At 46.2% G+C, this 71262-nt stretch overlaps 2 protein-coding genes across 7 annotated transcripts in view; both read right to left on the bottom strand.

The window, feature by feature from the left end:
• Positions 1-15062: 15062 nt before the first annotated feature.
• Positions 15063-31245, bottom strand: TMEM177 (transmembrane protein 177). 3 transcript variants are annotated; one of them, XR_009211880.1, is made up of 3 exons: positions 31193-31245; positions 24650-24746; positions 15063-15145 (listed from the first exon to the last, which is right to left on the bottom strand). XR_009211880.1 is itself a non-coding variant. In XM_032145928.2 (2 exons), exon 2 carries the CDS (start codon positions 29555-29557, stop codon positions 28622-28624), a length of 936 nt encoding a protein of 311 aa, XP_032001819.1. In that variant the 5' UTR covers positions 29558-29579; positions 31193-31236; the 3' UTR covers positions 28292-28621. The 3 variants fall into 3 exon arrangements, 2 of the variants coding, with proteins under 2 accessions (XP_032001819.1, XP_032001820.1); XM_032145928.2 differs by lacking the exons at positions 15063-15145; positions 24650-24746 and adding an exon at positions 28292-29579 and having other exon boundaries at positions 31193-31236; XM_032145929.2 differs by lacking the exons at positions 15063-15145; positions 24650-24746 and adding an exon at positions 28292-29579 and having other exon boundaries at positions 31142-31217.
• Positions 31246-56742: 25497 nt separating this feature from the next.
• Positions 56743-71262, bottom strand: part of CFAP221 (cilia and flagella associated protein 221) — a 125431-nt gene continuing 110911 nt past the window's right edge. For 3 of the 4 annotated variants that reach the window (XM_058434375.1, XM_058434376.1, XM_058434377.1), the window contains exons 23-25: positions 66338-66430; positions 61311-61406; positions 56760-57042 (exon numbers count right to left, since the gene is read on the bottom strand). In XM_058434375.1, the coding sequence (XP_058290358.1) occupies positions 56934-57042; positions 61311-61406; positions 66338-66430 (298 nt within the window). In that variant the 3' untranslated portion in view covers positions 56760-56933. Of the gene's footprint in view, positions 57043-61310; positions 61407-66337; positions 66431-71262 lie in introns of all 4 variants that reach the window. The other variant, XM_032145734.2, reaches the window with a different exon arrangement.

Raw genomic sequence — 71262 nt, 5'->3', positions numbered from 1 at the left:
GTCTGAGGGGATGGCAAGGCTGGAGTGTGGCTGGGTCTAGCAGAGCTGAGTTGGGACATTCTAACCAGTTTATTTTTATTGGGGTGAAATCCACATCAAATAAAATCAATCATCTTAAAGTCAAAATTCAGTGGCATTTAGTATCTTCACAATGTTGTGCAACCACCACTTCTATCTAGTTACAAAACATTTTAATCACCCCCAAAGAAAACTCTGCACCCATTAATCAGTTACTCCCCATTTCCCCTTTCCCCAGTCCCTGGAGACCACAAATCTGCTCTCCATCTCTATGGGTTTACAAGTGCATACATTTTGACATTTTTCTTTTGGGTCTGCTTTCCCTAAGATTAGCTGGATGACTCTATCAACCATGACCAAAACCTCCTTTTTAATTTTTTTTTTTTTTTTTTTTTTGAGACAGAGTCTGGCTCAGTCACCCAGGCTGGAGTGCAGTGGTGCGATCTCGGCTCACTGCAAGCTCCGCCTCCCGGGTTCATGCCATTCTCCTGCCTCAGCCTCCCGAGTAGCTGGGACTAAAGGCGCCCACCGCTACGCCCGGCTAATTTTTTTATATTTTAGTAGAGACGGAGTTTTACCATGTTAGCCAGCCAGAACGGTCTCGATCTCCTGACCTCGTGATCCGCCCGTCTCAGCCTCCCAAAGTGCTGGGATTACAGGCGTGAGCCACTGTGCCCAGCCTAATATTTTTATTTCATTTTATTTTTTGTAGATATAGGGTCTCACTATGTTGCCCAGGCTGGTCTTGGACTCCTAGGCTCAAGTGATCCTTCCCTCTTGGCCTCCCAAAGTGTTGGGATTACAGGCATGAGCCACCATGTCTGGCTCACCAAAGGCTTCTGATATCCCTAATGGATCAAATATTTCTTGAAAATTTAAAGGGATTGTAGTATGTGGTGGGATTTTTAGGCAGGAACCACCAGTTATTAACTTTCAGTTACCATCTCTAAATGGCCATGACTGCACTGACCTCAGAGCCACAATCTGTCAGGCAACAGGCACTTAGTGAGAACCCTTGTCTGCATGTCATAACGCAGTGGTGGGTGCAATAGAAAAATGGAAAGAGACACGCATGGTACAGTGGAAAATCCACCCAAAGTGGATGCCTGTTCTGATGCCAACTTGCTATGCATTCTTAGACAAATTACTTAGCTTCCCTGGGCCTCAGTTTTTTTATCCATAAGATGAGTGATGACATATTATTTATGAAAATTGTAAAACAATAAAAAAGAAAAATCAAGTCTCAGAATAGGTAACCTTTAAGTTTTCTTTGATGTTAAGGTCATTATGAAACTTAGTTCTTGCCTCTGTGTGGCTTTACCTACTATGAGGAAAACAAAACAAAGAAATGTAGAAAAAAATAAAAGAGTCAGTACCAAGCTGTGGCTCAGTGACTTGGAGTCTCTAGGGGTCCAGAGAAGGGAGGAGAGGGTGTGTGCCCTGTGAGAGAAGGGCTGTGGACCAAAACTGACAGGATAGTTTTTACAAAGGGTGCTGTGAGAAGTGGGCATGAGCAGGGTGTGCCAGTGCGACTGTGTGTGTGTGTGTGTGTGTCTGCGTGTGATTGTCTAGTGGGGAGGACTGCTTAAGATTAAAAGACGCTCAGGAGACATATCTACCAAATGCAATGTGTGAACCTTGTTTAAATCTTGATTTGAACAAACCAACTGTAAAATAGACATCTTTGGAACAATTGGGGGAATTTGAATATGGATTGCATATTCGATGGCCATAAGGAAGTTTTGCTCATGTTGTTAGGTGTGTTAATTTGTGAACATGGGTGTGAACAACTAAATATGCCTGTTATGTAAGAAAATGTCCTTATTTTTCAGAGATACATGCTGAAATCATTTAGCAACATTATGATGCCTGAGATTTTTTTTCCACAAAAATAAAAATAGATGAAACAAATGTGGCAGAATGGTAATCATTGTTAAAGCTAAGAGATGGGTGTTTGGGTATTTCTTGTATGGTTTGTATGAGTCAGGATCTAACCAGGAGACAAAGACCACTGGAGTCTTGAAAACAGAAGGACTTTGAGGCAGAGTATTGGTTACACAGTGGGTGGGAGACTAAGCAGCCAAACACACAACCCTGAGATTAGTGTCAGATGTGACAACCCTGGGCTGGGGGGCAAGGCCAGGAAAGTGCTGTCGCTGGAGAGCAGGGGCTATAGCACAGGGGCAAACCAGAAACCACAGCAGGCCTTTTGGGAGAGGCACTGGAGCCATGGCAGAACCGCAGCTGCAGCAGGGACACTACCCGAGGTAGAAAGAGAGGGAAAACCTTGGCTTGTCCCATCCTCCCACCTCCCTGTCTCTTGCTAGTGCTCCACGTTGGCCAAGCCCCATCTCCAACCAAAATGGAGTCATCAGGGGCAGCTCCATGCAACACAGAGCAGAGGAGGGGAGGGGCGAGTGGCACGGATGTGAAACCAGACAGGTCCAGGGCCTGCGCTCTGCTCTCTCTGTGCATTTTTGTTTGTTTGTCTCATCTCTACCCTGAAGCATAGTTTGCACATTAGCATCTCATCCCTTCAAGCTTGCCATGGAGGCCTCTTGCCACCTTCCAGAGAGCTCTGGACAGCAGGGCCCGTGGGGCAGAAGAGCCATTATTTCCATTTTACAGCAGCTGCTGGAAGCTCAGATAACACCTTTCTGGCAAAGAAACCAAGAACATTTCTGTGTCAGCTTCGCCTGCTGACAAGGACCCAGAAAGAATCCACTGCTGTCACTGCAGAACCTTCAGCTTTGAGGAACCATGGAGATTTGGCCTAATTCTCCACAGTGGTCCCACTGGTGACCTAACCCAAATCCATTTCCTTGTCTTCCTGCCACCAGACCTTGATTTTGTTCAGACTGATAATGTGCCCAGCTAAACAAATTTGCTTCCCCAGTGCTCTTGGAGTTACTGATGATCATGTGATCAAGTTCTGGCCAATGAGATGTGGATGGAAGTCCTTGGGGTAGGTGATCCTTCCAGAATAAAAAGGCAAGTCTCAGGACCGGCACAGTGGCTCACACCTGTAATCCCAACACTTTGGGAGGCCGAGGCGGGCAAATTGCGAGGTCAGTAGTTCCAGACCGGCCTGGCTAACATGGTGAAACCCTGTCTTTACTAAAAATACAAAAAATTAGCTGGGCGTTGTGGTGGGCGCCTGTAGTCCCAGCTACTCGGGAGGCTGAGGCAGGAGAATCTCTTGAACCTGTGACGCAGAGGTTGCGGTGGGCCGAGATCACGCCACTGAACTCCAGCTTGGGTGACAGTGCGAGACTCCTTCTCAAAAATAAAATAAATAAATATATAAAATAAAATAAAATAAAAAGGCAAGTCTCTTTACTCTCCCACATCTTTCTGTGTGAAACATGGGTGCAATGCCTGGTGATGCAGCAGCACCCTTGTGACCATGAGGGCTAACGTTAGATGCTGGGAGAAGAAGAAGGCTGGGACAATGATGACATTTTTGAGCAGCTTCACCAGTCCTGGAGTGCCTAACCCTGGACCTCTTGTAAGGTAATTAAAATAAATCTCTTACTTTTAACCCACTGTTTCTCGGGTTTTGTGTAATTTGCAGGTGAACACATACCTGACTCAAAGCAAAAAATATGTTTTTTACTCAACAAAAGAAAAAAAGGAACCTGGCTTTTCCAGGAGGTAATACAAAAGAAGTAAAGTCAGTTACCAAGGAAGAGACTAGCAGCATTACCTCTATGGCACAGTGCTAGCCACTCAGCAAAGGAAATATATGCTGACAAATGGGTGAACAGATGTGAACAAGTGAGTGGCCATCTGAGCAGTGAATCTGAAAAGCGTGAAGACTCATAGTGGTGAGGCCACCCCTTCCATTTCCCCACAGGAAACCAGCAACAAATATTGCCAGAATTCGGCCGGGTGCTATGGCTCACGCCTGTAATCCCAGCACTTTGGGAGGCCAAGGCAGGCAGATCACCTGAGGTCAGGAGTTCAAGACCAGCCTGGCCAACATGGTGAAACCCCATGTCTACTAAAAAAACACAAAAAGTAGCCAGGCGTGGTGGTGTGCAGCTGTAATCCCAGCTACTTGGGAGGCTGAGGCAGGAGAATTGTTTGAACCTGGGAGGCAGAGGTTGCACTGAGCAAGATCACGCCACTGCACTCCAGCCTGGGTGACAGAGTGAGAATATATATATATATATATAGCCAGAATTCCTGGCATTGTCACAATTACCAGGGGTTAAGGAATTATTTCCTGAATGTCATGGTAAAAATGCAAGTAGATAACATAGAAGGAAAATACATACGTTTGTTCATCACCCAACAGGACTCTAAGGTGATAGGTGTAGTGGACACACCCTAAAATGGCCCCCAATGAGTCACACCCTGTATAACCCACACCGTCTATTCTTGAGTGTGGGAGGAAACTGGGACTTGGTTCTCATCAACAGAATATGGCCTGGCCAATGTGATGGACTGTCACTCCCTTGATTAAGTTATATTATATGGCAAAGGGGGGTTTATACACACACATACACACACGGATCTGAGGGGGCTGAAGGGAGAGAGTAACTCATATGTGCTGACTTTGTGGAAGTAAGCTGCCATGTTGTGAGAATGCCACATAACAAAGAACTATGGACAACCTCTAGACGCTGAGAGGGGCTCCTGCTGACAGCCAGCAAGAAATAGGGACTTCAGTCCTACAACCATAAGGTGACAAATTCTGCCAACAATCTGAATGAGTCTGTGAGACTTGGGAGACCTTGAGCCTAGTCAACAGCATGTGCCCAGGCTCAGACCAGTCCCAGTCCAGCCTCCAGATGAGAATGCAGCCCAGCTGATCCTTTGATTGCAGCCTTGTGAGTCCCTGAGCAGATGACCCAGCTAGGCTGTACCCAGGAACTGTGAGATAATAAATGTGTGCTGGAACAAGCCACTAGGTTTGTGGAAACCTCATACACAGCAATGGAATAGAGAATAAAGATGCTTTGAAAAGTCAGCCTGGGACCTGGCCTGGGGAGGGGAGATCTGGGCAGAACATTCATTTTTTCATTCATTCATTCATTTGTCAGCTGCTTAAAAAGAGCTACTAATACGTGCCAGGCACTAGGTCACCAAATGAGGCTTTTGTCTCACACTCCTTTTTTCAGTTTTAGCCAGAGCCACAACTTTCCCTTCCAGATGTGGTTGAAGGGATAGGAAGGGGAATTCAAATTATACTGAGTTCCCACAGGACCTGGGCACAGAACCAGATGCTTTCCATATGTTGACTCTCTATCAGTCATCACAATGACCCATAAGGCATGGATTAATATAACCATTTTACAGATTTATAACACTGAGGTCACACAGTGGTAGAGATGAGATTCTGAGAAATTAAGTCAGCTCCTCCCATTCTAAGCTGGGTTTTTGGCTTAGGGAAAAACCAGGTCATCTGAGCTCATGTGGCCTACTTTATTTTCTTATGTTTGCACAATGATGAAAATGTGTCCTACTTTATCAAGCCACCTTCCTCCTCCTCCTTTCCTCCCCTTCTTCTTTATCAGAAGCACATTCTTTTTTTTTTGAGACGGAGTCTGGAGTGCAGTGGCACAATCTTGGCTCACTGCAAACTCCACCTCCTAGGTTCAAGCGATTTTGCCTCAGCCTCCCAAGTAGCTGGGATTACAGCCATGCGCCACCACGCCCAGCTAATTTTTATATTTTTAGTAGAGACGGGGTTTCACCATGTTGGCCAGGATGGTCTCAATCTCCTGACCTTGTGATCCACCCACCTCAGCCTCCCAAAGTGCTGGGATTACAGGCGTAAGACACCATGCCCAGCCCAGAAGCACATTCTTAAGAGTTAAAATATTATGCATTAAAAAAATACAATCTGGTAGTAACTTATGGCAGCTTCTAAATGGAATAAATGTCTAGAGTACCTTCTTCACTTCCTTTGTCAGCATGTTCTTCCTCTTCCATGGAGACATTATTAGACCATGCTTTCAAATGCTTTCTAAATTTGAATCTGGTGTCAACACTCCTTTCAGCTGCATTCCACTGCATTGCTGTGAGGGTTTAGTGAAATAACACAGATAAAGTATCCGCCTTTTTTAAAATACAAAGTTCTGTATTTTTCTCTTTTCACTTACCATGTGCATTGGTCAGAGTCCTGGCAGGAATGGCATTCATACTGATGCTTCAGATGAAGGGCTATTTAGTAAAGGATGATTTACAGAGATGTGGACAAGTTTAAGGAAACCAACAAAGGATGTTGAGGCACCCAGCAGTTGGCAATAGCAGGAAGCTGTTACCACCCTTAGGATCCACCCTTAGGATCAAGGGGTAAGGGCGAAAAATGGTGGTCACAGAGTCCAAGGGGAGGCTGCCCAGTGGAAGCTGCAGTCTTGGAGGCCCTGAGACAGGCAGAGAGTTGAGGAGACAGATCCCAGCCTCTCCTCCCAGCCTTCCGTCTTCTGCTGGTGTCTCCTGTTGGCTGAATCCAGCTTGGAGCCAGAGGGGAAGGGAGTTGGGGTGATGCGGAGCATGGGACCAACCTCCTGGGGTGCGGGGCAGGGCAGAGCACGATTCTGGAAGAACAAATGGAGAAAAACATCCACATTATATGTGAGCACTATCCCATGTCATTAAATATCCCTGGACGTCAGGGTTTTCAACTGCTAAATAACATTTCATCATACGGTGGGACTACAAGTTATTATCAGTAGTAGTATGAAGGGACATTTGGAATGGCCCCTGTTCAATGAGTGTGATGGGCATCTTTGCCCATAATTATTTGTCAACATCTGCCATTTTACATGACTCAGTGGATGGAGCCTCTCCACAGGCCACAGGCTTGGAGAGTTCAGGCGAGGAACCCCAGAGGCCCAGCCTCGCTCCCAGCTGTCCCAAGAGGTCCCTGGAAACCATAATGTGCCATCAACTCCTACTTTCTTTGTCCAGTTACAAGGCAGGAGTAGCACCCAAAAGAACTGTTCTAGAGGAAAATGCAGGGCTGGGCCCAGGGCTGAGGGATAAAAGTCTAACGGTGACAAAGGTGCCACTCCCTAGCAGGCTAGTAAAGCGAGGAGGCGCTCCTAGCTCTCTGGGCTTCCACCGGCCCCTCTCCCGGGGGCTCCTGCTGAGCCGGCCACGCCCTGGGTCACGGTGAGCTTGCTCCCCCTGCTGGCCAGACAGGGCATCTGCGGGAAACAGTGCCCAGCGGGCTCCTGCCGGTCACAGGAATTGGCCACTCTGAGGATAGTCAATAGTATGCACCCAGGCTCTGGTACCTGCCCCCTGAGAAGTTCCCACAGGGCTTTGAGCATCCAAGGGATGACATCCCTGGGATAGGGGACTGTTTTGTTTAGAGCAGGAGCTCTGACACTATTGGAAATCTAAATTAGCATACATATTAAGAACCTTAAAATGTTCAATTCAGCCTCACCTCCTCCAGGAAGCCTTCTGCAATCACACTCCCCAACCACCCAGTGCAATCTTTATGCCCTTTTCCCCTGCTCCCATGGCATTTTTGCTTGTCTCTGACTCAGGTGAATAAGAAAAGTAACTTTATTTTGCATGAATTTTTACATTTTTATTTTGAACTCCAATTCCACCAAAAAGTGGTAGTAACTTAATTTTAGTCATTTCAGGGTTCTCTCCTGCCCTTTCCCTGGGATTATGTCCTAGGGCAAGGTGGGTGAACAAAAGAACTCTTATGTAGTGCCAAGACATAGGAGCCACCAATCCTCTTTGTCATCTGTCCTCATAAGCACCATCTCACTCACTGCTGAGATGCTCCTGGGCAGCAGCCAGCAGCCAGCAGCCAAGGAGTCCCCATGAAGAGGCCCCACATTCCTGATGGTGGGACCCCTTCACTTGTTACGTTGGTGAAACTGCCTTTGCAATATTATGACTGAGGAAATGATGACAGTGAAAGAAATCAGACCTAACCGACTCCATCTTGCTTCTAATGTTTAAGCTGTCCTTATTCATTCCTGCGCATAGGCCAAACTAACTTTGGGAAGGAATTCAGTTCATGGTTTGACTATGAAACAAAATCAGTTCTTGCCTGGGGACCAGCCCGGCTTTGCAGGACTAACAAATTAGCTACAGGATGAGAAATTACATTTTGGGGGTCATGCAGCCTCCAGCTCCAAGAGTCTGCACCTCCCCGAATTGCTCCTGAGGATAACAGCACTATTGTAAAACCTAAGATCCGTGCTTGAGATATTTTGCAGATTCTGCATTCAATGGATCAGCTGAGAAACTAGATCGGTAATCTGACTCAACCAGTTCTGCTATCCCACCCAGGAACAGAAGACAGCAAGAAAAGCTCACTTTGATCCTCTCTGATTCCATCTCTAATCTGATCAATCAGCACTCCCCACTTCCCAAGCCTTCCTATCTGCCAAATTATCTTTAAAAACTCTGATTTTAGTAATAATAGAGACGGACTTGAGTAATAATAAAACTCCTGGTCTCCCGCCCAGCTGGCTCTGCGTGAATTACTCTTTCTCCATTGCAATTCTCCTGTCTTGATAAATCGGCTCTGTCTAGGCAGCTAGCAAGGTGAACCCATTGGGCGGTTACACTGGGATTCACTGGAACCCCTCTGTGACCTTGTCACTGCGCTGGGACACTGGACTTTCTGAAAGAACAGGTAAGGAGAGTTCTATTCAGCTCTCTGCACCCCACCCCCAACCGGGCTCCCCACCCCCTAGGGAAATGAGGGCCAGGCTCCCTCTGCTCTCAGTCCCCTCAACCCACCCGCGGTCTTGCCACCTCCCAGGGCCTCAGTTAGGAGGCAGGACCCAGAACCCACTTTTCACCTTTTTCCCTTCACCCAGCCCCAGGAACCTTAGCCTGGGCTCAACTTCCTCTCTTTTGCTCCTGTTGTTTTCTCCTAGATCTTTTGTCCAAGCCCAAGTAACTTTCTGTTCCCCTACGGCTCTAGGAAGGCTTGGAAAACAAAAGCCAGGAAGCAACTGCTTTTTTCTGCTTTCTGCTCTCATACCTCTTCCCTGGGGCAAAGGACACAGCAGCATAAATAGGGAGAAAAAAGGAATAAAGGGAAAAGGAGGTTGGAGGGATGGGGGAGGAATAACCTGCTGTTTCAGAACTACCAGGTCACCACACATTCCTGCCCTCCTGCCTCCACCTCTGTCCTTGGCTCTCCTGCCCCAGGATCAGTCAGGCCTGTGGCGAGTCAGAGAAGAGAAGGCTGTGAGCCTTTTAGGGACAGCATCCTCCCTGTGATCCCGGTCGCCAGCACAGGCCTGGCCTGAGGGAATTACAAATGCATGCATGTAAAGATCTCAAAACAGCCAGAAAAAGGAAGGTTACCTATTCACGAAAGAGGCCGAGACAGCTGCAGAGAAAAACAAAGACATGTGGACCTCCTAGGACAGAAATCCACAGGAAGAACTGCCTTTAGTGAAGTGAGCACTTGCCTAGGAGCCAGGAGACCTAGAAAATGGTGTTTCCATTTTACCATAGGCCAGGTCTTGTCATTGAATCTGGGAAGCAGAAGTAAAGAGAAAAGATCATGGCCTTTGCAGTTGATGCTGCCTTTTGAAACATGGCCCGATGGTGGGTGCAACTGTGGGTAAGTTCTTAACCCTTAACCTTTCCATAAGTCTCATTTTTCTCATCTGCAAAGCAGAGAATCTCCCCATTGCAGTGTTGTGAGGATTAAAGGAGAATAGATATCAGAAGACCTAACTTGGTACCTGCCTGGCGTATGGAGATGGGGCATTCTCTCCATGTGGACAAGCTCGAGTTGACCATTGCTTGAAATGTCCCGGAAAGCCAAGGACAATGCCATGGGAACTCTCAGGCTCCCAACGAGAGTAAACTGAAAGAAACAATGATACTGGCCTCACCTTGAAAGCCACTGGCCTGCAGATTCCCATGGCGCCCAGCTTCCTGCTTGTTCCCTCCCACGATCCATGCCCCAAGTACACCCACCTCCTGTTCCCATTCCTGTTTCCTGTTCCTTCTTTCTTTCTGTTTCCTTTTAATTGCATTTATTTTATGCTGAATTTATTCCAGAGCCGTACGTTTTTGTTTCTTTAGTTTCTTCTGCGATAACTTTTTCTTCTGGGCAACCTCCTCTTCTAGTTTAGGAACAATTTGTTCCTTTTCAGTAAGGATGATCTCGATGTGGCAGGGAGAGCTCATGTGTGGGTTAATCAACCATGAGCTCTGTAAGTCTGGAGGGGCATTTTAGGTGCTTTATTCACCTGGATGTGCTCAATGACCAAAGAATCTACATCTAAACCCTTAAGTTCAGCATTGCTCTCTGCATTTTTACGCTAGTGCAACAAAAACTCAGCACTCTTCCTGGACCACTGACCTTGTGTCCAGCCTCACTTCTTGGCCTGGGCACTACCAACTCCCCCATTGTAACGTCGGAACGGCCCTGATATGGTCTGGCTCTGTGTCCCCATCCAAATCTCATCTGGAATTGTAATCTGAATTGTAATCCCCACGTGTTAGGGGAGTGAACTCGTGGTGAGACAGCCAGGTGGGAGGGGGTCCCTGGAAAAACTCCAACTGGCTTGCACCCTGGGGTGGAGCCTTGGGAAGTTCACTCCATTTGCAGTGGGGAGGAGCCTGGCCCCTGCTCTTCCTGTGTGGAACCTGGGATTCCAGCTGCGGGTGGGAAGCACTCTAGCAGGGACTCTAGCCTAGCAAGACAGTGGAACCCTGTCTTACTCACCATTCAAATTGTCTGTGAGCCTGAATTTTCGTAGCTGTGAGACAAAGAGCCCTGTCTTTAGCTGAACTAAGGAAAAGTCCTGCAACAGTGGGAGGGGATTGGATCATGGGGGCGGTTCCCCCATGCTGTGCTTGTGATAGTGAGTGAATTCTCACGAGAGCTGATGGTTTTATAAGGGGCTCTTCCCCCTTCGCTTGGCACTTCTCCTTCCTGCCATCTTGTGAATAAGTCCTTGCTTCCCCTTCGCCTTCTGCCATGAACATAAGTTTCCTGAGGCTTCCCCAGCCATGCTGAACTGTGTGAGTCAAACCTCTTTCCTTTATAAATTACCGAGTCTGGGGCAGTTCTTTATGGCAGTGTGAAAACGAACTAATACAGGTACACACTGTCTCTGTAAAGTGACATCATTCAGACACTTCGTGGCTTTTCGTATATGCACACCTTTGATGACCTGGGCAGTTTCACAAGTGTCCTTTTTTTTTGTCTTGAGACAGAGTTGCACTCTGTCGCCGAGGCTGGAGTGCAGTGGCACCATGTTGGCTCACTGCAACCTCCGTCTCCTGGGTTCAAGCAATTCTCCTGCCTCAGCCTCCCAAGTAGCTGGGATTACAGGTGCCCACCACCACGCCTGGCTAATTTTTATATTTTTAGTAGAGACGGGGTTTCACCATGTTGGGTGGGCTGGTCTCGAACTCCTGAACTCAGGTGATCCACCCACCTCGGCCTCCCAAAGTGCTGGGATTACAGGCGTGAGCCACCACGCCCGGCCTCACGAATGTTCTTAAAGTGAACACAAAGATGGAAACATCTTGGTTTGCAAGATTTAGTAGGGTTTTCTGGGCCAAATGAATAGCGAACCATTTTCACAGATCACCTCAAGCCACTTAGGAGAAGACCCTCATCTGCTGTTTCACTTCCATCCTAGGTTCCTCTTCACCCTGAAGTTTGGTCATTAGAACCAGTGAGCCAATAACTTGCTTCCTTACCTCCTGTTGTTCAGCCAGAATGTCTTGGCACCTGTGTGCAACCTGCTGGGGCTCAGAAAATTATACCTCAAAGTATGGTGCTTCGGTGTACTGAGCACTTTTAAATGAAAGGAAGTTAGAAGGCCTTAGAAGCGGTCTCAGAACCAAAGACTTCCTAGCCTTCTCTTGTTTCTTCCCCCACCTGTGCAGAGAGGGCATCTCTCTGAAGTTCCCTCCAGAAGGAACACTTTGACCCCCTTCCTAGGAATCTCATCAAATAACCGGAAAGATTAGCCACGGGAGAAGAGAAAAGAATAAAAGTTGCTACCACACCCAGGCAGACTTTTCATCTGTTCTTCTGAAGGCTGCTCCAAGAGATTACCGGGGAGACTTTGCCTGCATAATAAGGCAACCTTTGTTCACTGTGAAGTTCCGCCCCTCACCTTCCTGCAAGTTGGCTTCGCCTCCCCTGGAGCTCAGAGGAACTTCATCCCAGGCTATTGTCTGTTTTTTAGGCTCATTCATTTCCCCTAAAAATAATTTATTATGCCTCAAAATTGCCTATGTTCCCCCACCTCCCTCTCCCCTATGAAGAGGGTGCTATTTAAGCTCCAGCCATCTGGCCCTTCTTTGAGCCTCATATTTTGTATGGCTCCTGTGCATACTTGCACATTCATACATTTGCATGCCTTTAATCTGTCTAGTATTGGTTCATTTCAGTGAACCTTCAGAGGGTGGAGGGGAAACCCTCAGTGAGGTTGCTGTGAAGAGGACGGAGACAGAAAGCAAGGAATCCAGGGTAAGAGAGACAGAGGAAGCTGAGGGAGCCATGACAGCACAGACAGAGGGGAGGGGTGAGGAATCAAGCAGTTTTCTGGGAAGGGGGGCCTGCAGTGCTTTAGGCAGAGGGAACAACATGTGCAAATATCTGGAGGTAAGAAAGGACAGCCTGGACTTCGTTTTTTGTTTTTTTTTTTTTAGATAGAGTCTCTCTGTTGCCCAGGCTGGAGTGCAGTGGCTCCATCTCAGCTCACTGTGACCTCCACCTCCTAGGTTTAAGCAATTCTCCCCCCTCAGCCTCCTGAGCAGGTACACACCACCACGCCCGGGTAATTTTTATATTTTTAGTAGAGATGGGGTTTCACTCTGTTGCCTGGGCTGATCTCAAATTCCTAGGCTCAAGTGACCCACAAGCCTTGGCCTCCCAAAGTGCTGGGATTACAGGCATGAGCCACAGCACCTAACCAAATAGCCTGTACTTCTACAGAGGTGGATCCCTAAGGCAGGCACATGTGGAGACAGGAAGTGGAGGCAGACCCTGACTCCGCAGTCCTGTTTAGGAGTTTGGTTCCGTGTCTTGTTGTGGTTCAATTCAAGGCAAGTTGAGTGTGACCGGCACCTCTGGGAACTGTACCTTTGGATATCCTGAGGAAGCCAAGGTGTGCTGGAACTGTCAGCACCAGCCTGCAGCTGGTCAGCCAGGTCTGTGTCTGGCCATGTGAGAATTTCTCCAGGGCAGGGTGCTTCCCTCAGAGATGGGAGTAGCTGGAGAGACAATCGATTTCAATAGCAGAGTGAAGCTAGAACAAAAGCTTCAGACAAAGGCGGGGAAAACCCCTGTCCATCCTTCACAAGACCCTATACAATCTGGCCCCTTCCCCCACCTCCCTAACATCCTTTCCACTTCTCCTCACCACCTCCCTGCTCCAACTTCAAATGTGCCAGGCCCACTTCTGCCTCAGGGCCTCTGCCCTTGTCTCCCCTCTGCCTGGAATGCTCCTTCCCGGGATTTCCACTTGGTTCACTTCCTCTTTGCTCCATTGTCAGCTTCTCAGTGGAGGCTGTCCTTGGCCACACTGTTGAGAAATGCATCTGCCCCCTATACCCAGCCCTTTCCACCCCTTGTCCCACTGCTGCCCTGCTTATCATCCTGGATGTTCTATAATGACTTATTCCTTGCTTATTGGCTGTGCCTCTCACTAGAATATAAGAGCAGGCATTTTTATCCATTGTGATTTCTCTAGGGCCTAGAACAGAGCCTGGCACATAGCAGATGTTCGATAAATGTGTGCTAATAAATGAAGGATTGGTGGTAGAGATGTGGCAGGTTTGTGTGAAGCAATGCCCCCACACCATGGTCACCATGAGGTCCGTGACAAATGATAATACCAGCAATAGACCTTCTCCCCAGGTCTAGTCCTACTGGGGTTTACAGTACCCTCAATAATGACCTCAACAGCTGCCACCCAGCTACACTCATCCTTGGTTCTAGTTTAATCCCTGAGGATTGAGCTCTGCCCTCATGCTTTTGAACGGCTGGGATTTCTGAACACTGTCCCCATTCAGGCTGCCTATACCTCACTCATGCATTAATTCACGCATGGCTCCTGGGCCAGGCCCTGTAGGATGGTCTGCAGCCACAGAGATGAGGTGGTCACAGCCCCTTGTGCCTCTCCCTGGTCTGGCTCACCCCTGAGGTCTGAGCTTGCCCACAGACTCAGGGCAGCTGCACATCTTTTGTTGGGTAAATCAAACAGTCCTAGGTTTCAGGCCAGGCTGGGCCATGCTCACAGTGGGCCCCTGCAGAGCCAGTCCACTTCTTTTGCTGCTGAGGCTTCCCAAGGCCACACAGCTGGATGGGGGCAATGCCAGGACTCAAAGCAAGATGCACGGTCAAGGCCACTGCCATTTTTGCTACACACCACATAAACTCTGAAAATCCACTCTCAAAAGAGGATCAACTGTGTACAATTTACTACCCCAGGGTGCTGTGAAGTTCAAAAAAATAACATATATGAGAGTATTTATAAACTGATAAATATGTCTTACAAATCTGGACTTTTCCCCAGAGCCTTGCGCTGTGACTTGTACACAGCAGGTGCTCACAAAATGCTTTTGGATTGGATTCTCAGCCCGCAGGCCTCCCTGCATGGCGCTTCCTCCCCGCCTCTCTGCCCTTGCTCCATCTGCCATACCCCCCACCCACTCATCAGTCACTGGGCACTCCAGCGGACCAGGTGCCCAGCGAGGTGCCCAGGATGCAAGAAGGAAGGCCAGGCCCTGCCTGCGAGACATTCACAGCCCAGTTGGGAGAGACAGACAAGGAACCAGACAAAATGCAGTGTGAAAAGTGCATGGCAGAGTGTGCCAGGCTGCCATGGGAACAGAGGGGAGGGCTTGTAACCACAAGAATGAAAACAGCTCCTTACATCTGTGCATTGCTTTCTGCTTTTCAAAGGGCTGGGTGTGAAAGGTGGGGGAGGGATAGAGAATGAAGACATTGCGTTTTCCCAGTCCCATTTGTCCACATTCCGGGGCTGTCACCTTCGTTGAGCTTATGCTCTTTCAATGGAAAAAAAGGAAGGACACAAAGAGACTCTTTCCTACCCAGAAATGAAGCATTTTTAGCAGCTCTGTGTTGCACAATCATTGCCTGATGTTTGTTTCTCAGAAGGGCTTTGCCGTATCCGCTGACACTGAGCTGTAAAGACCCAAGCATTAAAAATTTGCAGTGCTGCCTCCCAGGAGCAGAATTCTCACCTCTGCTTAATGAGCCACTCCACACGTCCTTCTAGCTTAGTGCCCAAATGACATGAATTGTCCAAATAGAGTGAGAGAGCCCTTGTGGTGGTTTGGCTCCTAAGCGTGGCATGGGAGCAGGCTGGGGTAGGTGATGCTGTGGTAACAACCCCCAAATCTGGGCCTTAAAAGTACAGAGGCTTATTTACGGTCCTGCCACAGGCCCATGATGCAGTGGGCTCTGCTCTCCGCCATCCTCACTGGGGGCCCAAGGTCTGGGGTCCCATCAGGGGCATGTAAGACAGAGAAGGGCACCTTGGCTCTCAAATGCTTTCGTGGGGAAGTGACCCTGCGCATATCAAATCCACCGGCCAGAGCAGTCATGCGGCCACACCTACCTTCAAAGGGGCCAGGAGGAGGATGGGGACAGTGCCCGGCCAACAGCACTGTTGCACGCACAGGGTCCAGGGCAGAGTCCGCTCCTGCACTAAACTCCAGCCCTGCTGTCTCTGAGGGGCCCTAAGGCCCTACTAAGAGCTGACCCACTCTCCCCGCACCTCTGCTTCAGATATGCCGAGAATCTGGTGGGGCAGTGAGTTAACATCACCCTTATTTAGGCTGGACTTCCAAATGCTGCCTGAGGGGTGTGTGTGTGTGTGTGGATGTGTGTGTGTGTGAGGTGTGAGGTGAGTGGTGTGTGTGGAGGTATGGTGTGTATGGTATACTGCACAGCTGTAGTATGTTGCACGTGTGGTATGTGTGATGTGTATATGTGTTTGTTGTGTGTGTGCATGGTATGTTGTGTGTGGTGTGTTGTGTGGCATGTTGCGTGTGTGTGGTATGTGTGATGTGTGTGGCATGTGGTGTGTGTATGTGGTATGTGTTGTGCATATGTGGTTATGTGGTATGTGTATGCAGTATGTGTGTGCTGTGTGTGTGGTATGTTGTGTGTGGTGTTTGTGTATGGTATGTGTGATGTGTGTGGTATGTGTGATGTGTATGTGGTATGTGGTGTATGTGGTGTTTGTGTGTCGTGTGTGTGTGGCTTGTGTGATGTGTGTGGCATGTGTGACGTGTATGTGATGTGTGGTGTATGTGGTATGTTTGTGTGTTGGATGTTTGTGGCATGTGATGTGTGTGGTATGTGGTATGTTTGTGTGTGATATGTGTGATGTGTATGGGTGTCTTCTGTGACTCCAGCTGGTGGGCAGTGGTCATGTAGGTGGGTCACGTGGCACCTGCAGGAGCCTTTTGCTTCAGGTGTGGCTGAGGCCTTTTCCTTCAGAAGGGGTTGCATGGGCTTGAGAGGCTCTGCCCTCAGGTATTCAGAGAATGTTAGCCTCAGTGTTGGCTTCCCTAAAAGTAGTGAATCTTGACCTCTAGGGCACACACAGGTCAGCTCAGAGAGAAGCTTGTGCAGACAGCAGCCTCTGGGTCTTGCCTGTGGACAGTCTGAGTGGCTCCCAGGCCAGCCTGAGATTGCATTTAACAAGGGCCAGGTAGTGCAGACGCTCCTTCTCCAAAACCTGACCCAACTTCACTCTGCATCTTCCTCTCCTTGGAGGAAGTTTTAGGAGAGACCGATCTTTAGCAGTAAGGCCTCTGGCCAGCTCTGTCATATGAGGACAGAACAGTGACCGCATGACTGAGATGCCCATTCAGGGCTCCTGAGTGCCCTCTGTGCTACTGCGTCAAATCCACTCCCCAAAAGCACCCTACTACAGGGCGGGGCACCCCAGGGTCTCCAGGGGGCTTTGCTGCTCCACAAAAAGGTGCTGCTGTGGCCTCTACCTCCTCACTGCGGCCACGGCCTTGACCTGTGACCCCCTACCTCCTCACTGTGGCCACGGCCTTGACCTGTGACCCTGTACATCCTCACTGCAGCCACGGCCTTGACCTGCGACCCCCTACCTCCTCACTGCAGCCACGGCCTTGACCTGTGACCCCGTACCTCCTCACTGCGGCCATGGCCTTGACCTGTGACCCCCTACCTCCTCACTGCGGCCACGGCCTTGACCTGTGACCCCCTACCTCCACACTGCGGCCACGGCCTTGACCTGTGACCCCCTACCTCCTCACTGTGGACACAACCTGGACAAGGAAACAGCACCGGCTTTACGTGCGGATGCCACAGGTCCCCATGCCGGCCCCACCGCCTGCAGCTTTGTGTAGTGGACCTTACCTCTCTGAGCCACTGCTTTCCACATGGACCTGGGGACAAATCCCTGCCTTTTTTTTGAGACAATCTCGTTTTGTCACCCAGGCTGGAGTGCAGTGGCGTGATCTCGGCTCACTGCAACCTCTGCCTCCCGGGTTCAAGCGATTCTCCCACCTCAGCCTTCAGAGTAGCTGGGATTACAGGTGCCACCACACCCGGCTAATTTTTGTACTTTTAGTAGAAACGGGGTTTCACCATGTTGGCCAGGCTGGTCTCAAACTCTTGACCTCAAGTGATCCACCTGCCTTGGCCTCCCAAAGTACTGGGATTACAGGCGTGAGCCACCACGCCCAGCCTGCCTGCCTTTCTCTAAAGGATTCATGGCGGCTGAATGAGAAGGTGAGGAAACAGCCTGAGGCACTGTGTGGGAGCTGGGATGTTGTTCCCTGAAAGAAGTTCCAGCGTGGAGCTGGGCAGAACAGGCCAAAGGGAAGCTTCACCTCAGGTGAGGCACCAAAAGCCAACTCTGCCACCTCTGTGGAGGGCCAATCCAGCGCCGACCTCGTCAGGGGTTGGTGGGAGCTGCTGCTCGCCTGGGGACGTGGCCTGGGCTACACCTCACGGCTCCCTCCTCGGGCCACGGGCCTTCACGCTGGGTGGACCTCTCCAGCTGTGTCCAGGCTTTCTTCCTCCTGCCCTTTGCTGGGCTGTCAGTTCAGCCTTCCCCAGGTTAATGCAACCTCTGAATAATTCAGCAAATCTCCCCTTGCTCAACTGAAGATCTTAGGAGGCAGAACAAAATCGATTCATATGGATGCAAGCATTTTCCCAGCAGCTGCCACCAGCTCAGGCACAGATGGCTTCTGACACCCATTTGGCTGACAGGGAGAGCCTTAGGGCCGCATTCAAAATGGCTCCAACAGGAGTTGTTAGGAAGTAGAGGAAGTGAAGGGTTTCCAGGCTTAGGAGAGGGAGGCACTAACGGGCCAGGATGGGAAGCTGTGGCCCAGCTCCCAAGTGGTCTTTGCACCTGTGACATCGGTTGTGCTTCCTCTGCAGGGGTGGAGTCCAGACTGCGAGGCTGGGCCATCTGCAGGGACCAGCACAGGACAATCAGGTGTCAGGACGTGGGCACGTGGCTCCGGACCTGGGGATCGGTGGCTGAGGGCAGCCTCCAGCTGCTGCCACAGCAATGTCACCAGGTGATGGGGACCTTTCAGAGGAGCCTAATCCAGAGGGGACAAGACTGGGGTCTGCAGGCCTTGCCGCAGCAGCCTCTCCCATGTGGCCCCCAGAGAAGTGTGTGCTGAGCTGACCTTGACAGGGAAGGACCTCTGGGGCCTCCCCACACGCCACACTCCCTTCCCTTCTCTCACACGGGCCATGTGTCCAGCAAACACTTCCTGAACAGCGACATGGTCCAGTACTGGGAAGAAGAGGTGGATGTGGCCCACTGCTGCCCCTTACAGAGGTCCCAGCTGGCAGGGGCGTCAGCAACATCAATAAAACCATACTGGGGGGTTGAGAATGTTGTGTGGGGCAGTGCTGCCAACCCTGACTCACCTCACAGCCACCTGAGACATCTCCAAAAGTATCACCCTGGGCCAGCTCTAATTCAGTCACCGCTTGACAACTGCACCTTGGGCAATGACTGGTGAATGGAAACTATGCTCCGTTTCTTTAGGCTTTAACTCTGTGCCAGGCACTGTCCAAGGTGCTTTACAAATATTCACTCAAACCAACCCCAGGGGCTGGGCACTGTCATTATTCCCATTTACATATGAGGGAAGCTGAGGCACGGAGAAGCTCAGGAACGTGCCGTGCCCAGAGCAGTGAGTTGCAGAGCCGGGATCTTAGCCCGGGGGGTCTGGCTCTGAGGCCAGAGGCTGCCTGGAGAGGCACCCACAGATTTGCCTCCCGGCAAGGGCACCTCAGTGGACTCCAGGCTTCCAGGACTCTGATTCCAGATCCTTCCTGCCTCAGCAAATCAACAAAGACATGCATGCTTCAGGCCTGCAGAGCTGCTCACAGCTGTGGAACCAGAAGGGCCTTCCCAATCTGCTGTGCTTAACTCTGAAGTGGACCAGCTCAGGGACTTGGGAAAGTGAGGGTGTCCCTGCTGTGGGGGAAAAGGGCTAGGACTTTGGTCTTTCGCACATAGATAAAATTAGAGAAAATTCAACACTGACGTTGATTTCAGGTCTTGGAAAACTGAGCCAGTGAGCTGAAAGTGTCCACCTGATGGGGCTGGGTAAAAGCAAGCATAATTCTAGCCAGGCTGTGAGCTGTCCATGCTTAACTAGCCAGCCAGCGTCAAGGTGTTAGACTGTGGCAGGTCTCATTTGATGATGACAATGAAGTCTATAAACACGCAGGGTGTGAAGATAGAGCAGTGACACTGCTGTCCATGTGGCATGTGGACGCCGGCTCCCTCCCTCTCTCCACGTGGGCTCTGCTCCTCAGTTTGCTCCTCAGGCCCAGGCCCCAGCTTAGGCCCTGCAGCCTTTGTAATGCTTTCAGGGTTTGGCATGAGCACCCTGTCCTCACAGCCTGCTGGGGAGAGGGTAGGAAAGGTATGGGGTAGGGGTGGGTTGTATGAGTTCATTCTCACGTTGTTATAAAGAACTACCTGAGACTGGGTAATTTATAAAGAAACGAGGCTTAACTGACTCATGGTTCCACAGGCTGTACAGGAAGCATGATGGCTTCTGGGGAGGCCTCAGGAAACTTACAAATATGGTGGAAGGTGAAGGGGAAGCAGGCATGTCCTACACGACTGGAGCAGGAACGAGAGCGAAGGGGAAGGTGCCACATACTTTTGAATAACCAGATTTTGTGAGAACTCATGAGACAGCACCAGGGGGACAGTGCTAAACCATTAGAAGCCACCCCCACGATCCAATCACCTCCCACCAGGCCCCACATCCAAAACTGGGGATTACAATTCAACATGAGATTTGGGTGGGGACACAGATTCAAACCATGTCATGGGTAATAACAAGAGTCTGGGTCCATTGCTATGACTTACCTTTGACTTCTAGTGGGGAGCAAGGCTCTCTGGGGAGCAAGGGCTCTAGGGGGCTGAGACGGGAAGAAATCCAAAGCTAGGGTGGCTCTGAGTCCAGGTGACTCTGGACTTCTTACAAGCCAGTCCTCATCACTCCAATCCTCTGCTGTTATAATAGTAATAATATTCCTTAGAGAATAATAATTCTTTATATTAAATTCTCTCTGTTCACATTACAGTGTGGTTTCAATCTCTTGGTTGGACCCTGACTGATAAAGCCTACATAAACTATCTCATTCCTGGCTTTGTACAGGCTGTTCCTGTGGCCGGTTTCACTTGCCTAAGTGCAGGTGGAGTGGTTAAGGGCACAGACATTAGAGCCAGACTGCCTGGGTTCAGTTCCCAAGCCCAGCACTGGCTGGTGAGCAGCCATTCGACCTCTTTATGCCTTGATTTCCACAACTGTAAGATGGGGATAATAGGATTGTTGTGGAAATTTTATGAGCTCTTATATGTAAAGCACTTGGTACAAAATAAGTGTTAAATAAGTGTTTGGTATTATTGTTGTTGACTTCCTTCCATTCACTCGTAGGGGTTTCAGCAATGGGGTCACCTCTCCTGGGAAGTCCTCCCTGACTACCTCCCATCCCGGCTGAGTTGGCTGCCCTCCTTCTATGCTCCCTCACACATCTTCACAGCACTGAACTCACGTGTTGTCACTGCAGGTGTACTTGTCAGACAGTCTCTTCTGTAGAACTCTGAGCTGGCTGAGGGTACTCACAGCAAGTGTCCCCAGGACCTCACACTGCACCTGACTGAGTGAGTGGTAACCGTGTTAGTGGAGGTCCTCTGAGAATCAGACACAAAGACAGGATTGCATGAGTAAGAGCCATATTGGGGGAACTGCCTGTGAAGGACAAAGAAGGAAGGGATAGGAGAAGGCAGGGAGATCCTTCAGACCACAGTACAGGTCTGACACCCGTGGAGGAGCAGGGAGGACGGGCCTCAGACTTCAGAGCAGTTCTGAGAAAGGCTTGCCCAGGCCACTGGGGAGTTCTCAAGCCACAGTCACCCACTGGAGGAGTCCCACGATCCACCTGCAGCAGTACTGTCCCCATGCTCCATCACTGGTGGAAAGCAGCCTGTGGAGGCAAAGCACGGGTGGACGGAGAGAAACAGCAGCTGGGGCTGTCAGTCAAATCCGCTCCGCAGCAGGTCTGAGCGGCACATTTTCATGGCCGCCACAGTAACCGATAGACAGAAGGCTGGCCATGCCCCAAGAATGCAGGGCCAGAAGCAGGGATGCCAGAATCTGTCACCTTGATGCAGGGAGAGGGTGGAGGTCCAGGGTACCTCTGAGTAGGCCTTCATGCTTCCACACAGTCACTCGCTGCATAATGACATTCAGTTGGCGAGGAACCACGTATATGACAGTGTCCCATGAGATTAATACTACTGTATTTTTACTTTTTATGTTTTGATACACAAATCCTTACCATTGCGTTACAAATGCCCACAGTATTCAGCACAACAACGTGCTTTACAGGTTTGGAGCCTAGTAGCAAAGGCGACACCATCTAGCCTAGGTGTGTAGGAGACAGTGCCATCTGGGTTTGTGTAAGTACACTATGATGTTCACACAAAGATGAAATTGCCTTCCAAGGCACTTCTCAGAACATAGCCCTGTTGTTAAGTGATGCGTTACCGTAAATATATATAGTGCTAAGTCCTTATTATCTGAATTCATAAAATCACTCAAAGTTCCCCTATAACATAACTACTTTAAATTTTGTGAATTTCCTCCTAGGTTTTACCATGTTTACATTACTGCAATCACCATGCAGATTGTACCTCATTTTTAAAAAAAGATTTGATATTTATAACTAATATTTCCCCATGCTTCTACTGTAGTCTTCACAATTATACTTTTTAATGGCTGAACAATGTTCAACAAGTGGATACTTCCAAAGTCACGGCTATTCAACATTTCCATTATTGTTATTTTGTTGTATTTATACCTAATGCTTTTATGTACCTCTTTGGGCATGTAGTGTTCAGTTTCTATGGGGTTACAGCCCTAGGAAATACATAGGTTTGAAATTACTGGGTCAAAAGATAAACTTTAATGATTGTATCAAGTTTTGCCAATTGCTTTCCGAAAACATTATGCCAATGAATAAAGAGCATGAGTTATCTATTTCTGCATACCAAGTTACCATACCAAATGGCTTACTACAACATGGATTTACTGTCTTGTTATTTCCGTGGGTCAGGAATCCAGGCACAGGTTAGCTGCTTCTCTGCTTTAGGGGCTCTCAAGGCTGCAGTGAAGGTGCTGGCTGAGGCTGGGGTGCTATGATTTGGCTTTGTGTCCCCACCCAAATCTCATCTTGAATTGTAATCCCATAATCCCTATGTATCACAGGAGGGACCTGGTAGGCGGTAACTGAATCATGGGGATGGTTTCCCGGTGCTGTTCTCATGATAGTGAGTGAGTTCTCAAGAGATCTGATGATCTTCTATTTCCATTTTCCCTGCTGACACTCATTCTCTCTCCCGTCGCCCTGTGAAAAGGTGCTTTCTGCCATGATTGTAGGTTTCCTGAGGCCTCCCCAGCCATGTGGAACTGTGAGTTAATTAAACCTGTTTTCTTTATAAATTACACAGTTTTGGGTATTTCTTCATAGCAGCATGAGAATGGATTAATACATGGGGTCTCATCTGAAAGCTTGAGTAGGGAAGGAGTCTACTCCAGGCTCACATGGTTCTTGGTAAGATTCAGTGCCTCATGGCCCGAGGGCCCCAGCTGTTAGCTGGCTGTGCGCTGCCTTTAGTTCCTTGCCATGTGGGTCTCTCCAACATGGCAACTTGCTTCAAGATAAAACATGTGAAGCCAAGAAGACAAGCGTCTCTTAGCAAGACAGAAGTCATAATCTTTCGTAATCTAATCACTGAGGTGATATCCCCTCAATGTTGCTGTATTCTATTGTTTAGAACCAAGAGGAGCAAGGGGAGTGGATTATGAACCAGGGCCAAAAATATTAGGACCAGGGATCACTAGGGTCATCTTAGAAGCTGCCTAACACAAATGTCACCAAGGGCATATGCTTGTATCAATTTTACCACAACCTTACTCACACTGAATGCTTTAGTATTTTAAAATTACTAGTATGGGCCAGGTGAAGTGACTCACGCCTGTAATCCCAGCACTTTGGGAGGCTGAGGTGGGTGGATCTCTTGAGAGCAGAAGTTCAAGACCAGCCTAGGCAACAGAGTAAAACCCCATCTCTACAAAAAATAAAAAAAAAATTAGCTGGGCATGGTGGTGCATACCTGTATTCCCAGTACTAGGGGGGCTGAGGTGGGAGGGTTGATTGAGTCCAGGAGGCCAAGGCTGAGTGAGACTCTTCTCAAAAGAAAAAGAAGAAAGAAAAAAAGAAAGAAAGAGAGAGAGAAAGAGAGAAAGAAAAAGAAAGACATTCCCCACAGAGTAGGTGTGAAGGACCACCTTCCATGCTTATGCCCTCTTCTCCAGCCTGGTGTTTCCCCCTAAGGCCACATGGGTCCTCTGCTTTCAGTTGATGCCAAGTAATTTCCAAAAGATGTCAACTGATAGCCACTTGAAAAATTGCCCTAACTGAACTGGGGCTTTGAAAAGCTTTAAAATAAAGCGGTATTAGGCAGCAGTGAGTTCTCTGGAAATTGCTGGTACTTGGGCGGGAACTCCAAGACCTGAACACCTATGCCATTTAGAAGCACTAACATTTAGAAAATCAATCTTTTTTTAAAGCCTACTATATACCCTCACCAGGCTCCATATTTTGCAAACTTTCTTTCACTTTCATCATCAAAACAATTCTGAAAGATATATAGGAATGCGCCCATTTTACAGATAGGAAACTCAGGACCAGAAGTCACTTGTTCCAGATCTCCCTGTTAAAGTGGTAGGCCAGGATTTGAACCCATGGCTGGCTGCCGACTCCGCTCTCTCCCTACCTCCTGAGATCCCCTTTCCTCAGCTGGTGCCTCCTAGAGCTCCATGACACACTGCCCTTCCGTCCTGTTCCCCCTGCTGCACTAAACATGGTAGGCTGGTTGTCCCTTTCTCTTCAGTTACCTGGAGGGGTCTCCTTGGAAGTTCTGCTCAGTGACTATTTTTTCCTAATAAAAATAGTAAGCCTGAAAAAGTTAGTTCTAACCCAGCATGAGGAAAAGGGCTATGGAGTCCACAGTATAAGTTTGCAGCATGAAACTTTCAGGCTAAATAGGACAGTATAAATTTAGTGTTTTAAGAATGATACCTGGAACCAGAGTGCCAGCTTCAAATCCTTGTTCTGCCACTTACAAAGTTTTATGATTTAGGGCAAATTTCTTCACCTTTCTGTGATGTTCCCTTTCCTGTAAAATTGAAATAATAATATTACCAACCACATGCCCCAATTGGGAATAAATGAGAAAATGTCTCTAAGAACCCAGCACAGTGTCTGGAGGATAATAAGGGCCCCATTATGTTACTATAGGGACATGGTGGGGAGGAGACAGGCAGGAGGCCTCGCCAGGTGAGGACCCATACATTGATCTGGAACTTGGCCTGTGATCTACACACACATGGGGATCAGGTTTGTGTGTGTGTGTGGTGTGTGTGTGTATGTGTGTGTGCGCCCAGCTCCAGGCAAGGCTGAGTGGAACCCTGCATTGTGGACACTGGTGGGGACTGAGGCAGCAGGGCTAGGAGGGTCAGTGAAGGGCACAGCCAGCATCAGCGCCATGACTCTGAGACTCCCCTCCCTGTGTTCTGGCTGTGTCCAGGTGTGTGTGTGTGTGTGTGTGTGTGTGTGTGTGTGCGCGCGCGCGCGCGCGCCTGCAAAGGGGGGGCGGGCTGAGGAGGGGGAGTCTCTGTGTGTTGTAGTTTTCTGTAAGTCGGCCAAGTCCTGGGTCTGTTTATGATTGCTCTGGGATGTCGGGCGTCTTTGCAAGTGCATACCCAGAGAACCATGAACCTGGGATGGGGAGGAGCGAGGCCTAAGCCAGGAGAACAGCATTCACAAGGGATCTAGGACAGAGTGCTAATGATTCTGGCACACAGCAGGCATGGGAGAAGGAAAAGTGCAGGGTGACAGTTACAAGGCAGCTGCCTACCACCCAACTTAGCGACAAAGCCCTAGAGCATGTTTCTTAACCTTTCTGAGATCAGCCTCTGGCCTGTGTGTAGGGATGTAATATTATAAAAAAATCTCCTAAAGCCAGGGTCCCTGGTGCCCTAGGTAGTAATATGTGCCCTACAGGAAGGGACCCAGAAGTGTCCTGGTTTCCCCACTGATGTCAGCAATCATGGATGACTAGGGCCAGGCTCTGTCCTTGGCAAGTCCCAAGGTGGGAAGACAGGACAGGGTCCGATAGGATTCAGAATGGCCGCATACAGGGAATGCAGCCAGCCTTGCTGTAATTGCTCAGAGGCTTTTAGGAAGCTGGGGCTGTGTCTGTTATAGCTTAGAGCCCTGTTCATTTATGAAAAAAATACTGTTTCTAGTCACTGAAACTGCAAAAAATAAATATTATGGAGAGCCTCAATTTAGAGCTGTAAACAAGATACACAATCCTGCCATTGCAGATTTTACATTTCAGAGGAGGAGATGCTAAGCCGTTAGCTCCACGGTAACTTAATTAGTCAGCAGCAGGACGAGGAAGAGGTATTGGGTGTATGACAGTGCACAAACGGGCATCTGACGTGAGACAGGGAGGCTTCTCTGGGAGAAGCAACGCGTGAGTGAACAGGTTCCCCTGGGCATTCCAGCAGGAGGAACAATAAATAACTGAGCACCGGGCAGGCTGTGAGACCGCAGCCCAGATCAAGGACACAGCGAACACAAAAGCTGTGTGGGGAGGAGGGGAGAGTAGTTCAGGAACCAAACTGCAGTGAGGCTAGGATCCAGAGCAAGGGGAAGTGGGACACGGGATGGGCAGGAGATGCGGTTTTCACTAGAAAGCATGGGGATGTCCCTAAAGGGCTTTAGGCAGGAGAGTCACCCAGTCAAACCTGCACTTCCAGGAGCTGGGAGAACTGGGAGACGAGTCAGGAGGCCCAGTGGAAATGAAGAAAAGGGGATGGAGCCGAGAGCTACTGGGAGGGAAAGCACCAAGGCTGGGTGCTGGGTGAGTCATGCAGTGGGAGGGTGGGGGGGAAGAAGGGACACAGAGCTCAGCCACACTGCCAGGGGGCTCTCAGTGGGAGGGCCTGAGGTGGCCTGAGCCAGGCTGTGGAGGATTGGAGGATGTGCAGAGTGCAGCAAGGCGGAGCAATGCACGTGTGCGCACACACACACACGCGGCTGGAGGATGTGTGCACCAAGGTTGGAGGGTGGCATGTAAGGCTTGAGTGAGGACTGGGAACCGCCCGTGAGTGGAGACAAGGTCTGTGACTTGGAGCAGAGGGAGCTGAGTAAGCAGCCATTTCTCCCCATCGTGGGGCTGCCTTCACTGACAGTTCGGGCAGATCAGCAGGAATGCCTGAAACCATCATGGCTCCTGCAGTACTGAGAGCAGATGGGCTGGGAGCAGTGAGAAGGTGGAGCCCATCAAATCCAGGCCCCAGACCGTACTGCTCAGGAATGAGGTGGCCTCACATGGCCTTGTGGTCCTTTAAGTACAGCAGCAGCAGGTGGGTGACACCCCAAGGGGCCCCGTGAAGTCCCTGAGAGAAGACTAGTTCACCCAGCCACTGCCTCATCCATCCACCTATGTACTCCAAGCCCGTGCCCAATGCCACCCTAGGTACCAGGGCCTGGGGAATGAGCAAGGATGTGCTGCCCTCAGGAACTCAGCCTGTTCAGGTCCAGTGTGAGGACCCATGAGCTGGCACAGCACACTGAGCTCCAGCCCACAGTGAGGGGCCCAGCAGGGAGGTGTGCCATTCCCACTGCATTCTGCAGCCCCCGGGCTCACTCTCCTCTCCAGGTCTCCTGCCAGGAACTGCCACCACTGTGTTCAAATACTTTCCCACAGAAAACCTAATCTCCAACTAAAACATGTCATGAAGCCAAATTGGTTCTGGCTCCCTGATCACAACTCTCCTCACGCCTTGCCCTGCTGTGGTCCCCTGTCCAAGGATCTAACCCGGGGGCCGGTTCCATCCACCACTGGAGGGCTCAAGGGAAATAAGCAGGGCAGGGCTGCAGTCTCCCCTGGGTCCCGAGTGGGACCAGGCCTGACCCACTGCCCACCTCCACCCCTCTGCTCTCCTCGCTGACCCCTACGAGCCAAGCTCACCCCCATCTTGCTGCCTCTCCTCTCTAAGCCCTGGCCACGCTGTGCCTGGGGAGGCTGACAGCTCTGGATGGCGCCAGTGGGCTCCCTCCCTGCAGGGCCTCTGTTTTACAATGGTTTGTTCCTTCCTCTACATTTGAGTGAAGCTCTTGCCAAGTCTCCCATGCCACAGGTCTCAGAGTTCTGGAACACCTCCCCTCCCCTCAGGTCCAGGGACTCTCCCAGCACTTGCTGGTCTCCCTCTCCCTGAATGTGCCATCTGCATCCATGGGACCTTGACTGACACAACTCTTAAGGCCCCCTCGCCTTAAAACAGCCTCTCAGGCCCACACTAACTTCTCATCTTGGGCTCTCTAGTCTTTTAACCTCTACCAGAGTGGAGGAAATCTGGGATTTGACCACCACTTAAATTGAGGGGTGGTTCTTCGCTGTAGGAAAGTGTTCACATAACTGCAAGTACCCTGGTGGTGAGGTGTGGCCTGACTCCCACAGCCTGATGGCACTTAAGACCAAGAAGGAGGCTGGGCGAGGTGGCTCACGCCTGTACTTCCAGCACTTTGAGAGCCTGAGGAGGGTGGATCACTTGAGCCCAGGAGTTTGAGGCTGCAGTGAGCTATGGTCACCACTGCACTCCATCCCGGGCAACAGAGTGAAATGCTCTCAAAAGAAAAAAGACCAAGAAGGAGGGATGTCTGTTTATTTACAGTGCACCCTTTGTGCCGGGCCCTTATGGTCATGACCTTACCCAACTCTACAGTCTTGCAAGGTAGTTTACATCATCTCCACTTTACAGTTCAAGAAACAAAGGCTCAGATTCATAGTCCCTGAATAGTCCCTCATAGTCCCTGAGTTCATAAGTAGTGGTTATAGTACAATCTAAGCTATTTAACTCCAAAGCCTGTGATTTTTCTGGCCTTGAGCTATAGGTCCATAAGGCTCCAACAGGGCCCTCCAGACTCAATGGCAGGGTGGTGTCTACACAAGCTGGAAGTGTCCTTGTGATGAGCCCATCAGGAGCGGCCCGGATTGAGCATCGCCCTCCACATCTTCAGCACAGCGTCCCGGCGGGTGGTGTAGGGTAAGTGTTTGATGCGGAACAAGTGTCTGGGGACGATGTTCCCGCTGGGTGTATACAGCTTCTCCCCCTCTTTGCCCAAGAGACTGCGCAGGGCCAGGTTGCCCGACAGAAGCTTCTCATAGAACTCCACTCCACCACAGGCATAGGCCGCAGAGAGGGAGGCCGTGCGGCGGTCCAGCCAGGACTCCAGGGCATGAGTGAGAGAATCCTGGGAGAAGGCGTAGGCCACAAAGCCCGCCACTGCTGCCACCAAGCTGAAGGCAGCCCGTAAATTCATGGGGCCTGCATGGAGCCCCAGGGTGTACTTGGCACCCACGCCCAGTGCCCAGGTCCCTGCCAGGCAAGCTGGGGCCAGCAGGACCTGCAGGGCAGTGGTACTGCTTTCCAGGTACACCACTTCCCTGGCCAAGGCGAACTTCTGGGCTTCACGGGACAGGGTCAGGGAAGCTCTCAGCCGGGCACCTGCTGGGCTCCGCCAGTCCACTGTATGCCCATGTATGACCACAGGATGGTCAGTGTTGATCACTAGGTCCCCCAAGAAACTGGCAGGGATGCCCACCACAGCCCCAGCAGGGAGTCTTGGGAAGCCTGCACTCACAGGCTGGAAGGTGAAGGTGGTGAAGGGCTTGTAGCAATGGCCTGAAGGAACACCTATGTCCTGTAGCACCTCTTGGAAGAGGCTCTGCAGCTGTGGAGGGAGCGGAGCTGGCTGGCCCTGAGGCCAGTACTGGTAGAGCCATTGGACCACGGGATCCGGGAAGAGGTGGTACGAGATTGGAGCTCCAAACAGGCATGCACAGGAACCCACCAAGAGGCCTGTCCTGTGTCTCTGCACAAATGCTGCGGTCCGCCACAGGGGACCTGCCATGAGTATAGTCACCGCGGACAATCTGGGCCAAGAAAAAGAGAAGTCAGCCAGTTTCCCTGGGTCAGCCTGCAGACTGAACATCCTCCAGGGGCCACACCACGTTTTTAAACCAAAGTAACACAGCATAGTGGTGAAGAGCGTGGGCTCTAGAGCCGGAGTGCCTGTGTTCAAATCCCAGCTCCGTCTCTGTGCATCAATTTCCCCATCTGCCAAACAGGTGTGTCGTAATGGCCCACCTCTAGGGTGGCTGTGATGAGCACATGAATAAACATATATAAAACATTTAGTGTCTGGTACAGCAGCAGATATTCCTTATGATAATGGCTGTAATGACTTTTATTCCCATCGCTAGGCACAAGCACTCCAACTGCCTCATTCCACTCATCCCATGGTAAAGCCCTATGATTACCAATTTATAAGAAAAACGTGTTCAATTTATTGAGTGCTTACTATATGCTAGACTCAGTTCTGAGCGCTCTAACAATTGAACGCTCACAACCCCATGACCTAATTACTACAGCTACCCCTATTTCAAAGCTGTGAAAACTTAACTGGCCAAAATCCTAAGCTAGTAAAGTGACAGTGTTATGGGCTGAACTGTGTCTCCTCCTCCCCAGTTCATATATTCAAGTCCTAACCCCCAGTACCTCAGACTGTGGCTGTATTTGGAGACAGGGTCTTTAAGGAGATAATTAAGATAAAATGAGGCCATCAGTATGGATCCTAATCCAATTTGACTGGTGTACTTATAAGAAGAGATTAGTATGCAAACAGGCACAGCGGGAAGATCATGTGAGGATCCAGGGAAAAGGCTACCACCTACAAGCCAAGAAGGGAGGTCTCAGAAGACACCAACCCTGTTAACACCTTGGTCTTGAACTTCCAGCCTCCACAACTCCCAGAGGACAAATTTCTGCGGGTTGGGCCACCCAATCTCTGGCACTTCGGCATGGCAGCTCTAGCAGACTAACACAGGCATAGTATTTGAGCACAGGCTGTCAGGTGTCCACAGCAAACTTTTTGTTTTAGAAAACTTGTTATGCTAAATTACAAACATATACCAAAGTAGACAAAACAGTACATCCGTCAACTTCAATCCCATCAACTCATGGCCAATCTTGTTTCATTTCTCTTTCCACTCACACCTCCGTCCAACTGGTTTATTTTGAAACATCCCCGGGCATCCTATCACTTCATCCGTGAATATGTCAGTAAAAATTCACAATTATTTAACTTTGAAACTTACTGTATTCCTGTCGGTGAAAAGTGCTTAATGAGCAACGAATGAGTTGCCGCAAACAAAAACGCAGGGTACCGCTTGGCCTATCTTAATCAAGAACTCCTATAAGAATCATTATCATTCGGGCTTTTTTTTCCCAATGCGGAAAGTGAGGCTAAGAAAGGAAAGGTCCGGACCAAAGTCCAGCGTCCCTAGGACCATCGCGCTGCGGGGTCGGCCTAGGAGACAGTATCATGCAGCCGCCGGTGGCTGGGCGAGGAGGGGCTGCAGGAGCCCCGCAGAGGGGTCCTCGCTACGTTTCCACTCTGGGCCCCCTAGGCTACTCTGTAGTCTGAACGCGTTACCAGGTCGCATCAGGCCGGAAAAGGGTCCCTCCCGCTTGTCCGTGCGCTCACCTCTGCCTCCGCTCGGAACGCCTACATGTGCGCGCGGAAGGGCAGCCGCAAAGCATGCCGGCCGGGGATCTGGGGGCGGGGACTTCGGGAGGCGGAGCTCGCCGGCCCCGGATCTTGGGACGGGGACTTCAGGGGGCGGAGCTCGCCGGCCGGAGATCATGGGGCGAGGATTTCAGGGAGGGGAGCTCGCTCGACGGGTCTGGGGGCGGGGACCAAGAGAGGGATGGGGGCGGCACTCTTGGGGATGGGGCTGGGGGGCTCAAGGGGATGTCCGTGGGCTGCTCCGGCCGCCGCAGAGGCTCCTCCCCTAACTGTGCACCTTCGGGTGGGTCCGCTAGCTCTTCCTCCTCTGCGTTGAAATGCGTCTTTGATTAATACAAAAATTAGCTGGGCGTGGTGGCGCACGTCTGTAGTCCCAGCTGCTGGGGAGGCTGAGGCAGGAGAATCGCTTGAACCTGGGAGGCAGAGGTTGCAGTGAGCCGAGAATACGCCACTGCACTCCAACCTGGGCGACAGTGCGAGACTCCGTCACACACACACACACACACACACACACACACACACACACACACACACAAAAGTCGTCTTTGATCATGCCGTTGAACCCCCGAAGGAACGGCAGCCCCGCGTGGGTCACCAGGCGGCCTATGGCAGAGCCTCCATCAGAACTCATGCCCATCTGACTGGCCGGCCAGTGTACTTCTCCGTCTGGAAGCGCTCACCCTTGGCGGGGAGCTCTGAGCTTTATGTTTATTACCATGTTCGCTGCCCCTCAAGCTCTCCCAGGTGCTTCACACTGTTCAGTCCACAGAGCAGCGGCCCATCTGTCATTTCTCCTTTCCAGCCGCTCTGTGAGGTAGATGAGGGATTAGCTGGTCTGTGCACCAAATCCAGCTCTCCACCTGCTTTTTTGTAAATAAAGTTTTATTGGAACACAGCCATGCCCAATCCTTTACAGAAGGTGAAAACAGACTGCCCAGGGTTAAAGCCTGGCTCCACCCCTTACTAGCTGTGTGATGAAATGAGTTGGTGTATATGTATCCTGTGCCTCACGGTTTGTGCCGCCTAGCCATTAGCTATTATTATTAAAGTCTGTTCTGTTTCTGAGACCCGCCCCCCCAACTTTGGCTGATCAGTTGTTTGTATGTAAATAGTGCAATGTGACCTCAGCCAAAGCCAGAATGTGGGACATTCTACAGGGCAAATGACGTGGTTTATCCAACAAATCAGTGGCATAAACAGGGAAGGAGGGGGACTCAAAAGAAAAGGGACCTGAGAGTCATTGCAGTTAAATGCAATATGTGACTTTTATTGGGATCCTGAACCAAATAAACTAACTGTAAAAAAGACACCTTGGGCTGGGTGTGGTGGCTTACTCCTGTAATCCTGGCACTTTGGGAGGCCAACGAGGGCAGATCACCTGAGGTCAGGAGTTCAAGACCAGCCTGGCCAACATGGTGAAACTCCATCTCTACTAAAATACAAAAATTAGCCAGGCATGGTGGCACACGCCTGTAATCCTAGCTATTCAGGAGGCTGAGACAGGAGAATCGCTTGAACCTGGGAGATGGTGGTTGCAGTAAGCCGAGATTGCGCCACTGCACTCCAGCCTGGGTAGCTGAGTGAGACTCTATCTCAAACAAACAAACAAACAAAAGACACCTTGGAGAAATCTGAATTTGGATTTGAATATTAGACGATATTAATGAATTATTGCTTATTTCGTCAGATGGGATGATGACATGGAGTTTATATAAACCAAAAAATTCTTACTAGAGATGCATACTGAAGTATTTACAGGTGAAATGACACAATGTCTACTATTTGATTCAAAATATTCCAACGAAACCAAACCCAAACAAACAAACAAACAAACAAACAAACAAAAACAGGGGCACAGATGAAACAACATTGACAAAGTGTTAGTTATTGTGAAGCTGCATGACAGGTTCAGGGATCTTCATCATACCATGCTCTACTTTTGTGTATGTTTGGAAATTTCCATAATAAAAAGTTTAAAAAAATTCTTTAAAGTAGGCTGGCCAGTTGGACTCCATCAAAATGAAAAACTTTTGTGCATGAAAAATACTATCAAGAAAAGTGCCGGGCGCGGTGGCTCACGCTTGTAATCCCAGCACTTTGGGAGGCCAAGGCGGGCGGATCACGAGGTCAGGAGATCAAGACCACGGTGAAACCCCATCTCTACTAAAAATACAAAAAATTAGCCGGGTGTGGTGGCGGGCGCCTGTAGTCCCAGCTACTCGGAGAGGCTGAGGCAGGAGAATGGTGTGAACCCGGGAGGCGGAGCTTGCAGTGAGCCGAGACTGCGCCACTGCACTCCAGCCTGGGCGACAGAGTGAGACTCCATCTCAAAAAAAAAAAAAAAAAAAAAACAGAAAAGTGGAAAGACAATCCACAATAGGAGAAAATATTTACAAATCATAGATCTGATAAGGGTATAGTATCCAGAATATATAAAGAACTCTTAGCAACTCAACAACAAGCCAATTAATAAATGGGCAAATGACTTGAGTAGACATTTCTCAAAAAATATATACAAATAAATGCCAAAAAGCGTATAAAAATGTGCTCACTAGTATCAGTTGCTAGGGCTGATCACAGAGTGGCTAGGGAAACGCAAATCGCCACAAGGAGATACTATTCACAACCACTGGATTTCTATAAGAAAAAAAACCAGAAAATAATAAATGTTGGAGAGGATGTGGAGAAACTGAAACCCTCATACACTGCTGGTGGGAATGTAAAATGGTGCAGCCACTGTAGAAAACAGTTTAAGCTTCCTCAAAAAGTTAAACTTAAGCTAAGCTAGTCTCAGTGGCTTGTGCCTGTAGTCCCAGCTACTTAGAAGGCCGAGGTGGATTGCTTGAGGCCAAGAGTTCAAGCCAGCCTGGGCAACATAGTGAGACCCTGTTTTCTAAAAAAAATAGTAATTTTTTTTAAAAGTTACACTTAGAATTACCATATGAATCAGCTATCCATCTCTAGAAATATACCCAAAATAATTGAAAACAGGCACTCAAACAAATACTTGTACCTAAATGTTCATAGCAATGCTATTCACACTAGTGAAAATGTAGAAACCAAAATGTTCAACTGATGAATGGATAAACAAATTATGGCATAGTTCATGCAATGGAATATTAGTCATAAAAAAGAATAAATACTGAGCCATGCTACAACATGGATGACCTTACAAACATTATGCTAAGTGAAAGACGCCAGACACAAAAGGACAAAGACTGTATCATTCCATTTATATAAAATGTCTGGAATAGGCAAATCCACTGAGAAAGAGAGCAGGTTAGTGGTTGCTAAGGGATGAGGGAGGGGTAGATGGGAGTGACTGCTAACAGGTACAGGGCTTCTTTTTGCAGTGATGAAATGTTTGTGTATTAGATAGTAGTGATGGTTGCACAACATTGTGAATATACTAAAACCTGTGAATTTTTACCCTTTAAAATGGTTAAAATGGTAAATTTTAAGTAATGTGAATTTAATCTCAATTTTAAAAATGCGTATATATGTAGGTTGGCCAATCCTACTGCAGAGCTGACAGAACATTTATCAATCATTCAACTCAAGCACCTGGGAGAGTTATTTTTCAGGAGTCAGGAGTGAGAACCCATGGGGTAGGCAGGTGTTTTGCCTGAAGCTGGGCTTCCCAATCAGAGTGTGTGGTCATCTGCATCCCGTGCTTGCGGGTACAACCATCTCCAACAGCTCCTCCTTCATTGCTTTCTGGATATCTGAAACGCTCCCACTTATGTGTTCTTACACTTATTCATTCAGCTCCTACCCTGTGCCAAGTGATGGGGGCAAAACACCGATAAGAAAAAGTCACGGTCCTCAGTAGCTCCCTGATCAATAAAGCAGACACATGAACCCCTGGGAGCAAACAGTCCTCCCCTCTTCCCTCTGGTAGGGCCACAAAGGAGGTAACGGCTGCTTCTCCGCAGGGCAGCTCCCTGGTATCTGAACTCTAGAAGACTCTTTGGAATTTATGGGTGGTCAAAGGGGCAGGTTGGAGTGCTTTTCCTGTAGAGACTGGTGAGGTGAGAGCTGGTCCAATCCCAGCTCTCAGCCAGATCCTCTCCTGAGTGCAGAAGTGGATGGCATTGAGAAAGAAGCAGCCACAACAGAACGGGCAAGGCCCCAGAGGGAAGCACCTTGGGTGACTTTAGGTTTAGGAGGCAGGCTGTCAGAGCTATGGTTCCCAAACTTCCTTACAACCCCCTAGGTGAGGCTAGAGTGTTGCGAATGTCCAGCCCCGTCAGCACAGGCTGCCCGGCTGCCAGCTGGGTGGGAGGCAGCACTGTGCTGCTGCTGTTTGTCGGGATTCAGGAATGGCTGTGACAGATCTCTTGTCCCTTCTCCTCCTCTGCTGGGATTCTCCTTTTCAGGAATGTCCTACTGTAGGTCTGGGGCTGGCTGGGGACTGCTCCTGCTGTAGAGCCCCTGTCTTTCCCCTGCCAGGTGGCCCTGGCTGGGGACAACACCCAGGAGTGCACTGCGGGGGTTGTGAACTGGGCCCACAATTGTGCCCATAAATGGTGCTCCCGGGCTGCCAGCCAGCCAGGCATCTTAGCGGCAGAACCCACACACAGGCCCTGGCTCTGCTAGCTGGAGTCTGACTTCTTGCCTCCTCCTCTCTGCTGCTTGTGGGTTTGGCCAAACTTCCAGTAAGGGTTTGCTCATTCGTTTATTTTATATTTTGTATTTATTCAGCACTTGCAAACATAAGAAAATAAGATATTTTCCATTAGGGATAAAGTCTTATCTTTTTTTTTTTTTTGAGACAGAGTCTCACCCTGTTACCCAGGCTGGAGTGCAGTGGTGCGATCTTGGCTCACTGAAGTTTCCACCTCCCAGGTTCAAGCAATTCTCCTACCTCAGCCTCCCAAGTAGCTTGGATTACAGGTGAGCATCACCACACCTGGCTAATTTTTGTATTGTTAGTAGAGACAGGGTTTCACCATGTTAGCCAGGTTGGTCTCGAACTCCTGACCTCAGGTGACCCGCCTGCCTCGGCCTCCCAAAGTGCTGGAATTACAGGTGTGAGCCACTGTGCCTGGCAGGGATAAAGCCTTATCTTACCAGAGTTAAAAAAAAAAAAAAAAAGGTAGGGTAGGGGGGTTCTTAGCTAAGGTGGTAAGGGAAGGCCTCTTTGAAAAGGGGATGTCTATGCTGAGACCAGAGTGAGGGGAAGCATGAGAGGGCTGTATGTGTGGAAAATGTCCTCAGCAGAGGAAATGGCCAGGTCCAAGGCCCAAGGGCAGAAATGGGATTGTGGGCCCAGGGGGCAGAAAGTCCAGTGTGGCTGGATGACAGGGAAGCCTGAGGGGAAGGTGGGAGGGAACTCTGGGGAGGTGGGCAGGGGCTGGACCGCCACAGTCTTGTAAGCTGGAGTGAGGTCCTTGCATGTTATTCTAATGGCAATGGCAGGTCATTCATGACCTAGATGAGAGCTGATCTGTGGAGAGGTGAGCAGGAATGTTTGAATGGTTGAAGAGAGAATGGACAGTGAGGAATATGGACCACTCTTCTGGCTGTGAAGAGGCGTAAAGATGGGGTGATGGTTCAAGGTGCACGTGGAGTGCAAGGAGGGCTTCGTTTGTTTTGTTTGTTGCCAGAGAGAGGGGCCACTGCAGGAAGGTTCTTCATGGGTAGGTGAGAGGGGATGGGTCCGGGGTAGGGAGGAGGAGGGGGCTCAGGAGCACTTCCTCACTGTAACGGGAGGGAAGCTATGGTCAATGGGCCCAGGCTGGTGAAGTCATGCTGGGAAGAGAGGTTGTCCTTATTGGATGCTGCTGCTTTTTCCCAGTGATCTATGGAGTGAGGTCATCAGCTGAAAGTGCAGTAGGGACGGAGTAGGGAGGGAGTGGTGAAGGTGTGAAGAAAGCAGAAGAGATGTAAATTTCTAGGTGAGGAGAAAGAAAGACCTTTCTACCAGGAAAATGAAATGATTGCTGTATACCATTGAGTGCCCATTTGGGATCTAGGACAAAACCACAACGTTGGTGAGACAACTTAGTATGGTTGTGTGATTCTTTCCAACAATGTTGGGGTGCTCAGGTACAGGAATAAGTAGATGGATAGTTGGGCTTAATTACAGCTAGGTTTGCCAGTCAAGTACAAAGTGGAGAGAAAGGGGCAGGGTTGGTGAGGGTGTTTGCAAAGAAGTGATGACGTAGTGATGGACTATGAACTCTCAGCCAGCAGGGAGGACAGTGAGGGCCTGTGGGGTGTCTATGTTACTTAACACCTAAATGTTACACACCATGTGCCCTGTGCTGCTTCTAAGCACTTTGTTCCTAGACACTTTGCAGAAGGAAGAGATAGCGAGATCATTGGCCTGGTGGAACATAAGGAATGTTCTTTTTTCTTTATTAAATTAATTAATTAATTATTTATTTATTTATTTATTTTTGAGAGACGGAGTCTCACTCTGTCGCCCAGGCTGGAGTGCAGTGGCGCGATCTCGGCTCACTGCAAGCTCCGCCTCCCGGGTTCACGCCATTCTCCTGCCTCAGCCTCCCGAGTAGCTGGGACTACAGGCGCCTGACACCACGCCCAGCTAATAGGAATGTTCTAATGGGGTCACCATAGTAAGCCATGTAGAAGTATAAGGAGGTGAGTACAGGGTGGGTGGGAGTCTTGAAATGGACCCTTCAGAGGTGGTATCCATATTGGTGATGACAAGATCAAGGGCATGTCTGCGGGAGCTGAGGTGGGGTGGAAGAGAAGATGATTAAAAGTTGAGGGGGTATATTAATCATTTTTATTTTCTATATTTTATGAAGCTTTGACATCTGGGAAGCCTTGCTAATCCTGGAAAGACTGCCCCTCCCGGGGCACTAGTTCCTAGTGATGGCAAATGACTCTCCCATGAGCACGCCTTTCATATGCAAACCAACCAATCCAGAGCCCATACCCCAACCACCTCTTTCATTTACTTTTCACACTCCAAATCAGTATTTCTTCTGGCTCTAAATATCCCCAGGATTAGGTACTGGACAACTGGAGGATACCCCTATCCTCCAGAGCCCACTGAAAGTATCTTAACTATCCAATCCTACACTTGCTTCAGTGTGACTACCCTGCCTTGCCTGTTCCTTCCAAAAACCACAATGAAGCCTCTGGGCCATGCCTTCCCCTGGCTCCTTCTGCCTCCCTCCTGACTCACCTGGTGTTTCCGCAGGTGGGTGGCTCTGTGTGGCACAGCGTGCCTCCCTCCTCTCAGGAACTGCAGGTAATAAACTATTCTTTCAATGGCATTGGCCATTGGAGAAAGGGGGAGTGGCAAAGAATCAGGGATCACATCATAGCACTGAAGCAATCCAAGAATGAGAGGAAGCAACCAGGAAGCTGGTAGATAGCAGCAAGGATGGGGGGTACTGGAATGGTCTGGTGGCAAAGGAGCTGGGGTATGTATAGGAGGAAATGGCTGTGGGGAGAAAAGGGGACATTCATTCTGCTGTGATTTCAGGGGAACCTGGGGAAGAAAGTGACTTCACTGGAGAGGGCTGTGGTGTCCTCAGCAAAGACAGCCAAGCTTTGGAGAGAGCAAGCAAACGAGAGGAGGTGGGGCGGGGGTTTACTGATGATGGACCAAGCCTGCCAAAGTCACAATGAAGTGGCCCTGGGAGGCCTGCAAGGGTGAGTGACTGGGGCTAGATTAGGGGATAAACAGGAAATGAATACATGGATAAGCACCCAGGAAATCATGGTTGACACAGCATAAGATGGGTTTAAAAAATTTCTCGGGGGGCTTTTGGACATAAAAGGAAAACGTAAGAGTTACTAACATTTTCACTACTGTATTAAAGCAGTAAGTTTGAATACCCTATGTCTCTTAAACCTAAAGTGTCAATTTATAAATATTATCATCTTATTAATAAGTCCAGTAATTTTTGTATAAAAAATAAGAATTTTTTTCTACTTGTTCCTTGATTAACATTCAGTTAATTCCTAGGGTTTACAGATTAAATCTTTCTTAATTATACTGTACCACTTCTGTACTTAATTGATCAAATTTCCTTAGACATTTCAAACCACACTTTCAAATTTAATTTAGCTGATTCTCTTAAATATGCTAACCTGCTGTATTAGTCAGGGTTCTCCAGAGAACCAGAACCAGTGGAGTATGTGTGCATGCGCACGTGTGTGTGTGTGTGAGTGTGTGTGCCTGTGAATGTTTATTTAAAGAGACATTATAAAGAATTGGCTCATGCAATTATGGACACTGAGAAGACTCAAGATTTGCAGCTGGCAAGCTGGAAACCCAAGAGGGCTGATGGTGTAGTTCCCGTCTGAGTCCAAAGTGCTAAAAAGGCAGGAGAGCCAAGGCTGAGGCTGAGTCAGAAGGCAGGAGAAGACTTATGTCCCAGTTCTAAGACAGTCAGGCAGAGCAGAATTCCTTCTCACTGTGCCTTTGGTTCTATTCCAGCCTTCAATGGACTGGAGGAGGTGCACCCACAGTGGGGAAGGCAACCTGCTTTGCACAGTCCACCAATTCAAATGTTAACCTCATCCAAAACACCCTCACAGTCACACTCAGAACGTTTAACCAAATATTTGGGTGTCTCTTGGCCCAGTCAAGTTGACACATAAAACTAGCCATCAAGTCTCCCACAGAAAGTAGTGTTTCAAATTTAATAAGCAAAATCTTCCTAAACCTTTAAGCAACTCTCAAAAATCCAAAAAAATAGACACAGAAATGTAACAGTTAAGATTCTCTCTCTCTCTCTTTTTTTTTTTTTTAAGGCAGGGTCTTGCTTTGTCACCTAGGCTAGAGTGCAGTGGCACTAAGACAGCTCACTACAGCCTTGACCTCCTAGGCTCCAGGGATCCTCCACTTCAGCCTCCTGACTACAGACACCTGCTACCATACCCAGCTACATTGTTTTGTTTTGTTTTGTTTTGTTTTGTTTTGGTAGAGACGGGGTTTCACCATGTTGCTCAGGCTGGTCTTGGACTCCTGGACTCGAGTGATCTGCCTGCCTCAGCCTCCCAAAGTGCTGGGATTACAGATGTGAGCCACCGTGCCAGGCAAGATTCTCTGAACTGTTTCAAACATCTTAAAACTGAAGTACCTATGAAACAGTGGAATGATTACAGAACTCCTTATTACAGATAACCTAACCAGCATAAATGTATCAATGGAAAATTTGAATGGATTATTTTATTCTTCCTGGGGTTATAGCCATAATCTCCTAACCCAACGTCACAAAGCCATTATCTCAGGCCGCTTCACGCTGAGGTGCAGTAAGCTGAGCTGCTGGGGGGTCCTCGTGCTCAGGATAGGGGGCCAGAAAGGCTTCCAGGAGATTCATCATAAGCTGGTGTCTATTAGGCTGGGTATCTGTGGGGAGAATTAGACTATCCAAGACTATTTATCTTTTCTGTTATGGTAGGATCCTCCATAAATTTTCTTTGCCTGGGTAGAGCTGTTAAGATTCTGGACCCCCTACTAGGATTGCAATGAATCTTTTAACTGATTGATTTGCAATAATGAAATTGTGAAGTTGACCAAAACTTGAATACTTGAATATAGTATGCACGTAGTTTAGCTTGGTCAATCAACTGTAAACATCATTAAAATCTTGTACATGCCTTTCTTCTTTTTTTCTTTTCTTTTTTCTTTCTTTTTTTTTCTTTAACATACCTCATATGGCTCTGAAGAGAACTATTGCTTTCTTTCAAATGCGAAAACCATCATGCTTTGCTGATCGGGAGTCCCTTTAAGCCGACTTCTTTAGCCTTTAAAACTGCTCTGGATAGCTTTGGAAGCATACTTTCTTTCTGGCAACAAATTGATGCTTCGGACCCATCTTAATTATCCTTGCTCTGGGATGAAAATTATCCTTGCTCAGATACTTTTCAAGGAACCCTCGTTCCTTTTACTGGGGAACTGCATTTGAGACCAAAATCTGGGTGCTTTGGGCACATGTGAGGTCACTCTACTTGATGCTGGGAGTGAGTGACAGCACAGTAGGCCACATGAGAGGCAGATCCAGGAAGAAAAAAAATATATATATATATATATAAATTAATCTTTATTTTTATTATTTTTTTTTGAGACAGAGTCTTGCTGTATCGCCCAGGCTGGAGTGCAGTGGCGTGATCTCAGCTCACTGTAACCTCCGCCTCCTGGGTTCAAACAATTCTCCTCCCTCAGCCTCCCAAGTAGCTGGGACTACAAGCACGTGCTACCATGCCCAGCTAATTTTTTATATTTTTAGTAGAGATGGGGTTTCACTATATTGGCCAGGCTGGTCTCGAACTCCTGACCTCGTGATCCGCCCACCTCGGCCTCCCAAAGTGCTGGGATTACAGGCGTGAGCCACCGCGCCTGGACCAAGATATATTTTTTAAATGTCAAGGGATCATATCATTGTTTTCAGTTTAACTCAACTGATAATTCAAACCTGTTCAAATATATAAAGATTTTCATTCTTTTTTTGTCTTCTCTTGAGATACCAGCTTCTCTTATTGCCAAGTACACAATATCCTTTTACTAACTGCAACCTGCCATGCTCTATATTGTGACCCTCAGAGACCGAATCCAGTCCTGGATTCCTTGCTGGACTGCGCTGTACCTCCATTTCACGCTCTTGGTCCTTATTTTTCCATCAGCTATCATTCCTTAATATCTTTTTGACATCAGAAGCTGGGAATTCTGGTGATGACTGTAGTGTGAATTGTTTGAGTAAAATCGATTCATTGAGGGATAAATGACATTTTTCCTCTGTGAAGCTCATCTGACTGGAGAAATGACTTTATTTTTCCAGCGATTGCTGTAAACTGCCAGATGTCCAGCTTACTAGCAGCTTTCCTCAATGATGCAGTCTGTAATTTGTTAGTCAATATCAGTTACCAAGACAGTCTGATTTTGGTTAAAACTCAGTCTCATTGTCTGCTTTAAAACTTCACTCTCGTATTTCACCCAGGGCTGCCCCTACCACATCAGCACCTCACTCCCAGGGTAGACTCAATTTGCTGTTCCAATGGCTTGGAGCCAGAGGTGGGGTTGGGGTGCTGTCTCACCCATAGCTCTTTTCCTAGGGCTTCTTTTTTTTTCTTCTAAAAAAAAAACAAAAAACGGGATACATGTGAAGAATGTGCAGGTTTGTTACATAGGTATATGTGTCATGGTGGTTTGCTGCACCTATTAACCCATCCTCTAAGTTCCCTCCCCTCACCCGCCACCCCCCAACAGGCCCTGGTGTGTGTTGTTCCCCTGTCTGTGGCCGTGTGTTCTCATTGTTCAACTCCCACTTATGAGTGAGAACATGGAGTATTTGGTTTTCTGTTCCTGTGTTAGTTTGCTGAGGATGATGGTTTCCAGATTCATCCATGTCCCTGCACAGGGCATGATCTCATTCCTTTTTATGGCTGCAGAGTATTCCGTGGTGTATAGTACCACATTTTCTTTATTCAGTCTATCATTTGTGGGCATTTAAGTTGGTTCCACGTCTTTGCTATTGTGAATAGTGCCGCAATAAACATACGTGTGCATGTGTCTTTATAGTAGAATGATTTATATTCCTTTGGGTATATACCCAGTAATGGGATTGCTGGGTCAAATGGTATTTCTGGTTCTATATCCTTGCAGAATCACCACATTGTCTTCCATATTGGTTGAACTAATTTACATTCCCACTAACAGTGTAAAAGCATTCCTATTTCTCCACAGCCTTGTCAGCATCTATTGTTTCCTGACTTTTAATAATCACCATTCTGATTGGTGTGAGATGGTATCTCATTGTGGTTTTGATTTGCATTTCTCTGATGATAAGTGATATTGAGCTCTTTTTCATGTTTCTGTTGGCTGCATAAATGTCTTCTTTTGAGAAGTGTCTGCTCATATCCTTTGCCCACTTTTTGACGGGGTCGTTTTTTTTTTTTTTTTACTGTAAATTTAAGTTCTTTGTAAATTCTAGATATTAGACCTTTGTCAGATGGGTAGATTGTAAACATTTTCTCCCATTCTGTAGGTTGTTCACTCTGACGATAGTTTCTTTTGCTGTGTAGAAGCTCTTTAGTTTAATTAGATCCCATTTGTCAATTTTGCCTTTTGTTGCAATTGCTTTTGGTGTTTTTGTCATGAAGTCTTTGCCCATGCCTATGTCCTGAATGGTATTGCCTAGGTTTTCTTCTAGGGTTTTTGGGTTTTACATTTAAGTCTTTAATACATCTTGAATTAATTTTTGTGTAAGGTGTAAGGAAGGAGTCCAGTTTCAGTTTTCTGCATATGGCTGGCGAGTTTTCCCAACACCATTTACTGAATAGGCGATCCTTTCCCCATTGCTTGTTTTTGTCAGGTTTGTCAAAGATCAGATGGTTGTAGATGTGTGGTGTTATTTCTGAGGTTTCTGTTCTGCTCCACTGGTTTTTATTTATCTGTTTTGGTATCAGTACCATGCTGTCTTGGTTACTGTAGCCTCGTAGTATAGTTTGAAGTCAGATAGCATGATGCCTCCAGCTTTGTTCTTTTTGCCGTGTCTTGGCTATACGGGGTCTTCTTTGATTCCATATGAAATTTAAAATAGTTTTTTTCTAATTCTGTGAAGAATGTCAATGGTAGTTCAATGGGAATAGCATTAAATCTATAAATTACTTTGGGTAGTATGATCATTTTCACAATATTGATTCTTCCTACCCATGAGGATGGAATGTTTTTCCATTTGTTTGTGTCCTCTCTTATTTCCTTGGGCAGTGGTTTGTAGTTCTCCTTGAAGAAGTCCTTCAAATCCCTTGCTGGCTGTATTCCTAGGTATTTTCTTCTCTTTGTAGCGACTGTGAATGGGAGTTCATTCATGATTTGGCTCTCTGCTTGTCTATTGGTATAAAGGAATGCTTGTGATTTTTACACATTGATTTTGTATCCTGAGACTCTGCTGAAGTTGCTTATCAGTTTAAGGAGTTTCAGGGCTGAGATGACGGGGTTTTCTAAATATAACATCATGTCATCTGCAAACAGAGACAATTTGACTTCCTCTCTTCCTATTTGAATACTCTTTATTTCTTTCTCTTGCTTGATTGCCCTGGCCAGAACTTCCAATACTATGTTGAATAGGAGTGGTGAGAGAGGGCATCCTTGTCATGTTCTGGTTTTCTTTCTTTCTTTTTCTTTTCTTTCTTTCTTTTTTTTTTTTTTTTTTTGAGACAGAGTTTCACTCTTGTTGCCCAGGCTACAGTGCAATGGCACAATCTCGGCTCACTGCAACCTCTGCCTCCCAAGTTCAAGCAATTCTCCTGTCTCAGCATCATGAGTAGCTGGGATTACAGGCATGTGCTGCCACGCCCGGCTAATTTTGTATTTTTAGTAGACACAGGGTTTCTCCATGTTGGTCAGGCTGGTCTTGAACTCCCAACCTCAGGTGATCCACCCGCCTCAACCTCCCAAAGTGTTGGGATTACAGGCGTGAACCACTGCAACCGGCCTTGTGCCGGTTTTCAAAGGGAATGCTTCCAGCTTTTCCCCATTCAATATGATGTTGGCTGTGGGTTTGTCATAAATAGCTCTGATTATTTTGAGATATGTTCCATCAATACCTAGTTTATTGAGAGTTTTTAGCATGAAGGGATGTTGAATTTTATCAAAGACGTTTTCTGCATCTGTTGAGATAATCATGGAGTTTTTGTCTTTGGTTCTGTTTATGTGATGGATTATGTTTATTGATTTGTGTACGTTGAACCAGACTTGCATCCCAGGGATGAAACCAATTTGATCATACGGATATGTTTTTTGATGTGCTGCTGGATTTGGTTTGCCAGTATTTCGCTGAGGATTTTCACATTGATGTTCATCAGGGATATTGGACTGAAGTTTTCTTTTTTTGTTGTGTCTTTCCCTGGTTTTGGTATCAGGATGATGCCGGCTTCATAAAATGAGTTAGGGAGGAGTCCCTCCTTTTCAATTGTTTGGAATAGTTTCAGAAGGAATGATGGTACCAGCTCCTCTTTGTATTTCTGGTAGAATTCAGCTGTGAATCCATCTGGTCCTGGGCTTTTTTTGATTGGTAGGCTATTAATTACTGCCTTACTTTTAGAAGTAAGTTATTGGTCTATTCAAGGATTCGACTTCTTCCTTGTGTAGTCTTGGGAGAGTATATGTGTCCAGGAATTTATCCATTTCTTCCAGATTTTCTAGTTTATTTGCATGGAGGTGTTTATAGTATTCTCTGATGGTAGTTTGTATTCCTGTGGGGTCAGTGGTGATATTCCCTTTGTAATCTTTTATTGTGTCTATTTGATTCTTCTCTCTTTTCTTCTTTTTTAGTCTAAAGTGGTCTATTTTGTTAATTTAAAACAAACAGTTACTGGACTCATTTATTTTTTGGAGGGTTTTTCATGTCTCTATCTCCTTCAATTTTTCTCCGATCTTAGTTATTTCTTGTCTTATGCTAGCTTTTGGATTAATTTATTCTTGCCTCTCTAGCTCTTTTAATTTTGATATTAGGGTGTCAATTTGAGATATTTCAAGCTTTCTGATGTGAGCATTTAGTGCTATAAATTTCCCTCTTCACACTGCTTTAGCTGTGTCCCAGAGAAGCTGGTATGTTGTCTCTTTGTTCTCATTGGTTTCAAAGAACTTCCTGATATCTGCCTTAATTTCATGATTCACCCAGGAGTCATTCAGGAGCAGGTTGTTCAATCTCCATGTAATTGTGTGGTTTTGAGTGAGTTTCTTAATCCTGAGTTCTAATTTGATTGCACTGTGGCCTGAGAGACTGTTTGTCATGATTTCAGTTCTTTTGCATTTGCTGAGGAGGGTTTTACTTCCAGTTACGTGGTCAATTTTAGAGTAAGTGCCATGTGACACTGAGAAGAATGTATATTCTGTTGATTTGGGTAGAGAGTTCTGTAGATGTCTACTAGGTCCACTTGATCCAAAGCTGAGTTCAAGTCCTGATTAGCCTTGTTAATTTTCTGTCTCATAGATCTGTCTAGTACTGACAGTGAGATGTTAATGTCTCCCACTATTATTGCATGGGAGTCTAAGTCTCTTCACAGGTCTCTAAGAACTTGTTTTATGAATCTGGGTGCTCCTGTATTGGGTGCATATATATGTAGAATAGCTAGCTCTTCTTGTTGAAGAAGAAGGGCACATCAGCCTGAAGCAGGGGTGAGGACTTCTGGAAGGTCAGGGGTGGGGAGATTTGGGTGCATAACAGATCCATTGGTGACCCAGGCATGGCCAGCTTGGAGCTCCAGGCAGTGGTGACCTTGGGAGTAGCCTGTCCCTAGATTCAGCCTCAAATGAGGTCAACTTCCGCCACCAGGGACAGTAAGCACAAAAAAGCACCCCACATTTGGTGGGCCTCTAGCTTTTGAGATATTGACAGCTGGACCTGAGACAGGGCACACACTCTGTGTATATGTATTTGTGTGTGTGTGTGCATGTGTAAAGCTTGCACTATTGGTTATGGGGGTGCGTGGGAGGGATAAGCATTCTTTGACTACCTTATATATACACCTCAAAGTGCATTGCTTCCTTGAAAAGTCTTTTCACAGTGGTTTTAACAAACTTCCTGTAAACAGAGTATCAGAAATGAAATACATTTCTAAGAACACACCACTTTTAGAGAATGGGTCACCAGACCCCTGGGTCCATGCCTTGGCCAAGTCCCAAGATCTGATCAGGCTCTTTGGTGGTAAGAAGCAGAGTCACTTAAGCTTTTTCAAGACAGAGGTGGTTTTCAGGATGGGCCCTGTTCCAGGGGCTGGCTGGGAACGGGGGCAGCAACTCAGCAATGGGTGTGCTTGGGTTCTATCCCAGCTTGCTTCTTGCTATCTCTCGGTGCATCTACTTTTTTCCTCGTGTTTTCCAAACACCAAAAACCCACTTCTTCATTGCCTACAACTTCAGTCGCTCATGGCCCATTGCAGCTGCCCCGCCCAATTTCTCCATTTCATAACTGTCCAGCTTCTGTCCTTGTTGTTAACTTGCTTGGTCTTTCTCTACTTCCTGGTCTAAATTCCTGAAAGAAGGGATAAGGTAAGCTCAGCCCGTCTTGTAATGCCAGACTATCAGTTTCTGGTCTGCCTGGCTTGCTCTGATGGGGCTCACAGTGAGGAGGAAGGGGAGGGGTGCTGTGGCTCTCCCTCACGGTAAGGGGCTGCCCATTTTCTTGGTGCTCCCAGGCCTCCTGCAAGATGTCCTCCAGGAGAGGTAGGTCTCCTTGCCTTCATGCTGAAACCCCTCTCTGTGATGCCATCTAGTGAGAGAGGGCAGGAGGCCGGTGGTCTTAATCCAAAAGGGAAGGCTGCATGGTTTGGGCATAGATACCTGAGAGGGATGTCTCCATATCTTTGGAAGAGGCATGAGTAGCCCTGGGCCAAGTCCATTCCCCTACCTTCAGGGAGTCCATACTCTAATCATCTCCACTCTTTAAACATTTACTGAAACCCATCCTCAAAATCCTGCTGGAAGAGAGAGACTTTGTGTGTGTGTGTGTGTGTGTGTGTGTGTGTGTGTGTGTGTTTTGAGAAAGAGTCTCACTCTGTCACCCAGGCTGGAGTGCAGTGGTGCAGCCATAACGGCTCACTGCACCCTTGACCTCCTGGGTTCAAGCGATCCTTCTACTTCAGCCTCTTGGGTAGCTGGGACTACAAGCATGTGCCACCATGCTTGGCTAATTAATTTTTTTTTCTTTTTGTAGAGATGAAATCTCACTATGTTGCCCAGGCTGGTCTCAAACTCCTGGGCTCAAGCGATGCTCCTGCCTTAGCCTCCCGAAGTGCTGGGATTTCAGACTGTGAGCCACCGTGCCTGGCCTAGTGTTCTTTAGTGAATGCTCCATCCCCTTCACCATCTGGAAAGTTCTCTTTCATGCCTAGATCCCAACATAGCTATTGGAGCACAGGAGATGAATGGGTGGAGGGTAGAAAGGATAACTGAAGCAGATGTAGTGGTGAGTGAGGACTCAGCTTCACTCTCTTAACAAATAAATATTGTGATCCTAATAACAGCTAATATTTATTGTGCATTGTGCTACCAGGATGATCTCATTTAACCTCACAACAATTCTATGACGTCAATACTGTTACTTCCCCTTATTTAATAAAAAGCAAGGAAACTGCATGGACTTGATAAATTTACAGAGATTCCACCAATACTCGCCAGGGTGGGGCTAGATGACATTCCATATCCTTCCATCTCTGATGTTCTGGATTCTAAATTTTATCTATTAGAACCAACTCCTATATTTTTATAGCAAATATACTCTATGAACATACATGTCCATGAAAACGTAAATGAATATTAGATATAGTTTTCATATTTCTTTTATATTCCTTAATTCAACAAACATTATCGTTATTTTTTTGAGACAGGGTCTTGCTCTGTTGCTCAGGCTGGAATGCAGTGGCACAATCTTGGCTCACTGCAGCCTCAGCCTCCTGGGGTCAAGTGAACCTTCCATCTTACCCTCCCCAGTAGCTGGGACCACAGATGTGCACCAACACACCTGGCTAATCTTTTTGTATTTTTTGTAGAGATGGGGTTTTGCCATGTTGCCCAGGCTGGTCTTGAATGCCTGAGCTCAAGCAATCCGTCCACCTCGGTCTCCTAAGGTGCTGGGATTACAGACATGAGCCACTGCACCTGGCCAATTTTTAAAAAAATCAAGACAAGGTCTTGCTCTGTTGCCCAGGCTGGAGTGTGTTGGCATAATGTCGGCTTACTGCAGCCTTGATCTCTCAGGCTCAAGTGATCCTTCCACCTCAACCTCCCGAGTAGCTGGGCATAGGCCACCATGCCTGGCTAATTTTTATGTTTTTTGTAGAGACAGGTTTTCACCATGTTGCCCAGGGTGGTCTTGAACTCCTGGGCTCAAGGGATCTACCTGCCTCAGCCTCCCAAAGTGCTGGGACTACAGGTGTGAGCCACCACACCTGGCCTCAAAAAACGTTTGAGAGCCTGCATTGTGCCAAACATCTTGCTGCATGCTGGGGATACGGAAATGAGTAAGACATGGCTGCTGCTGGGTGGGGCAAACTTACCAGCCAATTTCTTTAGAGCAAAGGACATTTGCTAATTTGTATTTTTTCCATATTATATATTTTAAAGAATAAATAATTAAGTAAAATGCAAATATCATCACACAATATCTTTACTCTTAGAGACCCCAAAGCTGAAAGTTTAAATAAAAAGTTAAAAAATCTAAATCTGTAATATTTTCATTGATTACCAGGTAGTACAGAGAAGAGTGGATTGGGTACCAGGATCATGGCTCACTGCAGCCTCGACTACCTGGGGTCAGGTGAGCCTCCCACCCCAGCCCCCCAGGTAGCTGGGACTACAGGTGCACACCACCATGCCTGGCTAGGCAATGAAACCTTTGCAGGAAACCAAGATCCTGCCCAAACCCGGCTCTTCTGCTAATTGGGTAAGTCCATGAAGCTTTCTGGGCCTGAGTTTCTGCATGAAATCACACTAATCACAGCTACTCTATGTTTCAGAATGTTTTGAGGATCATTGAGAAAATACTTCACAAATTGGAAGTTCTAGAAAGGAAAGCAATAATAATCACTTCTAAAATGAAGCTACTTGGCCAGGCATGATGGCTCATGCCTGTAATCCCAGCACTTTGAGAGGCTGAGGCGGGTGGATCACTTGAGGTCAGGAGTTTGAGACAAGCCTGGCCAATATGGTGAAACCCCATCTCTACTAAAATAGAAAAATTAGCCGGGCGTGGTGGCGGGTCCCTATAATCCCAGCTACTTGAGAGGCTGAGGCAGGAGAATCGCTGGAACCTGGGAGGAGGAGATTGCAGTGAGCCGAGATTGTGCCACTGCACTGCAGCCTAGGTGACAGAGTAAGACTCCACCTCAAAAGAAAAAAAAAAAATAATGAAGTGACTGCAGTGAAGTATCCCAATTCTTCGGTCATAGGTATCTTTGGCCTTAGAAGGAGAATGGCATGATAACCTGAGTCAGTGCAAGACAGGGGGAACTGGCAGGTCTTCAGAGACAGCTGTTGAACCCAGGGATACTCATGCCCTTGGCCAGTCCCTGATTATGGCCATGGTCTCTAAGGAACCCGGATGATTGATCCCATAGGGAGTCCCCAAACATCACGTGGTCAATGATTTCACCGAAGGAACTTTTTCTGATGGACTGATTGTGGAAGAAAATACTTATAAGGCTTCTTTGCCTTTTCCACCTAGAAGTGGTCTGAAACAAGGAAGAAAAGCACAGATGATAATCTGTTCAATATTATTTGGAAGTCAATTTGGTGGGAACAGGTTACAACTTGGGAGTGAGGAGAGGCCTTTCCTGTGGCATCCACCAGGTGGCACCAGATCCCCAACACAGTCAATACAATCTTTCCAAGGGGACACAACCTTTTCAACCTGGGGAGAGCAGGGAAATAAGAGAAATTGGCTCTTGTTTATAGGTGGGGAAACTGAAATGGACATAAGTACATGCACTGACATGGGAACAGGCTCAAAGTCTGGAGCCAGAAAGTTCACACCAACAATGCAATGTGGGGCACCCAGCAAGAAAGGGAGATTGGGTAGGTGGAATTAGCCAGGGATTCAGTAGCTGCTGGTTGGATGTTGGTGAATGAAGCGATGTGCACAGCATGGTGTTAAACATGGATGCTGAGGGAAGCAATTCCCTGAACAAACATTGCCTGGGCCCTTCTTCTCCACAGAAGCAGGGACTAGGTAGGCCTTGCCTCAGAGGTCAGTACAGGGGCCAAGGGGCAGAGGCCTGGGGAAACCTTAGGTGAGAAGGACACTAAGCAAGAAGGTGGTGGGGTCATAGGGAATAGCATGTGAAAAGGCCCGGGGGTGCGGATGAGTGGGTTATGCTTCGGAAACTGCTGGTAGGTCAGTCCAGTGACTGGTTCTTGTGGAGGAGGAATGCAGAGGAGCACATGGGAGCCCTTGGGGGCCTTAAAAATTACCCACAAGAAGGATAAACCAGAAACTAAGAGATGGTTGCCCACAGTGGGAAGGGTAGGTATCCATGGGGCAGCAAGATGGTGGAATGGAGATGGATTGGGAATGAGAAGGAATGATACTTCTCTGAGTATCTTTGTATTTAGAGCCATCGTAATGTTCCACGTACCCTGAAATAAATAATTAAACCCAACCAGGGTGTAGAGGAACCCAAAATGAAATACAAACAGTAACACATGAACCTAACTCATATGAAAACACAGCCACGCTGATGGGAGTAGGAGACAAAGAAAGCAACAGAACCAGCCCAGACAACTCGGGAACCAGTATTTTAACTGGACTCTATAAAGCCAAAGTAAAAAAGACACTAATACTGTAATGCGATTAGTAAATGTGTTCCTTGCAAGGAGATGTGTTAGCAAATGGGATGTTACTTTGCAGATACACCAAGATTGAACACATAAGATAATACATTGTAGATGATGGGAGCTAAGCTGCTCACTGTCGGGGAAAGAAGTTACAAGTAAGGAAAGGAGGAAGGCCAAAACAAACCCCAGGTGTTGGACTGGAATCGGAAGCATCAGTATCAATGTTTGTTTTGTTTTCTTTTTTTTTTTTTGAGACAGGCTCTCATTCTGTCACCTGGGCTGGAGTGCAGTGGTGTAATCATGGCTCACTGCAGCATCGACTTTCTGGGCTCAGGTGATCTTTCCACCTCAGCCTCCCAGGTAGCTGGGACTACAGGTGTTTGCCACCATGCCTGGCTAAATTTTTTGTATTTTTGTATTTTTAGTAGAGATGAGGTTTCGCCATGTTGCCCAGGCTGGTCTCAAACTCCTAGGCTCAAGTGATCTGCTGACCTTGGCCTTCCAAAGTGCTGGCATTACAGGCGTGAGCCACCACACCTGGCCATAATTCATGTTTTTTGATATATATACAAGACATAAAGATAGAGAGATGAAAACGTGCGTGTGTGTGTGCGTGTTGAGGGGGATTCAGTATAAATACTTGTATTTTCTAGCTCCGGCCACTGAGAGGACTTGGAAGCAATTGGGCCACAGTAGCAACAAGTACCAGTTGCTGTAGCAGGTCTTGATTTCCAAATGCCATTCTCCAAGGAAAGGAACCAGGGCTCCTTGGAGAAATGGTTGATTCCAGGGCTGACATGGAAAGATACAGATGAGTCTGGAATATCCTGTGATGCTGGAAAGTAAAGATGTGCTTAGGAAAGGTCAAGGACGCACCTGAAAGGTCAGAGGCATAACCTAAGGGGCTCCCAATGGCCAGAGCTGGAACAATTTGAGTAACAAAATAAGCAACGGTAGTGTTGGATTCTAACCTATATAATAAAATAAATGTCCATGATTCCATGCTGATATAAAAATCTACCGAATAAAGAAGTAACTAAATGAGGGTGAGGGACAGCTCATGGACATTATCATTAAGTAGACATCATCGTAATGGCTGTGGCAGACAAGACCCACTCACTGATGTATGCTAAAGTGGGAATTCATATAAAGATAGGTAGATAGAGTGGGAAAAAAGCTGAGGAGAAACAGGATGTTTGCATAATCTCAAAGTCTCTCCCCATGATTATATTAATGTTCCAGTGGAGAAACTTGGCAGACACCACTTTAGCCAAGCAACCAAGGTAAACATCACTGGTAAGAAGACATATCGACGTCACAAGCCCCTTGATAAGATGCATGAAGAAGGACATATCGCTTCTGTGGAATTCTTGCAAAAATGCATAACCTCACCCTAGTCTTGGGAAAGCATTAGACACACACAGACTCTGAGGGCCAGTCTACAAAACAACTGTCAAAGGTGTCAAGGTCACAAATGATGAGAAAAGACTGAGGGACTGTCACAGATGAGGAGAAGAAGGGGTCATGTTGACCAACTGCAGTGTGGGCTCCTGGAACACTGAAGGGACGTTACTCAATAAAGCTGTACTGATTGTAATTTCCTGTTTCTGATCATTGTCGCACAGGGGACATTAATGTTAGAGGAATCTGAGTAAAGTATAGATGGCAACTTTCTGTACTATTTTTGCAAGTTTTCCTTTAGTTTAAAATTATTTCTAAATAAAAAGTTTTAAAAAAATGACTGATGCTTATGTCCTGCCCTGTGAGTGAAGGGAAACTCTCGTGTTTGAGCTCTTGTTTTATGCCAGGTATACGCTGCACATTTCCTAATTGAATCCTCACAACCCCAAGTAAGGTGAGCACTTGTGTTTGCACGAGGGGAAAATGAAGTTCGGAAATGTTAAGGCCACATAGTGAGTAACAGCAGGACTGGAATTCAGAGGCAACCAGTTGGGCTCCAAAGTCAGGCCCTCACCAGTTTCCCACACGGAGAGAAGAGGTTGCAGACGAAAAGTGGAGGGGAACATGGAGAAGCAAGGGCCGGCAGGGCCACGGAAGGAAACTAGACTTTACCTTACAGGCCATGGCCCAACCCCGGCTGCACATCAGATCCATGCGGGGGGCCTTGAACACCATTATTGCCTGGGCCCCACTGTGGAAGGCCTGATCCAGGTGGTCTGGGGCAGAGTTTGGGCAGGGATACCTACGAAGCTGTGCAGAGTGGCTCTAATGTGCAGCTGGGTTGAGGCTTCTCATGGCCAAGCCCTAGAGCATGGCCCTTCCCTGCAGACGCCTGGTGCAGGGGAGTGGAAGGGCCTCTTCTCTTCACCCTGTTCCCAGGGCTCCAGCCTGGAGCACCCGCTTTTGTTTTCTTTCGTGGGTATGACAAGATGTCTGACCCTGAGGTGAGCCTGTCCAGCTTATCCTCAGAAAAAGCCTTGGTGCCAGACAGCAGATGCTCTGATGAGCATTTTAGAGGCAGACCCCTGACGCAGCCTTCTGGATGGCCTCCATTATTGCACCCCTACTCCCCACAGTCAATTCTGCACATAAACTTGAAAAATTTGCTTAAAACAGAAAACAGCTCATGTTACTCCCCTGACCAGTCCATGTAAGGGCTCCCCCTCTCACTGAGCATGAAATCCCAAATCCAAAGTCTGTTTTCTGGCTGCAAGAGGCCATGTGGCCTGGCCCCTGGCTACTTCTGTGTCCGTTCCCGGCCACGCTCCCCTCAGTTCCCCAGGCCTCCTTCCCGCTCCCTCAGCACGCCAGGCACACCTCCTTGGAGGGCCTTTGCAGGTGCTGTCCCCTGGGCTTGAAAGCTCCATTCCCAAATTACCACATGGCTTGCTCCTTCACTTCAGTCACACATCCACTCAATGACAGCTCCTCTGAGGGGCCTCTGGCGGCCACTCCCTATCCCTTGCCATACTTCAGCATTCTCTTGTGGCAGTGCTCACGACCCGACATTACACTACACATGTGTAAGTCTGTTTCCTGTTGGATGGTGTGTCTGCTTTGCCATGGGGCCGACTTGGGGTAGTGGCCCCTCCGAGACTTGGATCTGTGCCTAGCTCCTGGATGGTACTCAGCAACTCTTATGAATTTTGTGTGCATGTGTGTGCATATGTGTGTGTGTGTGTGCACATGTGGGTGTATGCACATGTGCCACCTCCTAGGCCCACATCAGCATGGAGTGGTGGCTCCTCCCCTCTGCACCACTGTCTAGCCAGCCATGGTGGCATAAGCCTCAGTGCCCACAGCGAGTGGAAGACCATCAGGTGCTGGCCTGCAGGGACACTACTGTGCTGGGGCAGCAACTGCAGCCAAAGGCCCAGGGCTCCTTCGTGGTCAACAGAACCAGCCTCTTGGGACAAGTAAGACAAGTAAGTGCCTGGACTTATCCCAGAAGGAAAAGCAACTTCTGGAAGGTAAGCGTGCTATTTTTGTCAAAAGTGGGATGAGAAACAGAAATTGTGAACTTTGAGTAGTAAAATTAATGCAACCTCATTTTATCCCCAAAGCTGATGACGTGGGTGGATTGGTAGTTCAGAAAGGGAGGACAAGGGGAAGGAGAAGGAGGAACAGGAAGAGGAGGGGAGGAGGAGGAAGGTGGGAAGTAGAGAAAGAAAGCACAGAAGCCACTGTGGTGACTCTGGAATGAGCACTCTGCTGTCCTCAAGCTGTAGCAGGCAATGTCCTCGTCACCAGCCCAGGCCCATTTGCCCAGCATGGTCAACTAGCTCTGTGTCCTGGGAGCCCAGAGTCCCTCTGATTCTTCCCAGGCCTTGAAGTCACACAAGTGTTAGGGTCTTCATCAGCTCAGGGAGTCACATAATTTCTATCCCTGGGGTTTCTGCTGTGGAGCAGGACCCACAGTGTTTCTTTCGGGGGAGGGCAAGAAGACTGGAAGACAGCCCCCACTCTAGTCCACAGAGGGTCTGCTACATGGTAGACACCAGGAAAAACGAATCATGCTCCCAGTGGTCAGCAAGCCTGCCTGGTGCCTCACCCACAAATCTTGTTAACTGCGGCCCCTTCCTTATTCCATCATTCCAGCATTCCATCATTCATTCACATGTTGTTTCTCAAACACCACTGAGTGTCAAGCAGGGTTGCCAGATTCAGCCAATGAAGATATAGGACACCAAGTCCAATGTGAATTTCAGAGAAACAATGACTAAGTTTTTAGTGCCATATGTTCCAAGTAGTACATATAGTATTGGGACGTACATGAACAGGTTATTTGCTGCATATCTGAAATTCCACTTTAACTGGGCATCCTGTGTTTTATTTGGGGACCCAGTGGCTACTAGGCTCTGCTCCTGCTGTCGGTGTCCCCCTTCCCCCACCTCAGGATATTTCCCAAGACTCGGTACATAATTGAGTCATGAAAACTTCTCTTCTGCACCTAGACTAGGACGCTGTTCAAGACAAACACTATAAAAATGGGTTTCACAGACACAGGCTCACTTGTTTACCTACTGTAGTGCATGACAAGGAAACAGTCTTTAACATTTACTTGTTTAAAGTATGTGAAGACCTACTTCAAATGGAGTTTCTTGTCCCTAAAGAGTTTAGATTTTATGATGAAATAACAAATTCTAGAAAAATGTCAGAATCAATGAGTTAATGAAGACCACAAACATACAGTCTGATACCAGCTATTTAAATGTATTCATAGAAAAATGAGTGGAGGGAATACATCCAAATATATTTGGATAATTATGGGTTATTATAACACAACCCAAATGTCATCAGCCTCCCCGGCCTGTGCATATGAAGGCAGTCATGTTCACAAACACAGTACTGGGCCTGGTTTTTACTGACACGTGTTCACTGGAACTCCTGGCTCCCTTGCAGTGACCTCTTGCTCCAGGTGCTTCTGTGAGTTCCCAGGAGGAAGCATCCTCCTGAGAAACTGGTGCAAGTTCTAGTCACCTCACAGTGTCCTCTCCAGGTCCAGGCCCCCTGCCAGTGTTTGCCACCTGCACAGCTGTGTGGGGAGCCAGCATTCATACCAGTATTGCTCTTCCAAAGCCAAATCTAGTGATGCCCCGGGGATGAAGGGGGCTGCTTCTGCAGAGGTGGGAGAGCATCCCCTCCCTGAAGCCACTCTCCCACCACACCACACCTCCAAAAGACCCTCAGAAACAGCTGCCAGGGCCCGGCTCTTAGTCTCTCATCACACGTTGCTCAGAAGCATTCTGGCACTAAACCCTGCACCAAGAAGCTAACAACACTGTCATCATCCTAAGGCCATTTTATTTTTAAATATAAGATTTATAATTATTAGTTAAAAGATATATACACCCTCTACATTTCATTTTTTTCTCTAGAAACTTTAATTGCAGAGATGGCTGGCATGTAAATGGATGCAAGGGGCCACAGTGGCCTGCAGAAAGCAAATGGAAGGGACTGACCTACTGGTGACTTTCATTCTAGAATCAGGTATGTGTTGAGAGCTTTGCCCCTCAGGTTCCTCATCTCCTCGAGCAGCTTCTCTCCCGCCTTCTCTGCTGGTTGTGCTTGATCTTTCACGTCTCTGAGTATCAAAAAACCCAACAAGGAAACATGAGGACACTTAATAAAACCACAAAAGTCAACCCCCGCCAGCACTGCTGGTGAAGGTCGGAGGAGCATTTCATTTAATATACAAAGAAGGTTTTCACCACATTTAGTGATAGTTTAGTTACCAGTGAAAACACTCAGCTTATGAATGATTCAAACCTGGCTTCTGGCCTCAGCTCCATCAGTTTCTGAGCACAGGCAAGTTACCTAAGCGTCCACAGCCCGTTTCCTGATGTACGAATGGTGTAATTCCCATCTCCTAGCACTGTAGCGAAGGTGAAATGAGATCTTATTCACAGAGATCCTGGTGTGAGGTCTTCTAAGTGCTCAGTCAACGCTAGCTGGTTTTTCATCTTTATGAATGAGGTAGATACACACTATTTCTGACTCTGGCAGTGGCTCCAGAAGAGTGAGCACCTCAGGGAGGTTTGTGCACCTGGACCAAGTAGTGGCTGATGTGGAGCCGAGGCTGATGTTGGTGTGGCGGGGGTTGCTGGGGAGAACTTTGACTGGATGTGGTGTAAAATGAGGCTATCAGTTGATGGGTGCAGTGGGAGTAGACAAAGGGCTGAGACATGGGGAGGACCCGGGCTTCTTAGGGGCCAGCTTGCCTCTTGGTGGGCTGGGGCCAAGGATTAAGATGGAGACTGGGCTCAGAGACTGTCATGGTGCTCACCAGCATCCAGATATGTGGGAGGAAATAATGAGTGTTTTGGTTAAAAGGACATATGTCTTGTTCAAAGACTGTGAACTCAGCTATATAATCTGCTTGGGCAATATAAATCCAATATAAAATAAAGTGCTTCTGAGACATTTTTAAAAGAGGGTGACATGTTTGGCAAATGGCTGACAGTTTTGGAAAACCAGAAATACCTGAAAATGGAGAATTATGTTCCCTAATGCACATAATTAAAGAAATTAATTGGTACCATTTTATGGAATCATGTCTAAAAATATATAGATCCTGTCTCCCCTTAGAGATACTAATGATTGAGTAATACTGTGTTGATCTAAGGAGTGCTGAAAAATGTGTCAGCAACTAAAGTCACAGTCTCACAGTTCCTTGAACATTTTATGGGGAATGTGATTCCCCTGTGGGTCTTGAAAGGGCCAAGACCACTGTCCAGGCAGCAGAGAATCTCTCTGGTTAATTTCAGCCATTGAGTGAGAGCAGATGATTCTTTGCGTCCATGAAAATAAATGTTTGCCAGAAACCAAATAAAGAACAGTCTTCAGGGGGACATGGGACACTGCTGATGTGTTCTTTTTGTTCCGTCCCTGTCTGTCCAGGCTCTGGGTGTCTGGCAGGGAGGGCTCTGTTGGCTTCTGGCTGAGAGAAGAAGGTGAGGAAGAGGAAAAAGTAAGAACAGAGGGGAAAAAACAGCACAGGATTAGGCTTGATGTGAGCTGAGGAGAGTTTCTGAACCAAATCACTTTTGAAAATGGTCTGTGGGATATCAACTTGCTGAAATACTATGCAGCCAATAAAATGATAATTATGTTGACAATTTTGATGCACAAAAAATGTATATAAAATAATTTTACCTGCCAAAGAGGTAAGTTTAAAATGTCATGGAAAGTTTATTGCAAATGTGTGAAATGTATATATATTTTTTGAAAAAAATTAGAAGCTGACTTGGTGTGCAGAAAATGTTTACAGTTCATTGTTAGTTTATTTTTTCATAAAGTACTAAAAATACGTAAAAAATGATATACCGCTTTGGGTGAATATGTAAACTAATAAATTCTATTTCGTTTAATGATAATTTGATAACCAAATGCCATTCAACATTAGCTCCAAGGTATGAAGAGTGAAGACTCATGTAAAAGAGCAACTGAGTAGATAGGTATTGAATATTACCTTGCTCCTGGGGCAAGCCATTCTATGTCCAGAGGTAATATTTGAAGTAGAAAAAAAAAAAAAAAAGTTTTCATTTAAAACCCTATGTCAGTTTTTTGAAACTTGAAGCAAAACACAAAGTGCATCTATGTGTTGAGGTGCAAGAGGTTTTATGTGCTGGGTAGTAGAATGCAATATTCTATTAATTAACTAATTAATTAATTAACTAATCAAAACAGATGCTTACTGGAATTCCATTTAAAATTTTGTTTCCTACATTTTCTTTTACCAGAAACTGCCAATCTATTTTCCAAGCAGTGTTGGCTGCTGCAGGTCTCTGGAACTATCACAGACAAACCAGAGAGATCTCATACTGCTCTAAGAAATGTGAGCATTCCTTTCAGAAAAGGTAGGACCCCCACAACAAAGTAGAAGACAAACCCAGAAAATAAATTTGCAGCGTATATAAGAAAGGGTAATTATCTTTAATAAATGAGGGACTCTTGAAATAAGGAAGAAATATAGGCAAAATAGGCAAAACAAGTCCCTCATAAAAGAAGAGAAATGGTTGAAAAGCATAGATAAGTTTTTAGTATAACTTGCAAACAAAGAAATTAAAATTAAAATTAAAATAATGAGATGGTCTTTAAAAAAGTTCTGTCTCATTGATAAAGACGAAAAAAAAAGATGACACTATTCCATGTCATCCAGGGCATTTGAATGCAGGCAGTTCTAACCTCTACCAGTAGGAGAGATGGTAACACTGTCTGGATGGTCATTAAGCAATATATATTAAAACCTTAAAATGCCCATTGATCTAGAATTTATCCTAAGAAAACAGTCTGGTAAGTTTGAAAGGAATTATAGCACAAGGATGTTTGTTGCAGCACTATTGATAACAGAGAACACTGCAAAGAGTTTACATGTTTATTGGCAGGTTGTTGGTTAAATAAATTATGGTACATCTACTCAGAAATATAATAATTCATATGTATATTTATAAATATGTGCTTATGTTGTTAAGTAAAAGTGCACAAGATAAAACAATATGTATAATATGATTGAATTTTGTTAAAACCATATGTATTTATATTTTATTTATTTATTTTTTTGAGACAGAGTTTTGCTCTTGTCACCCAGCTGGAGTGTAATGGCGCGATCTCGGCTCACTGAAACCTCTGCCTCCCAGGTTCAAGCAATTCTCCTGCCTCAGCCTCCCGAACACCTGGGATTATAGGCACCCACCACCACGCCCAGATAATTTTTGTATTTTTAGTAGAGATGGGGTTTCACCATTTTGGCCAGGCTGGTCTCAAACTGCTGACCTCAGGTGATCCACCCGCCTCAGCCTCCCAAAGTGCTGGGATTACAGGCATGAGCCACCACGCCCTGTATTTATATTTTAAACCATGTATGATGGTTTCCATATATATGGAAAATATATATTTAACCATATAATATATATTTAAACCATATACATGGTTTAAAATATAAATACATATATAAATACATAATATAAATATATAAATATAAATATCTATATTTTTGGAAGACCATACATCAAAATGTATGTTACTACCTTTGGGTGGTTGTTTTTATCATATTTAAAATTTTTTATATTTTTCTAATTTTTAACATAATATAAAGGCATTTTTCAAAGAAAAAGAATAAAAAAGTTTATACATGGAATTTCAAACTTATAAGGCATATGAACTATAGGTGGTTTACATTAAAAAGTATTCTTCAAAATTTTTGTTTTAATTTGTATTTCTTTCATTACAATGAGGAGGAACACATTTTATATGTTTATTACTGTGTTTTTGAAACCAATTTTTCAAAGGATGATGCTTGCTTGGCTAGTTAGCCCCTGATGGAGAGGAGGAGAGAACATTTACTGAGTTCTGGTTCACATCAGGCAACTGGCTAGGTGCTTCCATGGTTGGCATCTCGTTTCATCCTTACATTTGCCCTGTGACAGGGAGATTTTATTTTCTGCATGCTACAGATAAGGAAACTGAGGCCAGAGTTGATAAGGACAATAACTTGGCTTGAGATTTTCTATGTATAAATGGTGCAGCTCCAGATGGTCTGGCTCCAGAGCCAGTTCCTTATACAGAATGAAACCCAATCAGCTATTAATAAGAAACAAACACATCCTGAAATTGATTGATAAGCACATGGAAAATTGATTTCAGTTTTTAAAGGCTTACTTGGTAACAAGATTTCAGGGAGTGTAATTGTGCCTAAAATAAAATACATATCTAAATATATGAAGCACCAGAAATGTGTCTCTTTCAAAGACTGAGCTATTTAGACTCAGACAACATGACAATTTTGTACTTCATGCAGAACAAATTTCACCCAAGACTACCTTTTAATAAGGCATAAAAGCATCCACTTACTTCTCCTTCCTGATGTTCTTGTAGTTCAACATAGGGAATTCCACTTTGATCATTTCTGGAGTCAACATAACTTCTACATTCTGCTCACAGAGCTCACTGCAAAGTAATAAGATGTTTAATGGGCACTGCTTTTCCTTCCCAGTATAAAAATAGAATGAAATATTGTGAACATTTAGGAGTTATGCAGTTCTTGTGGTATTCAACTTTAGTTCCATCTACTTTTGTTGTTTACGTTAAAAGAAGCATAAGGCTGATAAATTGCTGTCCACCAACAAACAATGGTAGGCATAATGGTAGTTATTTATAACCAGAGAATAAAAAGCAATTTTTAAAAATGGGGGTTACAGAATTCATATTCTTTTCCAGTGCACATGGAACATTTACCAAAATTGACCATATCTTGGGCTATAAAGAAAGCCTGAAAGATTTCAAAAGACTAAAATTAGTCAGAATATGTTCTCTGACCACAATGGAATTAGAATAGAAATCAATAGCAAAGAAGATAAGTAGAAAGCCCACAATGGCTTTAAAATTAAACAATATATTTCTAAATAGTCTAGTTTTTTTTTTTTTCAATCTTTTTGTGGTCTGCTATCCCTTAGAGCAGGGGTCAGTAAACTTTTTCTCTAGAGACTTAAGGGGTCATATGGTCTTTGTTATAACTACACAACTTTTTTTTCTTGCTGTTGTAGCAAGAGAGAAATCACAGAAAAATACACATAAGTGAATGGGTGTGGTTGGGTTGCAATAATACTTTATTTACAAACATAGGTGGTGGGCCACATTTGGTTCTGAGCTATAGTCTGCTGACCTCTGGTCTAGAGCTTTGTTGTTTGATGGTTCAAGCTGGGCCACTGCATGTTTGGGTTTCAGCTGGAGCAAAGCAGGGAGGGATGGTGTGCAGGAGACACACTCACTCTGTTAAGAGCTGACCTCAGGAGTGGACTATATCTTGTCTGCTAACATTCCATCAGCAAACACTTAATAAAATGGACAACTTAACTGCAAGGGAGGCTGGGAAACTTAGCCTCTAGTTTCAATGATTCTGGGACTTTAGAACAGGACAACTAATTTTTTGACAGCACCCATCTCCACCACATTCCATTAGAGAAATGCTTCCAAGATCAACAAAGGGCAACAAAGGCTTCAAAAGTCTGGAATTATGAACAGGGACACTTTACTCAGCAGTGATATATGTAAAAAGAGGTGGGCATGGCAATTTTCTTTTAAGAAAAATACCTTGAAATCTGCAAAAGTTGTTCTAGCCTCATTAGATTGAAAGCTAATATTTACTGAGTAGCTGCTATATGCAAATCACTATGGTTGTGCTTTGTAAACATTATCTTCCCATTAGCAGTTTCTTTGTCTCAAAGGTGGGCATAATAATAAAAGCTCATCATAAAGATTAAATAAGACTGTTTGCAAAGCACTCCCTGGCACACGTTTAATGCTCAGTGAGTGTTGGTTATTATAATTACTATTCTCATCAGCATCAGCATCTCCTTTAATTCTGACAACCCTCCATGAAGTAGGCACAACTATTCCCATTTCAAAGATGAGGAAACGGAGTCAAAACAGTGTGCACATCACTGCTGAATGGAGGAGGAGTTGGGTATGTTTGGATCTGCTGAATATCTCCCCAGTGGGCCTGGCAGAAAGAAGCTGAAGCAAATATGAATCACCCCACCCTGGCCGCAGCCCTGTCAAGAAATGCCGTCATGCAGTGATTTGAGTAGATGGCACTTCAACATTCCTTTTCAGAGCTGGAGTCCAAGCTCTAGAAGCTCAGGTATTGTCAAGTATCATTGCATGTGGGCAGGTCTTATTTGCCTCACATATTTAGGATTCCACTAATTGATTACTTACTTGTAAAAATATATTTCAACTATCAATATAGTATGTGTTTATAAAAGAAAAAATAGAAATCATAATCAACAAATACTTATTTTTGAGTATATAGGGTGTGAAAGATGCTGTAGTCTGATGTGTAATAAACCATTTCCTGCAATCACAAGCAGGCTGGCAGTGATCCTAGTCTGACCATGACCGTGATAATTTGCTATCAGTGCTTGAGTTATCAGGATTTCTTTGCTTTATCACAGCCGATAGTGTAATTTCGAATGCAAAAGTTTTTATGTGTTAAGAATGAAAACATTTTTGAACAATGGAGCTAAGGAGTGCAGATCAGTAGGGTTGCTACAGGAGGCCAGGTCCTCAGATGGCCTTGGTCAACCCAGCTCTTCCCCCTCTCGCTTGCAATTCTTGGACAGGTTGTACTGAGAATGCAACATCCTAAGATAAACAACAGGGCTGTGGCCTTGTTCCTCTCAGAACAGAATGTTCGGCAATGCTTAAGCTCAGCAGTCTGTGTGACACTCAGGGAATAAAACCCAAAGTAAAGTGCTTTTGGGGTCCCTCAGCTGTGATGCAATATGGGAGACATGCAGACGAGACTGCATCTGCCCTGGGCAGCTTTACTAAGCCTTGGTGGACTGGCTCACCCTGGATCCTAGGCTTCTGTTTATTCTTGCTGCCTATCTGTGAGTCATACATCTGCTTTGACTGGCTTACTGTTCTTGTGTTCTGTCTTACTAAACTAGACCTAAGAACCTTTGCAGATGTCAAAGAAACAGTCAGAAAAATATATTGATAAATATGGATGCTCCTTGACTTATAATGAGGTTAGGTCTCATTAGATCCATCACGAGTTGTAAATATCGTGAGTCAAAAGTGCATTTTTGACTCATGATATTTTCAACTCATAATGGGTTTATCTGGACAGAACCCCATCATAAGTCGAGGAGTGTACTGAATGAGAGTCACTTTCACATCACTGTCAAGTTGAAAAATCATAAGTCAAACCAATGTAAGCCAGGTACCATCTGTAGTTTCTATAATATTTTGATAAATGACAGGAGTTAAATATAGAGAGCTTCATTTGCGAAGCGAGAAAGCAAAGACCATGTATAGGCACAATTCATTCATGAGCCGCATCTCAAATAAAAATGAAGACATCCATCTCACCACAGAAATAGACTTCAGAACACTTCCTTCACTCACTTCAAGGCAATGCAGTCCCAGGTAACTGCTACCGGCACAGGAATCAGAACCAAATGCAGGATGATCAAGCAGGCACAGGGCTGGGCGCTTGGCCTGAACAGTGATCAGAGCCCAGACCTTTCATGCCAATACTTCACGCCCATCAAACAGAAGCACGCAGGAGCATCCGGCTTTTGGTAAAGAGGCTAAGCTGGCTGTTTGTGTTTCCAGCTTTTCACTCGTCCCCTCTTCGTGTTTTCCGGGACCTCCCCACTGGACCAGGAGTCTTCTCATTCCCATCATCTCTCCTGCCACTGACCCTCAAGCCTGAACTCTAAAAAGGCTCTGGTGATTTTATACTGAGTTATAAGTGAGACTCAAAATGTTCCCTCCCCAGAGGTAGTTTAATAGAAACAAAGCACAAAGCTGAAGGAATGGGTCTTCAGTAGTAGGAGTTCAGGAAATAGCAGGTAGGTAGGAACTCTGGGACCAAGAGTCTCCCTAATGTGCCGGAGCTCTTGTCATGCAGGGTTGGTGGCCTTCTTCGTCCTATACTCCGACTCTGCTGTCACAGATACAGCAGCACATCCAAGTGCTCCTTTATACCCCCAAAGACGTGAAAAATCAAAATTTAAAAATATCAGAAGTATGTATTCATCTTCTACACTTGAGATATAACACTGGATGGAAGAAAACCTCTTGGGACATGAATACCTCTTCATCTGATGTTTTGGAAATCTAACCATGTATCTTCTCTTATTCTTATTTTCTCATAATGTTACTATTGGGTGATACAACTTCATTCTAAAGTGAGCTGTTGCTTGCCTACCAAGTGTCAGATACTGGGCTAGGGGTTTGGAATACCGGGGTCATTAATGGTAGTATATCTAATTATCAAAACCTTACTACGTGTGAGGCACTGAACTAAACACTGGACATGTATTAATTCATTTGCTTTTCATAGCCACCCATGAGATGGGTCCTGGGATCATTCCATTTGAAGATGAGGACATTGGGGCACTGAGAGGTGAAGTCAGTGGCCCAAGGTGTACTGTGAGTGAGTGGCAGTGGTGGGGGTGGTGGTGTTGAACCCACAGCCTACCCCTTCATCACACTATTCTATGCAAAATTTCGGGTGCTCTATAATCTTCTAATGGAATCTAATTTTAATGAGAGATGAGTTTGTATACAACTTTATGCTATGTTGGTTAATTAAACCAGAAAACTTAAATGAATTTTACTTTTGCCTGGTAGAAAGTATCTGCTTTAAAACATATGGAACTTCTAATTTTCTCCCAGAAATTATGTGGTGATATAATAAGTAGCTAAGTATATTTTTAAAAAAGAGGAAGTAATGACTCAGATCTAGAGGCATTTGCAAATGGGGCAATGCCAGGTGAGCCAACTGGAAACACGTGTGAGCTGGACATGCGAATGCTGTATGCTGTGGTGCTCACGATGGAGAAGCTGCCCTGGGACAAGGGCACGGGCTCTGCATGGCTCAGGTTTCCCATTCTCAGCTCTGCTGCTGTGTCTGTAGCCATCAGTTGTAAATGAGCATAGGGATAGGACATTCAAGACCATTTTCACTGGCTGTTGCATGCTGATCAGTAAAATCAAATGTAAGTGCCTTACTTCTGGACTTGTATTTCTTTATGCCCATCCAAGTCCTACCTATCTTTCACATACTAACCCAAGTCCATGTGACCACTGAAGCCTTCCAAGGCCATTTGGCACCACCTCAGATCTCCTCTCCCTTGAGCTTCTGGAACAGCTAAAGATCAGGAGGCCGCAGAGCTTAGAGACTGTCGATTCTCCACTACGAATTTAACATCTTATCTAGGTGATGGTATGGATGGGTGTTAGCCTTATCTTCTCATTTGAGTTGCAAGCTCAGAACTGTGTGCTCTTCTGAAGTTCCTCACAGCACCTCGCATATTTTTGGGAAACAGACCACATTAGAGGCCAAAGGTAAAAAACAAAAATACCGTTCAACTGTTTCTAGTCTGTCCTCTTCTGGTAAGGCATCAAGAACAGCAGGGATGTCTATCGGAAGCATAAATGAATTGAAGGAATCGCAGCTGTGGAAAAACCACACAAGCAGTCAAAGATAGAGTCACACTAGAAGTCTTGGAGTCTTTACATAATTTTCTAAAGCATTTTTATTTTACCACTGGCGAGGCCTCTACTACTCTGTCCTCCCTCACTCCTGAAAAGCCATTTATGGTTCCCAGAGGCAAAGGCAGGGGATGCAATAGGCCCCAGGCAAACCCTGGAGAATGTTGCCAAGTAAGACACTTCCTGGAGTTTAAAAAGAGAATCATAGAATTTTTCAGTTTGTAGTGTTTAAAATTGTATTATCTCCTGGGGTGAGTGCAGTTAGATACTGATATGGTTTGGACCTGTCCCCACCAAATCTCACTTTGAATAGTAATCCCCAGTATTGGAGGTGGAGCCTGGTGGGAGGTGATTGGATCATGGGGGTGGAGTTCTCAGGAATGGGTTAGCATCATCCCCTTGGTGCTGTTCTCATGATGGTGAGTGAGTGAGTTATCTTGAGACATGATTGTTTAAAAGTGTGTGGCACCTCCCCGTCACTCTTCCTCCTGCTCTCGCCATGTGAGGTGCTGGCTTCCCCTTTGCCTTCCGCCATGATTGTAAGTCTCCAGAGGCCTCCGCAGAAGCCGAGCAGAAGCTGTCCTGCTTCCTGTACAGCTTATGGAACCACGAGCCAATTAAACCTCTTTTCTTTATAAATTACTCAGTTTCAGGTATTTGTTTATAGCAATGAGAGAACAGGCTAATACAGGTAGTTACTTTTGGTCCTAGTATTTTCCCTCCACCTTTATAATCCTTCTTAGATATTCTATTCCATTTCATATCTTCCTCCCCACCTCCTTGTGTATTGTTTAGTATTATAACTTTAGAGCCTTATATAAAAATTCCTGGGTATTGAGAATGTTAAAGGAATTGAGATAGGGTGGAAAATACATTGTTATTTTTAAACTTGGCAGCAGCCCTTTGTTTCAAGTGGATGGAATGAACACTTTTTTGGGGTCTTGACTCCTTCCATACACACATTTCAGATGATATAGAAGGAATAAAAACCGAACACACAACAGCAAAGAGAACAACAGAAAAGATATCAATGGATAAAAGTTTTCAATCATTTTCTGGAATAAATTTCTAGAAGCCTAGAGAATGCTGTCTCATGAAAAACAGTGAAGAATGACAGAGCCTGGAGCCCACTCGGAAGGAAACAGACCTCCTCACAGACGCTGGAAAGGCTGAGGCTGAAGGTAGGGCAGGAGGCAGGAATGGAAAGCAGGGATTAACTGACGGCTCCTTTGTGTGTGCACATATGTCTTTGTGATAAGATTCTTATCTTTGTTTTGTTATTGTGCAAAAATACACCCACTTGCCAAGTATGAAGACTGGCTGAAAAAAAATTATAGCACCATGGTTTTGACTAATGGGAAAAGAATGAGGAAAGCATCTGTGAGCTGATATAGAATGACTTTCTGGAGATATTAAGTGAAAAAAAACAAATGTAGAAAAGCATATCTAGAATGCCACTTTTTGTATAAGACAGAAGGGAAAATAAGAAAAATGTATACATTCTGCTTACCATTATAAAGAGAAACACAGGAAGGATATGTTAGAAGACCAAGCTGGCTATCTGCTAGGGGAAAGAGGGAGATGGGAGGGAGTGACACTTCCCTGAATATGCCTTTAATGTAGTTTTGAGTTTGGAAAACATGTTAATGTTCAACATATTGAAAAAATAAAATTAAATCAATAAGAAAGTGAAATAAAAAACAAAGGTTGAAAGCAAACTGAAACAAATCATAATATTTCACAGAAATTCCATAAACACACTGGAAGGAAAGAAAGACAGAGAGAGAGAGAGAGAGAGACAGAGAGAGAGAGAGAGCTAAAGGAATGAGAAAAGAAAGAGAAAAGAAAAAGAAATTACCCAAGTAACTTACTACAAGTTATTTGACTACATACCCATAGACTTGGGTGGGAGGGGGTGGGGGGGACCTGGAAACCAATCTGAACTTATTTTGCATGTTTATTAAGGTGGTTATGGATCAAGCAATTCTGAAATGATTTTTGATGTATTATAAGATTGAGTAAGTAAATGTATTAGAAGCCAGGGTTCTCACAGTGGAAGAAGGGAGATACAAATATGGAATGGTGGAAAGCAAGCAATAACTCTATGGATATGGACTGGAACTGTAGGCATTTGTGTGAATTCACGATTTCTAAAATATGGATATGTATGAGTATATGTGTGTTTATATGCACATACATTACATATATATGTATGTTGCATATATCTTTATGTGTGTGTGTGTTTGTGTGTATCCCTGACTTTATCTGCTGAACAGGCCAAGAAGCAAACCCCTCACCACCCCAGAAGCAATGTGTATACATAGTACCCAGATTTTGGTCTTTAATCCCATTTCCCACCAAAAGGAACCTGGGCGCTGAGACACAGAGGTTAGCCCTGTTAGTAACTGACTTCATGACAAAGAATCCAGGTTCTATTAGAAAATTCTAACAAAACTTTACTTTAGAACATGTATAGTCAGAGGGAATTCCCAATAAGAAGAGACACTGAGAAGTTCAGGGTCTGGGCCACTCGCCAGGGACCAGGCTGGTCTAGGACAATGGAATGGCAGCAACCAAGAGCTTTTCATGAAGCAAAACTTACCCAGTTTCTAAATTCTGAGACCATGTTCCTCTCACTTTTTTTGTATGTGTTAAATATATTCATTTAAAATTGAAATGGTGATGACAGTAGATGGTGGTTGGGCATTTTTTTTAATTTGCTTTGCTTTGTTTTATTTATTTTTTAAATTTTTGTTTATCTTCTTTTGAGATGGAGTCTCGCTTTGTTGCCTAGGCTGGAGTGAAGTGGCATAATATCGGTTCACTGCAAACTCTGCCTCCCAGGTTGAAGTGATTCTCCTGCCTCAGCCTCCTGAGTAGCTGGGATTACAGGTACCTGCCACCACACCTAGCTAATTTTTGTATTTTTAGTAGAGACGAGGTTTCACCATGTTGCCCAGGCTGGTCTTGAACTCCTGACCTCAAGTGATCCTCCTGCCTTGGCCTCCCAAAGTGCTGGGATTATAGGCATAAGCCAATGTGTCTGGCTGTTGCTTTGTTTAATTTTAATGTCCTGGCCAGGTGCGGTGGCTCACACCTGTAATCCCAGACTTTGGGAGGCCGAGGCAGGCGGATTGCTTGAGGTCAGGAGTTCTAAACCAACCTGGCCAACATGGTGAAACCCTGTCTCTACTAAAAATACAAAAAATTAGCCAGGTGTGGTGGCCCAAGCCTATAGTCCTAGCTACTCAGGAGGCTGAGGCAGAGAATTGCTTGAACCTGGGAGGCAGAGGTTGCAGTGAGCTGAGATCGTGCTACTGCACTCCAGCCTGGGCGACACAGTGAGACTCCATCTTAAAAAAAATTGTTTTAATGACCTTACTTTACAAAGTAAAACTCTGACAATGCCAAGACAGTTTCCAAAGTTCTTCTGGACATTTTGCTCATCTGTGAAATCAGAAAGTCTGGGAACTATTGGATTAGTTAATTTCTTCAGTTGTCATTGACTCTTAGATTTTATGGAAGTCCAAAGAGACTTAACAAGTTATCTCTGAATTTACTGAAGAGTAAAGAAATAAATGAGCTGCTTCAATTATTACAAATACAAAAATGACTTGGAATAAATAAACACTAAATAACTATATTGTATGGTTTAACAACAAACAGTTGTCAGGGGCAAAAGATACAAAGCAAACCTCATAAGTAATAGGAGCTAATTTATTCAAGCAAAATGGCTGCAAAGTTGGAATATCATTAATGGATTTGTAGGAAGTTGCTATGGACTGAACTTTGTGTTGTCCCCAAATCCATGTTGAAACATAACTCCCAGGCCAGGTGCAGTGGCTCACACCTGTAATCCCAACACTTTGGGAGGCCGAGGTGGGAGGATCACTTGAGGCCAGGAGTTTGAGATCAGCCCGGGCAACACAGCAAGATCCTATCCCTATTTACATTAAAAATAACAAGAACTTAACCCCCAATGTGATGGTATTTGGAGATGGAGCCTTTGGGAAGTGGGTTAGGTCATAAGGGTGGAGTCCTCATGAATAGGACTACTGCCTGTCAAAGAGGCCTGAGAAGCTGGGTGCAGTGGCTCCACTTCTGTAATCCCAGCACTTTGGGAAACTGAGGTGGGAGGATTGCTTGAGGCCAGGAGGTCAACACCAGCCTGGGCAATGTAGCAAAACTCTATCTCTACAATAAATAAATAAAATTGGCTGAGCATGGTGATGCACACCTATAATCCAAGCTACTTGGGAGGTTGAGGAAGAAGAATCAGTTGAGCCCAGGAGTTTGAAGCTGCAGTGAGCTATGATTACGCCACTGCACTCCAGCATGGAAGATAGTGATATCTCATCTTAAAAAAAAAAAAAAAAAAAAAAAGCCTGAGAGCTCCCTTCCCCTTTCTGCCATATTTGGACACAGTAAGAAGACAACCATGTATGAACCAGGAAGCTGGCCCTCACCAGACACCAAGACTACTAGCACCTTGATCTTGGACTTCCCAGTCTCCAGAACTGAGAAATAAATTTCAGTTGCTCATAAATTACATCTATGGTATTTTATTATAGCTGCCCAAACAAACTAAGACAGAACTTAAAAAAGGAATTACACTTCTTATTTTGTACCTGTTTTCAGAAATAAAAACATGACCTAGAGTCTTACATCCCATGGAAGTCCATGCTAAGGAGATACAGAATCCTCTCTTGATTTTATGAGCTGTTATGCAACTGCAGTTTATTTAGAAACAAACTGGCCCAACAGAGCACTCAGGCACATAAGCTGAAAGTAACAA

This window comes from Hylobates moloch, unplaced genomic scaffold, assembly GCF_009828535.3.
Source record: "Hylobates moloch isolate HMO894 unplaced genomic scaffold, HMol_V3 SCAFFOLD_24, whole genome shotgun sequence".
Taxonomy (NCBI): domain Eukaryota; kingdom Metazoa; phylum Chordata; class Mammalia; order Primates; family Hylobatidae; genus Hylobates; species Hylobates moloch.
The sequence above is the reverse complement of the archived record's forward strand: the minus strand, read 5'-3'. Positions and strand labels throughout refer to the sequence as shown.

Coding starts and splice junctions, on each gene's coding strand:
- TMEM177 (XM_032145928.2), bottom strand. CDS start 29,557: ATGGCAGGTCCCCTGTGGCGGACCGCAGCATTTGTGCAGAGACACAGG.